General features: G+C 38.7%; 3 protein-coding genes across 3 annotated transcripts in view; all 3 read right to left on the bottom strand.

Annotated features, from left to right (window-relative positions):
* Positions 1-27,488: 27,488 nt before the first annotated feature.
* On the bottom strand, positions 27,489-32,330 carry LOC118801524. Its single transcript, XM_036561831.1, has 6 exons — positions 32,283-32,330; positions 31,846-32,187; positions 31,289-31,381; positions 30,975-31,069; positions 30,511-30,643; positions 27,489-28,850 (listed from the first exon to the last, which is right to left on the bottom strand). The coding sequence occupies exons 1-5, from the start codon at positions 32,305-32,307 to the stop codon at positions 30,557-30,559; spliced, it is 642 nt and encodes a 213-aa protein (XP_036417724.1). The 5' UTR covers positions 32,308-32,330; the 3' UTR covers positions 27,489-28,850; positions 30,511-30,556.
* Positions 32,331-39,984: 7,654 nt separating this feature from the next.
* Positions 39,985-66,557, bottom strand: LOC118801507. Its single transcript, XM_036561813.1, has 9 exons — positions 66,017-66,557; positions 62,986-63,315; positions 60,018-60,137; positions 59,656-59,798; positions 59,204-59,298; positions 46,942-47,004; positions 45,397-45,437; positions 44,971-45,301; positions 39,985-40,163 (listed from the first exon to the last, which is right to left on the bottom strand). Exons 1-9 carry the CDS (start codon positions 66,039-66,041, stop codon positions 40,097-40,099), a joined length of 1,215 nt encoding a protein of 404 aa, XP_036417706.1. The 5' UTR covers positions 66,042-66,557; the 3' UTR covers positions 39,985-40,096.
* Positions 66,558-71,607: 5,050 nt separating this feature from the next.
* LOC118801509 (V-set domain-containing T-cell activation inhibitor 1-like) overlaps positions 71,608-72,089 on the bottom strand; it is an 8,395-nt gene continuing 7,913 nt past the window's right edge. The window contains exon 4 of the mRNA XM_036561814.1: positions 71,608-72,089. This exon is cut by the window's right edge and continues 2,931 nt beyond it. The gene's annotated coding sequence lies outside the window, so the exon portion shown is untranslated.

Genomic DNA, 72,089 nt, shown 5'->3' with positions numbered 1-72,089 from the left:
TTATATCCCAGTGAAACACAGACACGGATGACTGAGACCTTCTAAAAATATGAATAAGCAATATGTCAAATGTCAAAGGCATGTCTTTTTGCACTTATGTTCATATTATTTTTAAACGTATTATTTCTAAAGTTCCTGTTACTCTAAAGGGTCACAGCATTTAATGGCAGCATGACTTCACAGACAACCAGACAGACTCCTAAAGAATATTGTTGATACCATTAATTCTAAGAATGACTTGGAGAGGAACACCAGTTTGCAGTTTGTATTTTCACTAACCACCAAAGACAGCAGAAAAGAAAGCCAGACACATTAACCAGGATAAATATATGAGCTCAGGCTCTAATCTGATGTCAAGACTTTATTTTTGACTTTGCAGTGGTAACAGATAAACAAGAATTTGCGATGGTGACAGCGAAAGTAGTTCTCTAGAAATCTACCTCTTGTTCCATAAGTAGTAAACTAACTGGGATTTCATGCATTTTCTTGAGTGTTTAAGATCAGAATTGACATCCATAAATGCACCTCAAAGAGCTTCTTTACATCATGCATTAGCATGTGTTTGATGTCCAGATTATATATGGATACACTTTGGCTGGTTTCCACTTGTAACTAAAATGCATCCCCAAGTGTCAAATAGTCAAATAAAATCCAAATGTCATACCTGAAAGTGCACACTGATGTAAGGTGTAAACAGCCACAAAATGTAAGGGACAAATATTTGCCCCAAACCGATCTACTGTATCCCGGAATATGCCAAATCGAGCCAAATAAAAACAATGTTTGAAAACAAGATTGAGTTGTCAGAATTACCAACCATGCGGTAATTATCAGTAAATATAAACATATTTCCAGTATAGTTTAAATTTTGATGTTTATAAATGTACGTATGGAATTCTCTTTTTGATTAGCCTTCTGTTTGCAGTTAATCTTTGTAGACAGACAGTTGGTTAGCAGTTGGCCTGCTGCTGTTCTGTGGAAGTTGGATGACACCTAGAGTTTAATTTAAGAGTGTACATGTCCCAGTTTCCCAGTAAACATAGTATCCTGTATGGTTTCTCACTTTTGTTTCCTGCGTAGTTATTTATTACATATGAAACTAAGAGGCGATTTGAGAGGCAATCTGATAAAAATTGAAGTATGCAAACAGTGGACACTCTACTGTGCTTTAATTCTAGCATTATAGAGGAACATGGCTTTAGAGGCCTTCAGTCAACTTTGAGAAGAGGAGATTTATTGTTTAAAAAAAAAAACAAGTTGTGTGCTCCATTAAACTGATATTAATATTTGATTACATTAGCATAAGCTAAAAACCCCTTTATCATTGTAAGGTCACCAGGTGCAATGAATGAGTTTCTTTTTTTTTTTTGATTTTTCCCCAATTTTCTCCCTAATTTACTTGTTTCCAATTCCACCCACTAATTAGGACTTCTCCAATCACACAATACCACCAAGGCTAGGAGGGTGACGGCTAGCAAAAGGCGTCCTCCGAGTCCTGTAAAGCACCACCGCATATTTTGGACAGCTGAACACACTTGGAAGAAAGCGCCAACTGCCAGATCTGTTACGTCAGCTAACAGACGCCTGTGCTAACTAGCATTGCATTGAGTGACGGGGGAGAAGGAGGGGGGCATCCAACCCACCCAGAGAGCGAGGCCAATTGTGCTCTCTTGGACTCCCGGCCACAGACAGCTGTAACCCAAGCAGTGCGTTTGTAAACTGTGCATCCCCTTCTTACAAGTTCACAGCTATCTAGAAGCCTGTATTACATGCAAAGTTGTAATTAACTCATTCTATCACTCGGAATATTTCCACTTTATAATTTTTAATGATGGACACGCAGATGTGTGTCAAGACACCATGTGCTTTCTGGTGGTTTTGTGTACATTGTGTTTTCAGAGGTAAAAAAAGGAACATACATAAATTCAAAAGTAAATCAAGGTATGTACCAGTAACACTAAACTTGTCACCCACTGAGAAACAGTACGTCAAACGCAGCATGATTTTAAGTGTCCAGTGTTGGGCAAAATCACTGAATTTGGTCTTCTAACCTCAAAAGTGTGAAGTTATTTATTGAGGCTGATGTCCCTCACTGAATTCCTTCACTGCGTAAGTGCCTCTGGTAGATAGCTCAGTGTACTGAAAAAAAAATGGAATGACGATATTAATTGGCAAATTATTGTATATAGCAGCTGAAATTATGCATGTTTGACAAAGTCCTTCAACACACTATAATTTTGACACTGCATGTCATTTAAATTTTAACCAGAATGCATGACTGAGGACTAACAGCCTGTGTTGAATAGCAGGATTTTAAAGCATACAACTTTGTCACAGTAGCTACATAGACATAGATAATCATCAGGTTATTCTGATGGACACCGATAATAACTACCTGTGCACAACTCAGGACTTGATGTTGCTGTAGATTAGGCTCTGGACACGGTAGTCGGCTTTTTGGAGTCCTTTTGCAGTGGCTTGCTAGCAGAACTGACACATGGCAAACAATGTTTGTTAGTAGTTTGCTATAATATTAGTCAAACTGTCTTAAATTGTTTTACAAGAGCCAATTATACAAATAAAAAAATGTTTGAAATATGTTGGTCAGTTACAAACAAGGATATAAAAATGATAATTTAAAATTTAAAACATTCTAATTAAAAAGAATACGATGTGCATTTTTGTGTCTGTAAGAATTTCTCTAACATATTGATATTTATTTCATAGCTTTAATATCTGATTTCATTTTTGAAAAGGATCATCAGGTTTAAAAAAAAAACAACATTTTAAAGTTTATAAAAATGTATTGCTACAGAAAACAGGTCTTTTTAATTGGACTCCCAAATAAACTATTGTTCTTTATCAGAACCAGTATTACCATCAATCAACATTTTCTTAAATGTTTGTGACAGAGCTTCTGACCTTGGCACTGCACCATGGTCACTTGGGTCTTTATAGTTCAGTAGACTGTCCATGAAAGCTGCCATTTTTTGTGATGTTATGATTTTAAGTACTGACACAGTGCTCAGAAAAGTCTATTGTAATGCATTGTACCATAATTTATCACAATAACAATAAATACTTCATGTTGCTCACCCCTAAAAGAAGGTATTGCAGAATAATCTGATATATGCAATGTATTTATTAAATTATTTAATAAAAAAATAACAGACTTGGACACAAAAGAATGCATGTCATGTCACTGATCCACATATAGTACTTGAATGACAGTTGATCAGTTGATATTGATAATCACTCACCAGTGATTGCTGCAGTAAAAACAGAATTAAGCAGAACAGATGCAAGAGTCAGAATTGGCCATGGTGTTTGAGCTGATGGTTGCTGATCGTCCTGCTCTGTTTTATTTACATGCTCTGTAAAATGGAATAACACCACAGATGTAGCATCATTCAGTAACAATAACTCAACGGCAGTGTAGTCACATCTTTAAATACACTTACTGGTGGTGTGAAGCCTCGTTCCATTAGTGAAAAACGGTTCGCCAGGTTTTTCACAGTAATAATCTCCCAGTTCATCTTCTGTGATGTTATATATCAGTAAAGAGAAATTTATCAATGAAAACTTGTGTTTCAGAGCCATGTTGTAGTAGTGGGGCTTAATACGTTCGCCAGAAATTACAGTGCGTAATATCAGCACCGGGGCTCTGCACTGTATCTGCATATACCAGTGCATCTCTGTACTGCTTACATTACAGGAAAGATCACAGTTTACTGTTATGTTTTGTCCAAATTCAACTTGAACAAACTTCAAACCTTTAACAGCTTCAAACCATATGATCAGATCTACAAAGAGAAAACAAAAACACCCTCAGAACATCAGCCTCACATTCAACATAGGTCTAAAATGATTTTTATTTCTTGTACAGAAAACATACTTACATATCTGAAGCTGTGAATTCTTCATGCTGCCATCTGAAAGCTTTTTGCAGAGTGTACTTCTTTTCCATTGTGAACACAGTTCAGTGTTTTGGTTTAAGCAACAGATATAAGAGGAAGTGTGATTTGAACTTGTTTTAACCACAACTGGTTCCATCTCTGCAGAACCCCTCAAACATTAGCTGTAGTGAATCTAGAAAAAGTCTTATTATTTTATATAAAAGGATAACAGACTGATGTTGACTAAAGATGAGTGTTGATAAATGTCTTCATTGAATGTCAACAGCTTCATTGTCGCACTTAATTTTGTAGTTTAAAAGCAAAAAAAAAAAATCAGATCTTTATCTTGTACCAGAAATATTGAGTGCATGTACACATACAAGCAGTTACACAATTTGTAGGTGTGTAAACATTGTACCAAGTTACAAATCCATTTCCCAAAAAGCTATGACGCTGTGCAAAATGTAAATAAAAACAAAATGCAATGATGTGCAGATCATTTAAACTCTATATTTAAATGAAAATAGTACAAAGACAACATATCAAAAGCAGAGTTGAAACGGAGAAATTTTGAATTAGATACCAACAACAGTTCCTAAAAAAGTTAGGACGGGGCAACAAAAGGCTGGTAAAGTTGTGTGATGCTGAAAAAAAAAAACCTAAAGGTTAATTGGCAACAGGTCAGTAACACCACTGGGTAGGAAAAGAACATCTCAGGGAGGCTGAATCTCTTAGAAGTGAAGACGGGGAGGAGTTCACCACTCTGTTCACCAAGACTGTGCAGGCAAATAGTGCAACAATTCAAGAATAACGTTTCTCGATGTAAAATAGCAAAGAATTTTTGCTTTTCATCACCTACAGTACATAATAACATTAAAAGATTCAGAGAATCTGGAGAAATCTCTGCATGCAAGGGACAAGGCCAAAAACCAGTATTTGCTGGTCGTGATCTTCGGGCTCTCAGGCAGCACTGCATTAAAAACAGACATGATTCTGTAGAGAAATCACTGCATGGGCTCAGAAACACTTCAACATTTTGAAATTCTTCTTGCAAATCATGGACACTGTGTCCTCCGGGCTAAAGACCACTCAGCTTGTTATCAGTGCACAGTTCAAAAGCCAGCATCCATGATGGTATAGGGGAGCATTAGTGCACATGGCATGGGTGACGAGCACATCTGTGAAGGCACCATTAAAGCTAAACAGTATATACATGTTTTGGCAACATATGCTGCCATCCAGACGATGTCTTACTTAGGGAAGGCCTTGATTATTTCAGTAAGACAATGTCAAACCACATTCTACATGTATTACAACAGCACAGCTCCATAGTAAGAGAGTCCAGGTGCTAAATTGACCTGCTTGCAGTCCAGACCTGTCACCCACTGATAACATTTGGCGCATTATGAAATGAAAATACAGCAAAGGAGATCCTGAACTGTTGAGTAGCTAAAATCCTGTATCAAGAATGGTAAAACATTTCACTTTCAGAACTACAGCAGTGTCTCCTCAGTTCCCAAACGCTTACAGAGTGTTGTTAAAAGAAGAGGTGATGAAACACAGTGGTAAACAGGCCACCGTCCCAACTGTTTGGAACATGTTGGCATCGTATTCAAAATGGGCAAATATTTTTCATAAAACAATAAAGTTTCCCAGATTCAACATTTGATATATTGTCTTTGTAGTATTTTCCTTCAAAAAATATGGTTACATGATTTGCATATGATTGCATCCTATTTTTATTTACATTCTGCAGAGCGTCCCAACTTTGGGGTTATATTTAGAATACATGTTTAATACATGTGTAAAAACTGTCAGAGCATAGACAAACAATTAAAAAAATCTGTTTACATAACCCAATATAATTTAAATACTTGTTAGATTAAGCTGTACCATCATCACTGTATGCCTCACATTCAAAAGTATATATCAGAAAGAGTTTATCAAAGTTTATATCATAGTCTTGAGCTTGTATAAAGTGACTAGAACTTTATGATTGCTTCTATTTTTAGAAAAATTGCTCAGAATGCGATTAACGTGCAATTAACGTTCCAGTTCAGCCCAAAGGTATTCAGAGGGGTTGAGGTCAGGGCTCTGTGCACTGTAGTTCCTCCATACCAAACACGTCAGAGCTGGTCTTTATGAACCTCACACTGTGCACAGGGGCTCAGTCATGCTCAGTCAAAATGTCTTTGCTGTAGCTTTAACATCACCTTTCACTGGAACTAAGGGGCCCAAACACTGAAAAACAGCCCCAGCCCATTATCCCTCCTCCACCAAACTCTACTGTTGGCACATTGTGTTCCGGTATGTAGTGTTCTCCTGGCATGCGCCAAACCCATATTCGACCATCAGACTGCCAGATAGTGAAGTGAGATTCATCACTCCAGAGAACACATTTCTGCTCCTTGCTTTACACCACTCCAGTCGACACTTGGCATTGGGCATAGTGATCTTAGGCTTGTATGCAGCTGCTTGTCCATGGAAACCCATTTTATGAAGCTATTGATAGACAGTTCTTGTGCTGATGTTTTTTCTAGAGGAACTCTGGACTCAAGCAACAGAGGATAGACGCTTTGTACGTGCTACACACTACACGCTGCATGGTCTACAGTTAACTAGGGCAGATTTAGCAAGGCAGAAATTTTATAAACTGACTTGTAGCAGAGGTGGCACCCTATGGCAATGCCATGTTTAAAGTGTCTGAGCTCTTCAGTACGACCCATTCTACTGGCAGTATTTGTCTATGGAGATTGCATGTCTATACACTTGATTTTGTACACCTGTTAGCAATGGGTGTGGCTGAAACACTTGAACTCAGAAATTAGGAGTATCCACATTCTTATTGCCGTATAGTGTATGTATAGGGAAATATATGCCATTCATTCAGCTTGTATGTTTTGTTTGTGACACAAAATCTTTATTTGCAAAGTGCCAAATGTACAAGGACTTTGTCTTGGTGCAAGTATCAACTTAAATAGAATCCAAAAAAAAATATATATACTACATATACATCGATCAGGCATAACATTATGTTTCTACGCTCATTGTCCATTTTATCAGCTCCACTTACTATATAGGTGCACTTTGTAGTTCTACAGTTACAGACTGTAGTCCATCTGTTTCTCTGATACTTTCTTAGCCTCCTTTTACTCTGTTCTTCAGTGGTTAGGACCCCCATGGACCCTCACAGAGCAGGTACTATTCGCGTGGTGGATCATTCTCAGCACTGTTGTGGTGGTGGTGTGTTAGTGTGTGGGTCTGAGTGGATCAGACACAGCAGTGCTGCTGGAGTTATATATATATATATATAATATATATATATATATGTACATATATATATATATTTGGGGTGGGAATCTCTAGGTACCTCATGATTCCATTCGATAACGATTCAGAGGGCTGTGATGCGATTATAAAACGATTATCGATGCATCTCGATGCATCTTTTTTTCGATACAGGATTTCTATTTTCTCACTGTGTGAGGACTTGGTACTTTTAAAGCAAAGTATCTGTAATGATCCATAATGAATATCTTTTATTAATAAATCAAAGGGAAGCGATGTGGCAAGTGAACTGGAAGGCTCTGATTCACTTCTCTTGTTTGGAGCACGTGAGACGCAGCTGCCACTCATCTGTGATAAAATGCGCAGTTACAGTGAAATAAGATCCTGTGATAATGGATGTCCACGCAGCAAATTACAGCCAGAGAAGTCTGTTACAGCTATTTTACCTGCTTTCTTCAGTGATTTCATAACTTCGGTTTTGGTCTCGTTGTAGAGAGTGGGGGGGTCGCTGTGTCAGTAAAACATCTTCGAGACGGGACGCTGTATCTCGGCTCCAAAGTGTGCAACATAGCGTGAAAGCTCTGATTCTCAACGACTGAGTACAGATGCAAATAATTGGCAATAAAAGTTGCAATAGAGTTTGTAATTCTTATCGTCTTTTTCGATTCGGGTGGAAGCTCTGACATCGCTTGATTGATGGTCCTCTGGTTGGCAGCAACTACAACCGGGCGGAAAATAGGTGAAAACATGTAATATGCTCCACAGAAGCCAAGGTGCTTCCATGCGCTAGCTCAGGGGTCGGCAACCTGCGGCTCTTTTACTGGCCTAGTGTGGCTCCACATCAGAGTTAGATTTCAAGGTAAAATTAGAATAATCCTCATTTACAGTAAAATAAAGCTCTGCTGATCGTTCAACACAGTTTAACAATAAATGATCTTAAACACTGGAATTAATGTAGTCTATAACTGCTAGTTCACCTAGCTAGTAGCTAACGGAAAGGCAAAGAGAAAGATTTAAGACGAACATCAAAAATTTGGAGACAAATAGACTTAACTCAAACACAGCTTCTCGTTCGAATTCTCCTGTTCCACTCTAAATGGTGCAGCAGTTACATTCTGGCACCTCAGGCACCATTTAAGGTGGAAGTGGAAAATTCGAACAAAAAGCTGGCGAATGAGAAGCAACTTCAGCCTCATAAAAAGTAGAAAATTGAGAGACATTTTACAAGAAACTATTCAACCTTTGTGGAATAGTTTCCAGTTGGTAATGCAAGAAAAGTGGCTATAGCTGAGCTAAAGCTTAAAGTAGAGCAAAGTAAGTTTGTGTTTTTGTTTGTATTATATTTTTACCCTACACTGGGACATTAGTACGTACTGAGACACGTACAGCCAAGATGGTAAAATGGCCTCAGTGTTGTGGCTCCCAAGGTGCACTAGCTAGACCCCTGCACTAGCTTTTATGTAGTGTGCTGCCACAGACTGTCCGGGCGCTGCACGTCCGCTTTTTTCAAAGTTCCGCCTTTTGCGTTCCGTGAACATTACGTTATCAATTAAAATTTAGAAAAAAGTTTTTTGACATTGGTGAATCGATTCAGAATCGTCTACGTCCGCATCGCGGTGTCTCGCTGGTGTTGGAAGAAAACCTTGTATCTCCATTTTTGTTGTTTTTCAGTTTTTGACATAATTTGAAAATGTCTGTTGCCATTTACATTGTATGTAAATATCATGATGAATGGACTAAATGAAATGACACAAACTGACTTGCAAAAAAGTCTGGTTCCATTGACTTACATTAAAATTAAAGAAGGTTTTTTCCTTTTTCCTTCTCCTGTAACGTTACTATTTTGTGTATATATATATATATATATATATATATATATATATATATATATATATATATATATACACATACATACATAAAACAGACAATACAACTAAGATAAGAGTACATCAGTACATGATGCAAGGAATGGAATGAGGGTGCACGTTTAAGGAATTCCCTCTGTTGTGCATCCTTTCACTTTTAGTCAGAGTCAAAACTCTACTGCCCTCTGCAGTACTTTAGTGGTAAAAGCTTGCTGCCATTCGAAAATGCAACATTTATTAATAGTAACACTCTAAAAAGCACCTTTCATACGTTAAATGCAGAAGAGATGTCAACAGATATAAAGACAGGCAAATAAAAAACATAAAAATGCTATAAAATGGCATTATTTATAGGCATGCTGTACAACCTTGACCTGCACAAGAAACAAAGCTGCCAGCTGACTCTTTAGTAAGACTGAAACTGCAGCTTTGGTTACTGGAACTACATCTGACAAGCTACAGAGTGGAAGTATGAAGGTTTAGCCTGTGAAAATCTTTATGCAGTATGCATTTGAAGGAAACATATATAACGTGATCTTTCTACATCCAGATAGCACTAAAAGGATAATGATATAGACTAAGGGGCAGATTTTGTAATGTGGCAGCTTGCCAGAGGTGGGATTAGAACCCAGACCGTCTGGTCAGTATTTCAAAGGCCAACCGGGTGAGCCCCCACCAGGTTTTGGAAAGCAGGACCCAAACGCTGAGCTTCTGTGATTGGAAGGTATTATTGAAATAATATATACAACCGTGGACGCCAGGGCTCGAACCCACGTCGCCACGTTAATAAACCGGCGCCCTACCACTGCTCTGTGGAGGCGGTGTCACCGTACAAGGGAATGCCGAAAACGGATGGAAAACAAAAGACGTATGAAAGCCCACCTGCTAAGGCTTAGGCGGGAAATAAACAAAGGACGCCAGGGGAAAGACTGGCTCTCTCAAACACTGAGGAAATGATAACAAAAAAAAAAAAAACACACTTTCCCAACAGAAAGGAATAACCAAAGGAGAATGAAAAGAGGAAGGGGCAAACTTGTCCCTTCTCTAGTTTTAGTTACTTATCTCTCTCTCTCTTTGTTATCATATAAGAAAGACACGACTTGAGAAAGGGGGATAGGCTCAAGAAGCGACAAAGAGAAAAGAAGCTTGAGGAATATCCTCTTAGAGCTTCTTACCAAGATTACCGGCCGGTCTGTTTGCCAGAATTCTGAAACAAAGACTCAGCAAGGTGTGTCTTCTTCCCAGCCCTTATAAAGCCCCCTGAGCAGGTGTGGCTCATTTGGGTCGTTGACTCCCCCTGGTGGCCGGCGGTGGCCTAGCCCAGGAGCCAACCCTTACAGGACCCCCCTCCCGAGGAATGGCACCCGACGTTCCCAACCCAGCTGCACGATCCCGCCTGAAGGCCCGGATAAGCTCAGGGTCCAAAATACGGCAAGCCGGGACCCACGAGCGTTCCTCGGGGCCGTAGCCCTCCCAGTCCACCAAATACTGGGTGCAGCCGCGCACCTGCCGGACATCGAGAAGGCATCGCACAGTGTAGGCGGGCGACCCATCGATTATCCGGGGAGCCGGTGGCGGGGGCTGGTCAAGGCTGCATTAGACCGGTCTGAGGCGGGAAACGTGGAACGTGGGGTTGATGCGGAGTGTTGGGGGAAGTGCCAGTCGGTAGGAGACTGGATTCACCTTACGGACCACCTTAAATGGGCCGATGTACCGGGGTGCTAACTGCCGGGACTCCACTCGGAGAGGCAAGTCCTTGGCTGAGAGCCACACTCTTTGCCCTGGACGGAAAGATGGTACAGGTCGCTGTCGTCGATCCGCGGCCCATTTGTGAGCCATAGCAGCAGCCTGAAGAGCCCTTTGTGCCTGCTGCCAAGCTCGATGACAGCCGCCTACGAGACGCCCAGCTGCTGAAACCCCAACCTCCCTCTCTTGTTCGGCGAACATGGGCGGAGCATACCCATAGAGGCACTCAAATGGGGACATACCCAGGGACGAGTGCCACAATGTGTTATGGGCATATTCCGCCCATATTAGGTGTTCTGACCAGGAGGAAGGGTTAGTGGAAGCTAGGCAACAGAGAGTACATTCCAAGTCTTGGTTCACCCTCTCCATCTGGCCATTGGACTGGGGGTGAAACCCAGAAGAAAGGCTGGCTCTGGCCCCCAGCAGCTTGCAAAATGCTCCCCAGAACCGGCTGGCGAACTGAGGTCCTCTGTCAGATACCACATCCCTGGGAAACCCATGCGCCCGAACCATGAGCTCAAGAAAGAGCGTGGCCATCTCCCTGACTGATGGGAGCTTAGGCAAAGCAATGAATTTGCTCACCTTAGAAAAACGACCAAAATCACAGTGTTGCCCCGGGATGGCGGCAGCCCTGTGATGAAATCCAGGGAGATGTGGGACCATGGGCGAGAGGGGATGGGTAACGGATGGAGGAGACCCGGCGGTTTGGTTCTGGGCTCTTTGTTGCAGGTGCACACCCTGCAGGATGTTATGTAGGCTCGCACATCCTGTTCCATGCGTGGCCACCAGAACCGCCGACGCAGGAACTCCAATGTGCGAGTCACCCCTGGGTGTGCTGTAAACGGGGAGGAGTGCCCCCACTGCAGCACCTTGTCTCTGACCTCTGCAGGGACATACAATCTATTGTGAGGACCCCCTCCCGGATCCGGCTAATTTCTTAGAGCCTGCTGCACCATGGCTTCCACCCCCCATTGAATGGGGGCAACTATGCGGCTAGCCGAGACTATGGTCGTGGGTGATTGCTCTTGAGGAGAGGGCTCACACTGGCGGGAGAGAGCATCAGGTTTGGTGTTCTTCGACCCAGGCCTGAATGACAATACAAAGTCAAACCTGGCAAAGAACAATGCCCACCTTGCTTGGCGGGGGTTAAGGCGCTTGGCTTGCCGGATATAAGCCAGATTCTTATGGTCAGTCCAAACCAGGAAGGGATGCTTGGCTCCCTCCAGCCAGTGCCTCCACTCCTCCAGGGCCAGTTTCACGGCTAGCAACTCATGGTCCCCCACGTCATAGTTTTGTTCCGATGGGGAGAGGCGGTGAGAAAAATAGGCGCAGGGGTGTAGCTTCTGGTTAGCACCAGACCACTGGGACAACACAGCACCCACGCCTATCTCAGAGGCATCCACCTCTACCACAAAGGGGAGCTCTGGATCAGGGAGCCGCAGCACTGGGGCCGAGGTTAAATGCCACTTGATCTCCTCAAAGCCTTCCTGGGCTTCTGGAGTCCACTGAAACCTCCCAGATGTCTTCCTTGTGAGGGCGGTCAGGGGTGCAGCTACAGAGCTGAAGTTCTTTACAAACCTCCGGAAGAAGTTAGCGAAGCCCAGGAAGCGCTGGATCAGGTGGAGTGATGTAGGTCGGGGCCATTGGGCCACGGCCTGGATCTTGGCAGGGTCCATGCTCAGGCGGTGGCCCGTGGCTAAGACTCTTGGATGTATTCCTCCATGGCCTTACGTTCAGGGGCGGACAGAGAAAATAGCCGGCCCCGAGGGGGAATAGTGCCGGGCAGTAAATTAATGGCAATATCGTAAGGCCGATGAAGAGGCAGGAACTGGGCTTTTTTCTTACTGAAGACCTCCTGGAGGTCCCAGTACTCAGGGGGGACTCGAGAGAGGTCAGGGGTTTCTGGACTGGGAGACAGGGCTAAAGCTGTGCCACTAGGCCTGGGGTTCTGCAAGCAGGAGTTCTGGCAGAGGGGACCCCAGGAACGGATGGAGTGGTTCAACCAGTCCAGACAGGGATTATGACGCTGGAGCCAGGGAAAGCCCAGCACCAACTGCACACTGGGAGCACTGATGAGGTAAAAGGACACTTTCTCACAGTGCTGTCCTATGCGCAGGCAGAGTAGTTTGGTCTGCTGGAAGACTTCCCCTGGCTCAAGGGGCCAGCCATTGATGGCAGACACAGGACGGGGCTTGTCCAGTGAGACCAGGGGCAGCCCAAGGGCTTTGGCTAGCCCAGCGTCAATAAAGGACATGAGTAAAAAAAAGTGGTTTATATTGCACTGGTCATCTGTTAATTACAAAGTTGCGACTGTTTAATTTGCCTAGAAGTCGTTTAAGAAATAGAACATGAGAGGAAGTGATAACATTTAATATGTTTTAATGTTAGCAGCTCCTTCCACCATATTATAGTTCCTTAACAAGCAGCTTGTTGCTGCTTCAGAGTAACAAACTCCGCTCACTCGCTGCACAGTCTGCTGTAAGCCTCGCCTTTTGAAATACGGACTGAGCCATAAAACTGTAAAGCATCTTACAGCCCATTTAGTTTGGCGAATGGTATTGGGTCCATTTCTGGCTGATTCCAGGTTGCTTAGCTGTTCTTCTGTCACAGCTGCCGACTGAAAAGCTGCTCAGTGGTGATGACAGTTTGGGAATTTAGTGTCGTCTAATCTTCAGAGTCTGACCAAATCGGCTGTCGGTCAAATGTGATCTTAAAAGTATCCATTTTCTGTTTGTGGCAAAGTAAGAAGTAAAAACGTTCAAATGGCTTGAGCATCTCCTACAGCTGTCAAAGTCGTTGCTTAGCAATGTCGTCTCAGCAGAGTGATACAGTGATACAGTGTTTGTGAAAAAACATGATGTTATGGTGAAATAACAGCACGGTTGGAATGCCTCTCAACCAATCAGCTTGCGTGGCCAGAACTAACTGTTGTATAATGCTAGATACATTTGTAAACTGTGTAATTAGCTCCTCTTTTAGTAAATCTGTCCCTGTAGCTTGCAGATAACAGTCAAAAACAAAGAAGCCTCATCAGACAGTAATCGAGCAGAACTGTTCCTGTACTGTGTATAAAAGTAAACAAATCATTAAATGTATCTGGGGTTTGTATATTTAGGAGCAGGCCACTCATTCACAATGCTACATTTAGATAATTAAGCCATAAGCCTTGGTGCAGATATGTCAGTTCTGTGTGATGTATGATAAGTGTTCTGATTAGTTTAAATGGTAATGTGGTTTTTCACACTGTTTAAGACTTTTAGACTTACTATTGTTGGTAGTCACAAATGTAACAATAGGGACGAAAATATGAATAAAAATGAATAATAAAGACTCATTAGTCAGTGATTTCTATATATTTTTCAATAGCTGTTGTAAAACAAGTAACATGAGAGTCAGAAACTAAAGTGTGTGGTTTGTATGGTTGGTCCTTTAGCACATGGCTAAGTTGAGTAAACTTCACCACAATGGAGGTGCTGCATTTGCAGATGTTTTGCGCTCCTTCCTGTAGCATCACTGAAAATATCTTCTGTAAAAAGAGAAGAACAAACATTAGACTTTTCTGTAGAATCTTACATGACCAACACTTGACCCTTTAAAAACATAATTACATTAGATTACAAAAATTACATAATTACATTAGATTACATTACATTACAAAATGCACTTCTTTTGTTGTACTTCTTTTGTACAAAACAAACTGTTTGAGCTATGCTTTGTGGTAAAAGCTGGTGGACCTTGGCCCAAATGTCTAGTTTTAGTATTTCTTGTAGCTTGTTCCAGGCCTTAGCAGCAGCAAATTGAAATGATGAAGAGCCGTAGGCAGTGCTGGATTTAGGGAATTTTTTATAGAAGAGCATAAACCAGTGGATCTATTGTCGAGTAGTAAAAGAAGGTCATTTAACCACTAAATAAAGAGCACAGTGAGGCATTTTGAAAGGGGCATTTGTAGCAAACTGCATAGCAGAATGATAGAGAGGGTCAAGCTTTTGAAGCAAACTTTTGGATGCAAATCTATGAATGATGTCACTATAATCAAACAGAGAAAGTATAGTAATTTGAATTAAGCATAAGTTTGGCTGCAGGGGTGAACAAAGAGTGATATCTGTGGTGCGAAATGCGTCTTTCTAGAGAAATTTACAGACTCAAAATTGTTCACCGTCCGTATGTCTGCACTACAGAATCACCATTTTTGTCTGCTGTCCAAAATGACCAGTGAACTTACATGAGTCTTATAAGGTTTTATAGGTCATGCTGATAATGGTTAAATGGTGCTAAATTCAAAAAAATATGTTTTTGGGTACTATTTTTTCGTTACAACGCCCTGCATGTACCTCTCCGCCCTGCACACCTTTTGTGTTGTTTGGGTTGGTGGTGTTGCATCACACAGTCAGCAAAACTTAGAGCTTATTGTGAGAAACGTTATTCATCAGAGGAGCTGCGACAGATCACAGTTGCACCTCGCTGTCCTGCCCCGTAAACCGGTGAGCCGAGTAGCAAGTAGTTTGTTGTTGATAGCGTCAATTTCAATTCACCCTGGGTTCCTCTGCTTCGGCACTGGTGGGTTCAGTCTCTCTCTCTCTCTCTCTCTCTCTCTCTCTCTCTCTCTCTCTCTTTTGGGTCTTTCTTCTTCAAGTGATTTGTGTATTCTGGTTTAAATCAATATGCCTCTATGACATATTGGAAACAGACCTTATCGATGTCCTCTTTATACTCTGCCATCTTCCGAAAACAGGTAAGAAAACTGTAAAAATAAACTGTAAAAAAAAGGTGCTGTCGTAATATCCGAATCGGTTCCCCCTCAAAATCACATTCCCTTTGATAGGTCTTTGAGCGTGCACATTCACTGAACAGAAAACAACGTCAAGCAAAGAAGTACGGAAAGCGAAAAAGTTCAAAATCGAACGGCCGTGTTTTCACCCAATCTCCAATATAAATTCACCCAAGATAACACGGCATAATTAAAATTCTGCGATATATATTATTTTCAATTCAAGTAAACAGTCATACTGATAAATACTTTTTGTACTGTTCATTGCCGATTGGGTGGATACAGCGGCCGTACAAACCTTTTGTGAACCTTTCTGCTTTCCGTAGTTCCAGTGTTATCTGTTCAGTAAATGCGCCACCCGAGGACCTGATTAGCCAAAGCGAACATGAATTTGAAGGGGAACTGATTCGGATACAACACCAGCGTTAGCCGCGTCGACCAGCTGTAGCTACAGGCTAGAAACTACAAAAGCATGTTAGCTTGCGCGCATTGATCTCAGGTGAGAATGTGGTTTTGACAGGAAATGCGGAAATAATCCTGGAGTAATATTGTTTTACTAAAAATGAGTTTTAGGCCAAAACTTTATAACAAAACTATCACAAAAGCAATGCCTCAGGAATCAAGCAACACATTTATAATATTGTATAATAACTTAATGGGATATAGCTTTTAGAGCCACTAAATGCTTCGGAGGTCTGGTTCCTAGTATTATAACAGTGACCAACTCTGACTTGGTAAATTTCTCTAGAAGGGCGCATTTCACACCGAACCGCTCGGAATGATTTTGTTTACATCTAGACCATTGAATGATTAAATAATTTTGCAAAATCCTCTTCAACCTTTGACTGCAGCTTAGAAATGTGATGGGAAAAAGATAATGTACTGTCTAACCAGATTCCAAACTACTACTAAGTGGTGACTTTTTCAAAAACCATTCCCTCCTAGTTGGTGATCTCAAAGGAAGGAGGGGGTTCCACACCTCTCCGACCAAACCACATACCTTTGGTCTTGATGGGGTTTAAAGATAAATGGAGGTTACTGAAAGCCTGTTGAATATGGAGGAAACTGTCCTGAAGGAATGTTACTGCTGATGCAGGAGAAGGACTAGTGGCAAACAAGATTGTGTGATCAATCTATAAATGAATAAATAAATTACAAGCAGCACGAGGAATATTGGAAATAAATATAGAAAACAGAGTAGGACCTAATATTAATCCCTGGGGAACTCCTTTAGTAACAGGTAGAGGGCATGAAAGACAGTTAGCCAATTTGACGTGCTGTACCCTATGAGAGAGGTAATTTGAGACCCAGGCCAAAGAGTGATCCAAAACCCAAATACTGCTCAATCTGTTTAGTAAGAGTGATCAGCGGCATTATCCTTGGTATAAATGGCTGTATTTCTGTCTGGATGATGAATTATGATTTAGCTTTCCAGGGTTAGTCCTAGAGAGTACCTCTGATGTGTTCAGTGTAGCATACTGTTAGGGCCATCTGCTTGGCATACACAGCCTTTTTAAATATCCATTTTAAATGTCTCTTAATGAGGGAAATAGAGCCACTTGTTACATGTCAGGCTCTGGATCACTGGATGCCATTGTTTTGTAAGTCTCTGTAGCTCACCACACATGGCATTTGTCCACCCTCTGAGAGTATTCTTCTCTTTAAATATTTGCACTCTCTCATCTCCAGCACTAGCTGGACAAAAGGTAATGGGGTAAAGTTAGTCCTAAACTATACGTAGGGAATAGTTTGTTTAAAAAGAAAAGCAAAATAAAGAATGTTTGTCACACCACAGATACTTTGGCCCAATCCCATTTTTTCTTTTTACCCCTGCCCCTTGTTTTCAAGTGTCACCCTAACCCTTTCGAACTGAGTTACAAGGGGTAGTGGTCGAAATCTTGCCCTATGAAATGAGACCCTCAAATTAAAAAAAAAAAAAAACATTGCTTCATCAACAGCTGCTAGCGCTGCTCTGTAGGCGACCCTGCCAGTCTGCAGTGACAGCAGAGGAGGGTAAAGTTCAGCTCCTCACTGCTGGGCTTTAGTTACATTTAGGGCATCATATGCCTTCAAAGAGGGGGTATAAGACTGTTTATAATTATTTATTATCGCACACTGCTAATTCTTTGGTGATACGAAGCTGAAATCAGATATTCACCAGCTTCTTGTTCGAATTTTCCCGTTCCACCTTACATAGTCCGGCAGTTCTGATGCCTAAATCCTGAATGTAACTGCTGCACCATTTAAGGTGGAACGGGAAAATTAGTGCTTAGTGATTTTTTATGCTTGTTACGAAGAAAATGACCATAATACACTGAAACTACATTAAACTAAGACAATACAATGGTTATCGTAATTTTTTAACGCAGAAAATTCTCACTTCTGTGGGTTCCTTGATCTCTTGTTCAGCCATCTTGCCAGTTTTTCTGTTTTTCTCATAACACTCTGGTTGGAGTCTCTGAAAAACCTCTGTTTGGAGGGTCATGTAGCCCGAACACTTCGTCCTACCCCTCTATCTCAACAAGAATCAGGACACCCTAACCCTAGACGTGAACGCGCAAAACAGAGGGCTAAGGGCTAAGTAGTAGGGGCAAGGGGTGAAATGGGATTGGGCCTTGTTGTTAAATAATAAAAATACATGCATTAGTTAATTATTTAATGAAATAGGTGTTCATTTATGAGGTATGATAGCTCCTATAATGGTGCACAGGTGTTGCTACATGAGATGGGATGAATGGGAAACCATTTACAGTTTACTGCATTGTTCTGTAATAATTTACATGTGAAAAAGTCATTTTGAAATTGGATGAATCTTTTTGAATCACCCTGTATAAAAATGACAAAAAATCAATCAGGGATTAATAGAAGTGTAGTCCACAAGCTTTTCATACTCACACTCAAAAGGACAGTTAAAAACTACAGAAATGGGTAGCACTCTGACCCCCACCACTAAGGAGGAACTGAAAGCAAGACCATAAGGCAAAAGAAAAGCATCGTTGCTCGGGAAACAGAGAGAATACAGCACAATTTTGAACATGAACCAAAAATAAAGTCTCACAGAAGAAGTACTTATGTACAGAGATGATCTTCAGATAAAAGAGAAGGAAAAACCAAAACAAAACACTATATATACCATCAGTTCAACGGGAAACCAGCATGTGAAACCTTACACAGTACTTGGTCTTGCTTTCTGTGGTTTGTATATTATCACATGAAAAATAGGGAAATCTTTCAAATCATTTATGCAGTATCATGAGTGAGTAAGTCCACAGAGAACAGTCCGATCACTTTTTGTTCAGCAGGCTACTGATGGATCTGATCAAGCAACGATGCCTTCTATGGCTCTGCCTGTAAGCTGAGACTGCAGGTAGGAGCCCAGAAGAGGTTGTAGTTTTTCAGCATCAATATGGGCGAGAATTTGTCAGGATCAAAGTTCTCATCAAACAGAACCCAGTCGCAACAATTTCCCCTCTTAGTAACGAAAAGGGCTGCTCATCGATTTCTAAGAGACTGAAAATGCCAGGGGAGAGAAGAGAGAAGAACAAAAGGAACCACACAACTGAATATTTACAACTTAATCTACTTGGGGGCCCCATTATATTCTACTAACATGTATTTATTGTTAGCATCAGTCAAAACAGCTGTTCTGGTTAGTGCAATAACAGTGCATGGTGGTGGTCCATACAGCGCATCTACAACCATCCTAGGAAGCAAACATTTAAGTAGTATCTTGTCTCCTGGCTTAAACGGATATGTGTGTTGATCTGCAGGGAGAGGGACATGTAACGTAGGCTCTGTACATGACTACAACATCTGGCCACATGTGGCTTCAAGGCTGCATTCGACAAACTGCAGTACAGTCAAACCACTGTCTCTTTTCTCAGCTTCGTTTTGTCCACAGACTTTCAAAGGACAGAATCCAGATCATCAAGGCTTTTAAGACCCCCCCCATCCACAAAAAAGGGCGTGATGACCTTTTCTGGACTCTAAACTACTGTCGTTCCTGGATTCCTGACTGCTCTTACTATGACAAAATCTTGAGACAGTGTTGCAAATCTGACTCTCCTGACATGGTTGCGTGGACCACGGAAATGACGGAAGCCTTCTTGGCACTCAGGCGGGCATTGTGCTCTGCCCCAGCTTTGGGTCTGCCTGTTTGCAAACAGCCTTTTCATTTGTATACACATGAACAAGAAGAAGTCACCACGGGTGTGCTGGCTCAGCGGCATGGGGGTCACATGAGACCTGCCTACTTGTCCAAAACATTAGATGGTGTAGCTCAAGGCATGCCCGCATGTCTGCGTGCGGTGGTAAGTGCAGCTTTTGTGGTCTTAGATGCAGAAAAGATCACATCCAATGACTGTACACCTCACACTAGGTGCTCACCATTCTCAATACAATGACTACTCAACAAATGATGACACAGAGGTGCAGTGGTTACGAGAACATTCTAACCCTACGTTCACACCGGCAGCGACTTTTCAAATCTTGTCGCCCAAATCACTGAAAATGAATGACCTCCAGCCACTTTATAGCATAGTAATTTGTCCATTAAAACATCTTCACCGCAATCTTCAGCATTTCACTTGCATCAAATGCTTTCTTCCCCCGATTCTGACTTCCTCCCTGACAGTCATGACTGTTGTGCTGACACTGCAGAAGAATCGGCTTCTGATTTGCTGTTATCGCCTTTAGAGGGCGGGGAATGAGTATTTGTAGATGGCTCCTGTTCTAAGCCAAGCAGTGGTGTTTTTCTCTGTGGCTATGCCCTTTGACAACTTGATAATATGGTATTTGAATCTCACTCACTACCTTATAACTCAGCACAGGCAGCGGAGCTCGTTGCCTTTCTTAGAACATGTACGTTGTTCAAGGGTCGTGATGTGATAGTGTTTTCCAGCAGCTGATATAGCTGGACACAGCCCAAGACTTCAGACACACATGATCTCAATGTGGTTTCCGATCAGCTGATGTCAAGTCCATTTCTCGCTCAAAATAAATTTCATATTTATCACACGCTTATACTTTGCCAAGACGTTAAGCCATTGTTAAGGTGAAGGACCATGAATCACCCACTTACAGTAAGGAAGCAGCTGGTCATTTCTTGGCAGATGCAGTTGCTAAACACACTGCTAAAAATGGTTCGCCCTGTCCGTATGTCAGTAAAAATGATTGTACTTTCTCACTTCACTCTTTTCCAGTGTCAGCTGACTCAGTGGTTACAGACATTGCTGTAATTGAGGACAACGCTTCACAGGCGAATGTGGTCTTCGCATAATTGCACTAAATGATCTGATGGTATTTTAACCTTTCCTGAGGGTCGCAGTGCTCTGCCAAAATCTTATTTGCCATTTCTCGTGTGACATTTTCATGGTATTTCATGAAGAAGGGTGATTGATAACATTAACAGCAGATATTTAGCAGGTATTCAGGATGTGATAAACACAATGAGTCACTATCCAGGAAATAAGCAAAGCACAATGTGCTTTTTCAAACATTACAAGTAGACTTCACACACATGCCAGCACAAATAGAGCTATTAAAGATAGGCTGACAAAAGCAATACAGAAAACTGGGAATAGAAAATGATCCTTTTAAAGTATTAATGGGACGGCCGTTCCCAATGCTGTGGGTACGAGGTAAACCTGGTCCGATGATCAGTGGTGACATGGACACTGACTGACTACACACATGCATTGATTGACAAGTTAAGTAGTATTCAAGCTAATGTTGCAGCTAAAAGGTCACAGACATCGGGAAAGTACAAATATATTTTGAGAACATGCTGTGATAAGAGAAATTATAAAAGTTCCATACAACACATAAGGTTATGGTTTTAAGTCTGGTGTGCTTTGCAGAACAGCTTAATTTACAAAAACAAATCCTCCTTTTTTGGAAATTCCTTACACTTACCTTTGCTTCCTGCACAGCTTACTGCTTAGGGGACTAAGGGTCACTTTCTTGTTGTGTTCTACTGTGTTCTACCTGAGAGAACACCCTTGTCAATAAAATCAAAAGGATGCTTGCCATCAAAAATGTATGTTTGTAGTTATAAGGTTCTACAGGCAACTAGCTGTGATGGTGCAGTCTGTACAAAATGTTCTGCATTGACTGAATGCAATACTAAATAAACAAATCATTGCATATAACTGTAGTACAGAGTACTCAGTTTTGGACGTTTTGGACCTGTTAACACGATCCCTACATCACCAAATACAGACAATGCATTTCCTTCCATTTATCATATTTTCTGTATTCATGCATGTATCTTTTTGAAATTTGACAGTGATATTCTGATGCATTGTGAAAACTTCATCAGGTGTACAATGTACAGTCCAAAGAACAAAAATACTTTGAATGAAAATTATACCATGTACTAGTGCTGCATAGTCCCTGCATAAAGTTATTTAAAAACATGATGTTTCCAAATTAGTTTCAAGTTAGTTAAAGTAGATCCAGTAAATGTATGGGTATACCACTTCAACAATGATCTACTGACTGTATTCTACATATAATTGCTCGTATATAATAATGTATAATTGCTCACCGATTATTGGGATGATGCGAGAGTCAGACTTAGTGTGTGTTGTGGCAGTTACTGATTATTCTGATGTTTTATTTATAATCTCTGAAGTACAACTTGAAAATGGAATAACAATCAAAAACTAAAATTGAATTGATTCATAACATTGGAGTGTAAAATAAAAAAAGGCACATGATTTTCATAATCTAAAGGGAGTCTTAAGTATCATGTGAGTAAGTAAGATTTATAGGTTGTGCTCAACATTTTAGGGGATGATATTTTCTCTAATCTGCAAGTTTAAGGATCAAACAGAGAATTAAATGTAGTAAACAATAAATAATAACTCAACAGTGCTGTTAAGCCTGAGTCCATTACTAAAAACAATAGTTTTTCCAATTTCGATGCTGTAATAATCCCCCAGTTCATCTTCTGTGTTTTGGATCAATAAAGAGTTATTCACTTTCAATAAAAACTCCTCTTTGTGTTGTAATAGCAAAGCCTGTCTTCACCATCACTAAAAGAGCGTAGTGTCAGGTCTGGGGCGCTGCATTGTTTCAATGCACCAAAATATTGCTGTGTTACTTGTACGATTGGCAAGATCACACTTTACTGTTATGTTTCCTCCCATTTTCAAACCTGTAACTGCTTCAAACCATATGAGGAAACCTACAAAGAGAAAACAGCAACGTAAGAATAACCTTCACATTCAAAATAGGTCAGAATAACAACTAGATGTACTACAAAATTATTATTATTATTATTATTATTATTATTAGAAGTTGTAATAGTAGTAGTAGTAAAAATAGTAATAATAAATGTTTTACATGTAAGCAGAATTAAACTAACAAAAAAGAAAATAAACTTGCACATCTGAATCTGTAAATTCATGCTGTCACCTTAAAGCTTTTCACAAGGTGTCTGCTGCAGTTCTACTGAAGGCAGTTCAGTAGAAGAGAGGAAGTGGGACTTGAATTTGCACTGACCACAGCTTTTATTCTAACTCTGCTAAAGCTTGCAGAAGATCATACACTTCACGATGGTGGGGTGGTATTTCCTAATTTTGATTAATCTTCATAGCTTCTACAATAAAACCTTATCATTTCAGTCTGTGCCTGTAATATGTATTTCAGCAGAAATTCAGAGCACATATGCACTAAGAAGCAGTTACATAAACTGTAGGTGAATAACGCAGTTTTTCTTTTTTATTACAGTACTACTGTAACCACTGAATTTAAAAGCTATTTAAAAGTGAGGTTTATATAACCAAATGAGAATAAAACACTAGTTGAATGCTTTTTAACTAAGCTTGCTCTAAAGTGTACAGTATGTTATAAAGAAAATCTGCTGAACATCTGATCATTCTAAAGTAGTACAATAGCATTGTTTGGGGTTTCCATGTGAGTTTCATAAACGTAGACACTGCACACGAGAGCAGTCAAACCTGCCATGCTCATGCTGTTAAACCAAGTGTCTAACCACAGTTCTGTAAAATGCTAGTGCGTGGTGTACTGCATCCTACAGAGGAGTGAGCTGAGGTGATTCTACAGCCGAGTTTACTGCAGTCCTGATCCTATTGCATTTATTTGTGTTACTGGAAACCGATACAGTATGAGGGAAGTCATTAGCAACCAAATTTGAAACCTCACACAAACCATATGTGTGCATGCCTAGACATGACTTGTATCTGAAGAGTGCCCCAAAATAGCTTAAGTATGTCTCAATGTATCACTATCAAAACTTAAGGGCTATGAAAGTACATCACTGAACCAAGTCATTTGAATTGGTAGTATGTAAAGGCATGGAAGAGAACAGTCCCTGTCAATTCAGATCAGTCAAATCAAATCACATTTGTTGTCACATCACATTTACACAGGTGCAAAATGAGTGAAAATCATAGGTGCGTAACCCTTTTGTAGAACTTAAATACAACATGTGTGTATAGGTATAACATTGTGACCACCTCCTTGTTTCTACGCTGACTGTCCATTTTATCAGCTCCACCTACTATATAGGTGCACTTTGTAGTTCTACAGTTACAGATTGTAGTCCATCTGTTTCTCTGCATACTTTGTTAGCCCCCTTTTACCCTGTTCTTCAGTGGTCAGGACCCCCATGGACCCTCACAGAGCAGGTACTGTTTGGGTGGTGGATCATTCTCAGCACTGCAGTAACACTGACATGGTGGTGGTGTGTTAGTGTGTGTTGTACTGGTATGAGTGGATCAGACACAGCAGTGCTGCTGGAGTTGTGTCCACTCACTGTCCACTCTATTACATACTCCTACCTTGTCAGTCCATCTTGTAGATGTAGAGTCAGAGACGATAGCTCATCTGCTGCACAGTTTGTGTTGGTCATCCTCCAGTCCTTCATCAGTGGTCACAGGACGCTGCCCACAGGACGCTGTTGGCTGGATATTTTTGGTTGGTGGACTATTCTCAGTCCAGCAGTGACACTGAGGTGTTTAAAAACTCCAGTAGCACTGCTGTGTCTGATCCACTCACACCAGCACAACACACACTAACACACCACCACCATGTCAGTGTTACTGCAGTGCTGAGTGATCCAAATGAACTGCAAAGTGCACCTATATAGTAAGTGGAGCTGACAAAATGGACAATGAGCGTAGAAACAAGGAGGTGCTCATAATGTAATGCCTGATCGGTGTGTTTAAATAAATAAATAAATAAGTGTGTGCGTGTGAAAAGAAAAAAAACTTATATCTCTGTGGTTAATTCACACCTGTCATGTCTTCAGGCATGCTGAAGTCTTTGAAGACTTAAGGTGTAAACCGTGCTAAGGTGCTGGGATGAAGAAAATATGATCATTCTAAGAAGCCGAAAAGGTGGTGTTGCATGGGTGATTACCCACAGACAGCACAACACCCCCCCACCACCACCACAGACAAACACCACCTTGATTCAGTAAGATGTGTCGAGCTTCTGTTTCTTTCAAAAACAGAGTTTGTCTCTTCTTTCTAAAAGGTGCTTAAGCTTAAAAGAATTTCATATTTTCATTTGCTGATACCACACAAAACACACTGTGGTTTCAGACCCTCTGTTTTGTCTTGAGTATAAGAAAGATTTCCCAGTTGCCATAAATAGTTTTCATATTTTTAATAATACAGTTGTCATATTTTGATTTTAAGGTACCTTAGAGTTGTGTATAACTGTGTTTTTACTGTGCTAATTTTCATGCTACTCTCATTTTCACATCGGCCTACAAGTTGCTTTTTAGCATTAGGCTACCCAAGCAGAAAATATCACATTCCTTCCAAAATAAATTTGTACAGTTCAAAGTTCTGTAAACTTACAAAAACATAGAACCTAGGATGAAGAACACACCTGTGCATCCTTGCAACCTACTTTTTTTTGTGACCTACCAGTTGAAAACCACTACATTAGAAGCAATTTAGACCATTGTTGGGCCGTTCGCTTACAAAGTGGTTGTTTCATTCCAAATGTATCAGATACACAGACAGGTTTTTTTTCACAGACAGGTTTACTCCAACAACACAGGCCATAGCAATATTGTTTGCACATGTCTGCAGGGCCAGAGAAGACCTGAAAGCTTGTGGTTACCCAGACTAGCCCATTAAAACAAAACAAAGGTCTGATAGGAACAACAGTCTGAGAAGCAAAGACGACGCTGACAATGTGTGACTGTAATGTAAAAAATATGTGAAATATGTAAAATTAGACAAGCCTAATTCAGGATGGCCTGTTTTAGATCCAGTCACACTACACAGTCCATAAGTATTTGGACAACGAGACCACCACAATGAATTTAAAACGAAGCAGTAAAGGTGCGATTGAAGTGTAGACTTTTTAAAACTTTCAGTTTTAATTCAAAGGGTTTCACAAAAATATTGCATTAACCGTTTAGGGATTACAGCCATTTTTTACATAACATTCAATTTTAAATACTACATTCCATTTTCACAGGCTTGAAAAAAATTGGACAAACACAATTATAAATACATTATTATTAATACTTAGATGCAAATCCTTTGCAGTCAATGACTGCCTGAAGTCTGGAACCCAAGGACATCACCAAAAGCTGAGTGTCCTCCCTTGAGATGCTTTGCCAGGCCTTTACTGCAGCTGCCTTCAGTTGCTGCTTTTTGTGAGTCTTCCTGCCTTCAGTTTTGTCTTCAGTAAGTGAAAAGCTTGCTTAGTTGGGTGGAGGTCAGGTAATCTGACTCAGCCATTTAAGAACATTCCATTTCTTTGCCTGAAGAAGCACTTGGGTTACTTTCATGGTATGTTTTTAGTAGGGATGCATCCATACCGATATTTAGTATCAGGTATCAGTCCAATATTGTGCTTATTAACTCATACTCATAAAAGCCCAAAAAACACGTTCTCGGCCTGAAAAACAAGGTATGGATGCATCCCTAGTTTTGGGTCAATAGATATCTGTACTGTGAAGTACTGTCCTATCAATTTTGCAACATTTGACTGAATCTGAGCAGTAAGTACAGCTCTATACACTGCAGAATTCATCCTGTACTTCTGTCAGCAGGCACATCATCAATGAACACCAGTGACCTTGTTTTATTGGCAGCCATACATGCCCGTACCATAATACTGCTTCCACCATGTTTGAGGGTTAATGTGATATGCTTCCCCTGAACATGTGGCCTATGTTCCCATGAACAGCTACCAAATACTAACATTCAACACTTGGAATCAACTCAAGACAATAACGAGGGAGCAGGCCAACGAACTGATGAAGTCCATCAACGATCAGTGTTCATTTTTAAATCAGGAAGTGTTATCAATATAAGAACTTCCAAAAGCCCAAGGAATTTGAACAAAAACTTATTAGCTAAATTAAAAATGTAACATTAACATTAAAGGTTCTTTAACTGTGGGTTATTTTTTGATAATTCAATCTAATTTTGTGTTCATGGTCTTTGAAACCCTTAAAATAGTATTAAAGTAATATTAGTAATATAAGTCCTGGAAACGACACTCCACACAGGACAGAGATATTAGGCCAATAATTCTGAATGTCAAAGAATGCCAAACTGTCTAATCACATTACCCAAACTATATGAACTGCTGCCATTTCACGTCTCTGAATTGCGAAATTTCACTCCATAAAGTTAACTGGCAGGAAAAAATTAAAAGGAAAACAAGGAAAGGGAAACAAGCACAAGCATCATTCATACTAGCAGGAAATGTACATAAAATTAATTTATTTGAAACATGCTATATCTCATTACTGAACAAGGACACACAGTGTCATTAGCTGGGTTTCCATCCACATATTTTTGTGCACATTTTGGTATATTAAATAAAAAAGGCTTCATGAAAATGGCAAACTGTTGAATAGAATCGCCAAAAACAGCGTAAAAGTTTGTACGCTTTCTAGAGGTGGATAAAAAAAGATGTTATAAATTAAGATTGAAACATGCATAATTTATTTGGCAAACAAGAACAGAATAAACAAGTAACACTCTATACAAAGTATATATTTTCACATTTTATAAGGAACTGAATAGTATTTTGTCAGAGGTGTGTAGAGCAACCTTAACCCATAATCAAGTGAAAGTATTACTAGAACATAAACACAAAGTTACTTCAGTGAAAAAATGACTAAACCAAAAGTCTAGTCTAGCAAAACAGAGCTTGACTAGGTGGAGTAAAAGGTATCAGTATAATTCAAAGAGAACTTCCAAAAGCCATTTAAAACGTCAAGTAAAATGTAATATTAATTGCAGAACTGCACTGGAATTTATTTGCTATTTTCTTTTTATAATCCTTTCGGTCAAAAATAAAATTTTAAAGCTCCAAAGTGAGAGGTTTTTGCGACAGTAAAATAGCCCAGGAGCTAAACCAGCGCCAACAGAATGAAAACCAGAATGTAGATTGTTTTCTTCACACATATTACTTAAGTAACTGTCATGCTTTTTTAGGTAGATGCAACTGAGTAAATGTAACTAGCAATCTTACTGTAAGTAAAGCTAACCGGCTAAGCTTTTAAAAACTTATTAGGTAGCAAAGCTAGCAGCATAAATAGAGAGGAAAAATTCAAATTCAGATGACTGACATTCATAAATTATTCTCAAAGAGCAAACCAGCATTAATATTGTTGGTTTAGGGAAGCCGAGTCTGACTTCATGCTAGCTAGCTAACAAACTTAGCTTACTTTGAGCTGGGAGGCTCGGAAGCAGCGCTAGCTTTACAAATCACAGTACAGCAAGTTTAGAGTTTTATTGACACGAAAAGCAGCTGGGTAGACAGTCAGTAAAGAGTTACATTACATGTACTTCATTTTAAGATAGCTTATCATTAAAGTCCTTTATCTTCAGTGGTCTGTGCTGCGATGTCGGAGCAGAAAACAGAAACTCTCTCACAGCATCGTGTGAATTCCTGCAGCGTTAGATCATGATATCACCGCACACTTCACCACAGACCAAGTTCACTTGCATGGGGTTACTTATTTACTTCACTTTAACCGAATGTTGGCATCATTCACGATTATTCTTTCGTTTTATGCATTTTTCTGTGTCCAGTGTGTTTTTGTGTTGCACACGCTACTAAATTGTATGTGAGGCTAAAACATTTCTAGTAGGAGCTTCTGATTTTGATGAGCAACACTTGTTGAGCCGACACAAATGCAAATGAAATTCATTACAGAGAATATAGAGTTTATTATTGTGATGTGTTGGATCAGCTGCATTGGGTGCAGGGTGAACACTAAAAAGTGCAGGGCAGGGGGTTCTCCAGGACCAGGGTTGGAAACCAGTTAATTCAATCCTGTTAACATAACATTAACATAGTCATTAATATGCACTTATTAAAAGACAGAGTGTGTTACAGTGTACGCTAAGTTGGTGTACCAAGCATGCATGTAAGTATTTCTGCAAAAATATACTAATTATATACTGGGACTACATAAACTGATATACTAATTATGTAATTAAAGAGCACATGGGTAGTACTACAAAAATCATTTTAAAACATTTTTAATATATTTCAGTACAGTTTGGCAGCACAGACTAGTATACTTAAAGTATATCGCTGCTGTCAGAAGAAAACCTTGTATCACCAAAATGATAACCGTACATGAGAAGGAAAAACCATCCTTTACTTTTAATGTAAGTCAATGGAACCAGACTTTTTTCCAAGTAATTTTGGGTTGTTTCTTTTGGTCCATTCTTCATTACATTTACATACAATGTAAAGAGCAACAAGCATTTTCAAATTATGTCAAAAACTGAAAAGCGACAAAATTGGAGATAGGAGGTTTTCTCCCGACAGCAGCGAGATATTAAGAGTGGCAAAAATAACATGACTAATATACCTAGTATACATAAAGTATGACTTAAAGATATATCGTGTACACGTTAGTAGTGATTTAGTGCAAATTTGTTGTTCCAAAATAACATAACTTAAGTACATAACTGTTTAAGCACTACTTACTTATACTTTTCACAAAGGTTAAGGTTATAATTTTTCAGGAAGTGTAAAATATATTACCTTCAATAACACCACAGAGAATTTTTTGATGTAAATACCCTGACATCCTATTGATGTGACGATGTTTTTTCCACTGTTAGACCAACGTTTAATAAAAAAAAATGTAATTAGCAAAAGGAAGATAATTTTTAAGCTGTTTTGATGTGTGCTTGTGTTTTATATTTACACATTTAATATGGCCAGACATCATAACACCAGTAATAACATACTAGGTATGTAGATACTAGACTAAGTATAGGTTTAACACATAAATAATACAAATTGTTTAGAAATACTGTGTTATAGTTTTATGATTTGATGAAGCACCTTTTCAACACAAAATTCTTATTTTTCTAGTATACTTTCAAGTATATAAGTATACATTAAAGCTCATGTTTAACACAAAAATTCTCTTTTCTGTGTGAAAGTATAGTTTAGGCATAAAAACAGTTTATTGTAAGCATAATCTGATGAAGTACTGTCTCAAAACTAAATGAACATGTTTGTTTAAGCATACTTCATTGAAGTACATTTTTAACACAGCAGTAACGCTCCTAGAACACGCTTTTATCATAAAATAAGCGTAGTTCATATTTTTATGAAATATATCATCAGTGCTGAATTAGCACACATGGGTAAATGCACTTTTTGCAAAGTATACTAAAATATGGATTGAGTAGGTAAAAAGTTAAGGAGAAAAATATACTTGGGGCATTCTGTATATAGTTTAGGAAGACTAATATCACATTAAATATATAGCTTTTTCACAAGGGGCAGCTGCAGATCAAAACTCCTTTAGCTTTCCTACGCTGTGTGATCAGAGGAAAAAAAGACCTGACAAATGTAAATTCTAATGTACAATAAAATGTGTAGCACTGCCATACAGTACTTTTATTACCCATTATTAAAGATAGTCCAGTGTTTATTATAAGCAGTGGAATTTTGGAATTGAACCCACCTGTGTAAAGTTCATAGCTGCAGCCGAAGCCCCTTGCTGTATGCCTTCACGGTTTTGGGAACTGCACTAGGGCGTAGGTGTCGTTGACCTGAAACAGCTTTGCTCCTCTGGCGGGGAGCTCAATCTCATCATACTGAAAAAAATAATGGGATGACTGGACATTTATAGGCAAATCCGACTGCTAAATTTTTATTATGTTTAAATGTAGCAAGTTACTTTAACACACTATACATGTTAACACAATTGGTCAGGACCTCATCATTCATAGTTTGTGAGCATAAAGTGAAAGTGTGCGTTGTTTTGTTCTGGACAAATCTTGTAGTGTAAGGGCTTCCATGAGTAGGACAGCTGAGGGCAAAAATCCTGCTGGGCCTGTGTGGAGTATCTCAGGTTTTCAGTATCACTTTAAAATTCAGAAGTGTCTGCCAGGCATAGGCCTTATTATTAATGCAGAGTTTTCCTACCTGTGCACTGGTCATGTCTTGATATTGCTGTAGATTGGAGTCTGGAGGTTGTTGTCGGCCTTTTGAAGATCTTTTGTAGCGGCTTGCTAGCAGAGCACAAAGCAAGCAATATTTTTAATTATTTTTCTGTAATATTAGTTTATCTGTATGTAAATTTTAGGTAATCTTTAATTTGTTTATTTGAACCGATTCTAGCTAATAACATCAGGCCTCAGGGACTACAGGTACTACTATCTAAATGAAGTACATGTGTAGTACTTGAATGTTATGCAATGAACTGTGCACGGCTAGTACTGTATACTGATAATACTCACCAATTATTGCAGCAATAAAAACACAATTGAGCAGAGCAGATACAACAGTCAGAATTCGCCATGGTGTCTTATTTATATGCGCAGAATCATGTCCTACAAACAGTATAACACCACAGATACAGCAATTTAGTTAATAATAATAATAATAATAATAATAATAAATCTTAAATGTTTATTTATATAGCACTTTTCAATTACGTTACAAAATCTTAGAATACTTTACACAGAAAAGTAAAACATTGGAAAGATAAAGCATTACCATATGAATAAAAAAAAACAGCACAATTACAAACAAGAGACAATGAGCCACAATACTCAGACATATGCTAGTCTAGACATATATAATTTGCATTTAAAAATTCCTGTTGAGCTTGAAATGCTATTCCAGAGTTTAGCAGCTATATATGAAAATTATCCACCAACTGAGCTGTGAGTGATCCTTGGAGTTGGCAGCGAAAACAAAAGAAGTGGTCTGAATGGGATATATTGGTAAAACAGGTCAGTAAGACATGCAAGAGCTATGCCATTAAAAAGTCAACAACAAAATAGACACTTACTTCTGGTGTGAAGTCTTGTTCCATTAGGGAAAAACGGTTCTCCAGTTTTGACACAGTAATAATCTCCCAGTTCATCTTCTGTGATGTTTTGTATCAGTAAAGAGTAATTTACTAATGTGAACTTCTGTTTCAATATTGTGTTGTAATAGTTGGCGTCAATTTCTGTGCCAGCACTTAAAGTGCGTAATATCACCACTGGGGCACTGTCTTGTGTCTGTATATACCAATATATCTCTGTTCCACTTGTAACATCAGCAAGATCACAATTTACTGTTATGTTTTTTCCTAATTCAACTTGGACAAACTTAAAACTTTCAACTGCTTCAAACCATATAAGTAAACCTACAAAGAGAAAACAGAAAACACATCACAATAAAAACATCAGCTTCACATTAAAAACAGGTCTAAAATCATTTTTTCTACTGCTAAAAACTTACATATCTGAATCTGTAAATTCTTCATGCTGTCACATGAAAGCTTTTCACAGTGTCTGCTTCTGTTCCGCTGAAGACAGCTTTAGTCATAAACAAGACAGGATGTGGGACTTACACTGACCACAGCTTTTTTTCTACTCTTCAAAAAAAGCTAGAAGCTAACAATAGCTGATCTAGATGAAGAAGACATTGCAGACTGGAAGACTTTATGTATGCCCATATTCATCCAATGGTTTTAACCGTGTAGATATACTTTGGCATTCAAGGTAAAAGGCAAACATACTTCACAGCTTTCTCTTATAGCGCCAATACCATGTACATATGCACCAAGTAGTAGTAACACATGTAGGAGTACAGGTGTATGCAAATGTTTGAAAACATATTTTTTTTTCGCCAAATTTTGTTGATTTTTGAAATGAAAAGAAGCAAAAACAATGTCTGGAGCAAATTATTTTTAAAATGAACATTTTATGTAAATCTTCATTGTCCCTATATTTGTTACTATATATCAACTTACAAAGACAGAAAAAACTTGTTTTAAATTAATATATTTTATAAAGTTTGGACATCCTTCTAGTTGTAAAGTCTAATTGACATGTTAGGACTGCTAAGGCAGGTTGAGCATTGTCATTAGGAGTTGTGACCCAATGATAGCTCCAGAGAATAATAAAATCCCTGACTTTTCAAACCGTACTAACAGTCAACAACAAAGCAGAGGGAGGCTATAAAAAAGATCAAAATGCTTGCGATTTCGAAAGAGCATTAAAAAATGGTTATTAAGAGTGTGGAATTTAAGGTAAACTCTGAAGACCAAGAAAACTGACAGGATGAACTAAGCATAACTCCCATTTGACAGCAAAGAATTTGCAAACATGTTTGGCTGGCGGTGAGAGTTATTTACTTTTAAAGATACTTGACCTGCAATCTCATCACTAAAGTAAGCGTCTGAAGTACACAAAACCAGATCTGTATGCATCTAGATAGTTCAGGAAATTCTGCAAGCATAGATGGAAGCATAGATTTCACTGAGCATCAGCAGTTTCTGAATGCAAATATGACACAGACAAGAAACTGAAGCTGAAAAGAGGCTGGCTTCCACAACAGGACCATGATCCTAAACATACCTCAAAATCCACCATGAACTACTTCAAGAACCACAAGCTGACACCTTTGGAATGACCCTCACAGTCCCTTGATTTGAACATCATTGAAAATTGTTGGTTAGATCTTATACATGCTGTATGCAAGACGGCCCAAGAACTGCACAGAATTAGAAGAGTTCTGTGTGAAAGAGTGGGTGAAACATCTTAAAACAGGAGTAGAATGACTCCAAGCAGGCTACAAAAAACATGCAAGCTGTGTAATCTAAGAAAAGGTAGTGGGGTTGGTAGTGTTAGTAAGGTGTTCAAACTTTTGAACAAGCCACAATTATTTTTTTAAGCTAATCAAATATAAAGTAACTATTAATCTTTGCAGAAAATTACGGTTTTAAAATAATTAACTGCAGAAGTTGTTTACTTTTTTCACTTCAGAAATAAATCAACAGAATATGCAATTTGGCCAGGGGTGCCAAGTTCATAAAGCTCACGTTTTTGAGCTTTATATCTTTCAGTGCATCTGTGATTTATTTCAAAACCCACTGTATGTAAAAATAATAATAATAAATAATGTATACCCAACTCTAAATCAAGTACTAGTCAAATCAGGTTGTATCGCTTACAGCACTCAACACTGCACATTCATTACTGTTTAGGAATATTCATATTGTAGCCTTGAGCTTGTAGAAAGTGACCAGAACTTTCCCAAATTACCCAGTTGAATTGTCTCTTTAACAATTAGGATTACATTCATTTGGGAAAAAGTGCATACTTTTATGCATATGAATAAAAGGGCATACCAAGTATATTTTGCAGGTTACTGAACATGTACTCTCATCATAAACCAACCAAGGTAGAGCAAAATTGTTTTAAATTTGATCAAATTGTGAAATCTTCTTATAAAAGTGTTTTAATCAGTGAAAAAAACAGAATTAGCTAAAGGTCACTGTGGATGGTGCTGTTAAACAAACTGTAATGTCAAGAAAGAGACTAGAGATCCAAGCACGAGCTGACTTTACTGCAGCAAATGAAAAATACAAAATAAATCTGAGGCAACCAAGAACCAAAAATCAGAATAAGCCAGTAGACAAGCAAAAGGTCAGAGAACATGAAACACACCAAGAGTTATAAGGCTTAGAACTGCAGAGTAATCTGGCAAATCTTCACAAAGCCCAAGCCAAAACACAAGCTATTTACAAGAGTGACCTCTGCAGGCGGGGAGGGGAATCTCCAGCCAAGACCGGTTTGACCTCAGTTCAATAGCTGTGTTGTGGTGTAGCGCATCCTGCAGAGGAGTGAGCTGAGGTGATTTTATAGCAAAGTTTACCACAGTCCTGATTGTTTTTCTCAACAGGGTTCTGTAGTAAAAACAGAGCTTCTATTTGGAACCATGAACACACATGCATAAATGGTTCTTTGCATGGTGAAATGGTTTTTCAGATTGATGGAGAAAGTGTTTATAGAGTCTATATGGTACTAAAAACGGTTCTCCTTTTGTTACATGTTTGACATCATAACAATAGAAGAATCATTTTTGGTGCTATATAGAACCCTTTTCAAAAAGGTTCAGTATAGAATCACATGCAACACGTACGGTGTACGATAAGCATTATTCTGATTGGAAATCAGAGAGCATGATTCTTCCTTCATGTGATGTATTTCCCTGTGAAACAGGATAATCAGACGGGAAATAATTGTGGGCGGGCATGAGTTTATTCATCAGGGGCCGTATTACAGAAATCCTTTTTGTCTTAAGATCTGACAAGTCAAGATAAGATTTTTCACGAATTCGTATTACAGAAGCAAATCTTATCGTAATTTAGGAATCATATCTTACAGCATCTTTTCTTATCTCAAGTTAGGAAATCTTAACTTTCTCGATTGATGTCGACAATCAACTGTCGTGTCTGTTACCTAGCAACCGACCATTCGGGCTCAGCTGAAACGTAAACACATAATCAAGTTAGTTAGCCAGACAGCTACGTTAGCTACCGTAACTGATGTAAAAAAAGATCAAATAAAACTAAAGTGCGATAACCGAGAGTTAATAATGTTGTCTCAGCGCTTTGTACTGTTTATCAGAGCATCGCGCTCCACAGTTTCAACTTCATTTCCCAAACGCTTTAACTGAGCGCGCTAACGTTATTCCTCCTAATAAACAGACACACGTTCAGCTGTTTCCTCAGTGTTCACCACCATCACTGTAATACGGTGGAGATCGAGTCTGCAGCATCTGAGTTCTTAAAAAACGCTGTTTAAAAAAACCTCACAAGTCAAAGCGCCGTTTTCAGTGTAGTTAAATGTAGCGTCATTATGCTGGTTATAGTGAACTGTACTGCGTATCACTACATAAAACAATAGAAACACGATTAAAACAGAAGTTGAGATGCTCTGGGGTTTATCTTAAAGTTAAGAAAATATTTAGGATATTTTGGTAACAGGATGTTTCTGTAAAACCGTTTTCTTATCTGGAAATAAGATAAGATTATAGACTTAAGAACTGTTGTTCTGTAATGGCTTCTGTCCTAACTTCAGTCTTAACTGTATTTTCTGTAATACGGCCCCAGGATTTGATTGGAGTGTGAAAAGCGGGTGTTCTGAAATAAACATGACTCTGATGGTCAGCAGAACCTGTTTGAAAAAGGAGGCTGTCGAGAACAGGGGTGATGACGGGTGTTTTCGCTCGATGGTCCACATTTATCAAGCATCTTAGAGTAAAAGCACTGACCTAAGATCAGGTCTCATTAGGTCATAGTATTTTGTTCAGTGTTAGATAAAAAGCATAAGCTGATTTTTGATCAGTGTTATTGCTCTAAGAAGTTGATATGAGCCAGTGTTTGAATAGGATGGTGGGAGGGGATAACCTATTGGTTTGTACGTTTTTTCCTGCAGGAACTCAGTGACAGAGCCAAATGTTGGATGGTAGAGGTCACTACACTTTTTCAAAGATTATTTTAGAATGATATGACACAATGGATTGTGCTTAAGAGACCAAGGACATGAATTAACAAGGTAAAAAATTATCATTTTTATTTCAGGTGGATTTTAAAAGTGAAGAACGGTTTGCGATTAATGAAGCACAATGGGTCATACAGCAGCCCTCCACTCAGCTGACTGGGATACGATTTCCCTCTAGCACCACACTGTGGCGCACTCTTGGTGTCCTCACACACGGTTATACAGTAGATGCATTGCTCCAGTGGCTGCTGTTCAATTCTCAAGACTGCTCTTTCCTGTGACCCATAGTCGGTTTCTGTTCTGATTGTGACTTGATTTATTTTGGCCTTGTTTCGCACTTTGATTGTCCAGTCCTCTGGTTTCTGTTTGTGTTTATTTCTGTTACTTTACTTTCTGTTTTGGTTTTCTTGTCTCCAGTCATGTCTTCTAGACTTTGTGTTCTGATGTCATGCTTATAAAATACCTGAGTATTAAAAAGGTGCTACACAGATGAAACTTTAAATCTTTAAACGTTAAAATTAAACTATTACTATAGTTATATTTACTTTCAAATAGGCCTGTGCTGAAACTAGACCTTTTGCACCTGCTTGCTCTGATTTAACTCCTCTTTTCTCCATCTTTTCCTTTTTTTATTTGTCACTTTATGCTCCCTTACTCCTTCCAGTGTTCTCCTAGGTTTCTGTTTACCCTCTACACTAGTTTGGTCTCCTGCTGTAACTCTCTGTCATGGCACACACTGGCTGTGTTCAAATAATTAAATGAAACTTCCTTTCCTGTCTGCTTTCTTTGATTCTGCCTGTTCTGTAGCCCATGAACACCTTAAATACAATACCATGCAAAAGTCAGAAACTTCAGGTGTGTCCATTAAGCCCATTAAGTACCAGTTTGTCATATATTAAGATAAATATCTGAGGAGATTAGATAAAAAATAATCTATTTGCAAAAAGAAACAGAAAACCAAAGAGAAATAAGTGAAATCACGAGTTTGTAGAAAACAAGACTTAGTAGCACAGAGCCAGAAAAAAAAAACAACTTCTAAGACTGAACTTTGGTCTCCTGAAAAGAATGGAAGCTATAATAAAGGATGAACACAGTAAATAAAAAAAAAGATGATTTACATTTAGTTGTTGAAGGCTGCAAGATCAAGCAAAATCAAGTAAAGCAGATACGAAATGCAGTTTTACTCTATTTGGACACTTTGTCCAAGCCACTGTGAGAATTCAGTGCAGCATTTCACCTTGAATATGAGGGACTGTTTGAACTCTGCTGCCCTCTGCAGTGCATTAGTGGTTTTACCATCCAAAAACATTGCTGACTTAATTTGCATAGCAGCTAGCCACTTAATAAGCCACTTGCACTGCTAAATGCACTTTTTTTATCCTAATCTAATGTTTAGTTTTTAATTTGATTGTTTAACTATCCTAATTTAATTTCTAATTTGATTTTTAATTGAATGATTTTCTTTTCAATTTGTTTTAATAATGTTTTAATTATGTTTTTAATGTTGTGCTATATAAATAAACTTGCCTTGCTAAGTTGAACTTAAATTTAAATGCATATTTCAATACATCCTAAAGAATTGGGGAATTCCACAGATTTTTCCAAAATTTCTGCATAATTCAAGGGTTCAGAAGAAACAGTCATTCAGTGGTAAACTTACCAATTTCTTTACAGTAGTAGTGATAAGAACAAGTGGTCGCAACACAAAGACAGCCATTTTACTTACTATTCAAAGCCACCAGTGAACCTTCATGTCTGTCTTGAGTTTTTATAAGTAATGTTGATGATGGTAAAATAGTGGCAAATCCACTATTTTAAGTCTTTTTGACTTGTCACACATGTACCTCTGTATATAATGTATGTGTGTAATGTATATAATACAGTATATTGGTTGAACAACAGCTGAAACGCAGTTAGTGTGTTTGGTGATATGACTGGTGTGGAACTGTGCAGAATTGCATAGAATTGAGGTGTAACCACTGTCCAATAGACTGTTGTTAGGGTAGGAGAGGTGGAGCGGACATTACGTTGCAGTGCATGCTGGGTACAGTAGTACAGCGCATTGTGAAACTAGCTAATATCAATACAAATTAAAACACTTTTGCAGGCCAGATAGGATTGCGTCAGGCCCGCAGGCCTTGTGTTTGACACATAGGCTTTAATGCATTAAACTCTATAGATGTCTGGTTCCTATCACCATCGTGAACAATTCTGACTGCAAGTTTCTTAAGAATAGAGCAATTTGCATCAAACCACTCTGAATAACATTAACCATTTACTTATGCAGAAATTTTGAAAAATCTGTGAAAGTCCCCTTTATCACTCCATGCTCTCCAAACCTGACCATGAAGAATAGATATTGACCAACTGTTGCTGAGTAGAAGGGAGACATCTCTGGAAGGACTGGCCCCATTGACCTGTTAGGAAAAGTCAAAGGCCAAGAAGTTGCCAATAGCTATTATTTTGCAATTTAAGAATAAAAACACAGCAAAACAATAAGAGCACTACTTACTGTAGAGGATTATTCATTTAAGAATTTATTAACGTATATATATATATATATATATATATATATATATATATATATATATATATATATACACTTCATAATACAGATTTTTAGATTTGACTGATATTTCAAAGTGATATCTGATTATGTGCTTGTACTCTGGAAGAGCAGCGTGTTTAGTAGACATTTGCATTTTGTAGAAATAAATGTTACTTTTCTCTGTAGCGTTATTCTAATTGGATTTAGTTCCAGTTTCTACATTTTACATTTATGTAACAGCAGTTCAGAATTACAAAATCCAAGTACAGGTAGGTCTAATGATCCCAATGCAAAGCTAATGTGTATGTCCGCGCTATTTAAAGCACCATGATATGACTACTGAATATATCAATTTCAGTCATAGAGTAATGCCCCTACAGGCTTTTAAAAGAAAATGTCTCACAAAGTAAAACCCACAGAAATTCAATTGTAAGAACATAAACAGCACAAAATATTTTATTTTTACTGTCATAATAATACAAATAACAAATACAGTTGCAAGAGTCATTGAAGGAGTGCAAGAAAGGAGGGACCCAATAAGGCACTTCAAGAAGTTTTTGGCAAACAGGAGCATGCCTATGGCAATAGAATTCATCCCTTTGTGAAGTGCTTGGAAAATTATAATAATACTTCATAATAATCAGGACTGTTTTACTTTCCTAAGCAGCGGCAAAGGTGATTCTCATAACATTGGTCAATTATTTAATAATGTTCTGTTTATTGTCATGAGAATCATAATCCAGATAATTTTACTTCACACCACAGTCCACCAAGCTGCACATATGAACTAAAGGTCTCAACATCAGTTTAGTTAGTAATTATAATAATAGTAATCCTTATTTAAAAAGGTAAGGACAGTAAACAAGTAAGCAAAAATAAAATTCATATAAAAATTGCAAAAGTGTGGGTACACTGGGTCAAATAACATGATTATCTTATGCCACTCTATGAAATACTGTAGTACTTTGACTATAATGTAAATTAATGGCCACAGAAAAAATCTATGAAATTTCACAACCTCTCTTCATACCTAATTTTTCAGTAGCTCTGCAAATGCTGCATGTGGGTGGGGCCAAACAGAGTTATTATTGTAGATAATAACAACAGAATGTCTGACTGACACTGGCTAAAGGAGAATTAAATTATATCCCAGTAAAACACTGAAGATCAGTAAATTCTTGACAGATCTTGATTCCACGCTCTTGTTTTTTGCATCAGTAGTTGGCTGAGGAGTAGGCCTTGTGGTTGGCTGTATAGTGGGCTTTGTAGTTGGCTCTGTAGCTGTGATAAAAGAAAATACTCAATAAGAAAAAAAGTTGCAGGCAAAGATGAAATGGCTCTTTAAGAATATGTACATTTTTACTATCACTGAAACAACAAATCAGCTAAACTGTCTTGTTATCGATTAGTTTGCTTGACAGCACTTCCCATCTAACAGTATATCACTGAAACAAAGTACGGACAGTGGAGACTGCAGTGCTGGCTTGTGCTTAACCCAGAGTGTCAAAAATATAGAAACACATCACTTGCACATCATCGAAAATGAAGGTTTCCAGGAAATTTTGAAAAACAGGCTCAAAGCTTTGAGCAGAAAGCACAATGCATCCACAGCAGAAGCTCAGCATGGTGTGTAACTAAGATACAAAAAATCTAAATAGTGCATCTTTTCCCTGCGCAGAGTGTTTCAGATCTCTGAGCTTTTGGAAAATGTTTTCCAGAGTGGAGATCTTAACATTTTTCTGTGTTTATTATGTGGAGATTTAAAATCTAACATAAGCTGTGTTCCAAAGCCTAGGCTGCAGCCGAGGTAGGGCAGGTCCTCGGTAGGACTGTCCTATGAAGACTCCTCCTTAGTAGCGTATTAGTCACACAAATGGAGTAGTCCTAACGGGGCTGTGTGGTGATGTCACCAGAGCGGCACGAAACTCATAAGGGGACTGGTGAGAGAAAATGGAGAAAACGCTGCATTGAGATTGCTGCTTTTTCATTTCCTCATGGAAACGGAGATGTTCTTATGTAATGTGATAAACTACACACATACAAATACTTCTGATTAAAATACGATATATGGACGAATTATTTAATTAATCAGTCATTTTACACTTCATAAGGTAATGAAGACGAATTCAAGGACGTGAACAGTTCTGTTCCAATGGCTTCGTTTTCCGCCATTTTCGTGGTGCTGTTTTTTTTCTCCTTCACGTCGTTCGTGCTCAGAGAACTGTGGGTAACCGAAGACCTGGAAGGAAACATCTGATACATTCTTGAAATCTAGGCTCTATACGAAGGGTCCTTCACTTTGGAACGGCCTGTTATGACATAGCATCCAAGAAATGCAGCCTAGACTTTGGAACACAGCTATACTCTTTTTTTTTATTATTATTCTGGATGGAACGATTAGCAGCTAAACAAGCTAAATACTGAAACTAACTGACTCATTCTACGGTAAATGACAGTTAAAGAACTTTATACACGACTTAAGGCATTATTTAAGGGAAATTTGATTGTTATGGGAAAATCTAAGGGTGCATGATGATTTCACTCAAATAAACCCTTAAGTAACACCTTAAGGTTTTTTTTTTCATCACTTAACCATATGAAATACTTAAAGGCAATCTTACAGGAGGTAAGCAAATTAGTTTAGCTTTCTTTGACCATTTGAGGTTAAGTAATTTGTCCTGTTGTTTTTGCATCTTTCACACTAATTAAAATTAATTTCAAGAGCAGTGCAGAAGGTCTGTTGATACGACCTTGATAAATGTCATTTTGTTTTTTGTTTAGTTTGGGAAATATGATTACGTATAATAGCTTGTATTTATAATTATCATGTTTGTTAATTCTCTTCTTGTTACTCCTTCCTTGAATGCCTTGCTATACCTTTGCTGCTGTAGCACTGAAAATGTCTTCTGTGGTGGGACTGATAAAGGATTATCTTATCTTTAGAAAACAGGATAAGAATGAAAAAGCTTTTCTGAGGTTTTCTCAGACATTGAGCATAACATTAAGTATTTAAGGTTAATAATAACGGCCATTTTTTTATTAATCAAAATAATAATGGGCTAATTAATAGAATAAAGAAATAATCATTGGTTTAAGCCCTAATTTTACACATGAATTTGCTGGATGACAAACTTTATTGAAAGGATATTCAGTTCTGCTCCTGGAGGACCAGAGATCAGCACAGTTTGGTGATCTTTCTGCTTAAACACACCTGACTGAACTGTTAAAGGTGGAGTAGGTGATTTATTTTAGAAACATACAAGAAAACCTTGTATCTCCATTTTTGACATTTTTCAGTTTTGACATAATCTGAAAATGCCTGTTGTCCTTCACAATGTGTGTCAATTTCAGGATGAATGAACCACTGCCCAAAATGACTTGGAAAGAGGTCTGGTTCCACTGACTTACATTAAAAGTAAAGTATGTTTTTTCCTTTTCCTGTAAAGTTACCATTTTGGAGATAGGAGGTTTTCTTCCAGCACTATTTTTGTTACAGTTCTTGAAATACTGTTTACTTCCTGATAGCAATCAATAACTCAAATGACCGGATGGCCTACCTGCCCTGTCTGCATGTGTGCTCATTTTCACAAGTGCAGAGTCTACCATACGGTGTGAAGCCCAGTCTCACATCCCCTTCTTGCATTCACTTCCCAAGCACCCTCAGCCAGAGACAGCAAGTTAGCATGTTTTAATTTTCATGTAAGCCATTACACTGCAAAACATCCCTGATTTAATTCAGCTGACGTTCATATACGTCATATACTGACGTTCATAAAATGTCAGGTTGCTGTTTTTCCATTGGACAGGTAAATACCTGGTTTGCTTTGTTTTTGGGGGAATTTGTTATGTTTTTTAATTATGTGGTCATTATACAACAGTTAGTTCCAGCCACGCAAGCCGATTAGTTGAGAAGTGTTCTAACCGCACTGTTTCTCAAAGCAACAACTTTGACAGCTGTAGACGCTCGAGCCATTTGAATGTTTTTACTTCTTACTTTGCCACAAACAGAAAATGGACACTTTTAAGATCACATCTGACCGACAGCCGATTTGGTCAGACTCTGAAGATGAGACGACACTAAACTCCCAAACTGTCATCACCACTGAGCAGCTTTTCAGTCGGCAGCTGTGACAGAAGAACAGCTAAACAACCTGGAATCAGCCAGAAATGAACCCAATACCATTCACCAAATGTGTAGTCTGATCTTCAGAGTCTGACCTTATCAGACTGAGCCATAAAACTGCCGCAATATCAAGTTTAGCTCAGTTTTGTCAGTTTTTGCCAGATCAGTATTAATGTTGTTTTGTTCCAGCCAGTCTGTAAAGCATCTTACAGCCCATTTAGTTTGGCGAATGGTGTTGGGTTCATTTCTGGCTGATTCCAGGTTGTTTAGCTGTTCTTCTGTCACAGCTGCCGACTGAAAAGCTGCTCAGTGGTGATGACAGTTTGGGAATTTAGTGTAAGGAGCTGGAGAACGAACTGCCGGCTGTGCAGCGAGTGGGCAGAGCTCGTTACTCTGACGCAGCAACAAGCTGCTCGTTAAGGAACTATAATTTGGCGGAAGGAACTGCGAACATTAAATCATATTAAACGCCGCGTTCACGGCCCAGTTTATTAATTTATTACTTATTTTTTATTATTTATTTAACTGTTGCATAAAAGCAATAGAACACTCGAGGTTGTGTGTTATCGCTATCAATAACACACTCCCTCTCGTGTTCTATTGCTTAGATGTAGCTAGCTACTCATGCAGATGCATTATGTATTAAACCAACACTAACATTAACTAAGCTGTAAGCGTAAGCTAGCCTGCTATGTTTATCTTGTATGTAATCTGTATGTGCATAGTTTTGACGATGTCTGCATTGTAGTTTTGAACAAGTGTCGTTTTAAGGTATTTATCTTATATTAGTTTATACTGGCTTTCTCCAATGCTCTCTGTACACTGTTGGAAATAAAGGTTCTGTGCTGGTACATATTTCTACGACGTTACAGTGCCACTGTTCATAAAAATAAAAACAGTAGACTTTGAGAATAAAGTTGCAATATTCCGAAAAAACAAGTCGTAATATTTGGAGGGTAAAGTGGGCTAACTGTAGGTGGGCTGCCATAACACGGTGGGGTCTCGGTTGCTGTACTGGCGCCGGAGCTCCACTCACTCCTGTGTCTTTGTGGATCAATCATTTTGATCACCATTCTCACTGTCTGTGAAACTTCATGCCCTCTTTGAATGGGGGGAGATGTAGCCCCCGATAGCTGTGTAGACAACCCTGCCTGAGATTCTCCTTCAACAACACAGACAGACAGTTTCCTCCAAGTCCGTCTGGCTCTTTATTCTAAATAAACACAGTTTCCTGCTCAGCCGTTTGTCCACCAACTCCTAAATGCCCCTCATTTTAACACGAGGAGGTGCTGCCTTCCTTTTTCAAAGCCTCTGGCCACAATATTGTGACCTTTCCTGGTATTAATGGCAATTTAATGTCGTAATTCTACGACTTTTTCCTCAAAATATTACGACTTTTTTCTCGAAATATTATGACTTTTTTCTTGAAATATTATGAGGTCTACTATTTTTATTTCTATTAACAGTGGCCCTAAAACGCTGTCGTATATTTCGTTCATCAAGGTACAAACAGTGTAAATGTTCCCTCAAAGGTACAACAGTGGTTTTAAGGTCTGACTGTGAACCTTAAATCAGTTTTTCCAGGTGAAAAGTTCGTATTTGTACCTTTTCATAACCGAATGTTTTAAATCAGAACAGTAAAATAAAAGCCTGGAGACGAGACGGGGTGTGTGGAGTCAGTACAGCTTAGAACATATCATTTCAGTGGATTATGGTACAGTTATGTTCCCTGACTAAAAGTACTGAGATGTACCCTTGAGGGGACCACCCCAGTGACAAGAGAGGAACTGCCCCAGTGACAGTTTAATACCTTTATTTCTTAGAGTGGTTTCTATTCCTGTTTTCTATTCCCGCTTTAATTGATAAGAGTGTCTGAGCAGGAAAATCACCAAACTGTGTCATGTCCTGCTGAACTGAATACCCCTGCTGTTATAACGTAGGGGGCGAAGATGTAAAAGCACTTACACACCTTTAACTTGAAGCTGCACCTTCCGAGTGGTCTGTGCAAAGTGCATGAAGCAGGAATACGTCCCCTGATCTGACACCCTTACTTTGCTGAGTTTGATGGAAAAGTTGCCTTTTTGATATGCGTCAGGGAAACTCTCAGTTCGGCTCTTGTATGAAGTGTCCTGGTCCTCGACGAATTTACCTTTGACAATGTTGTACACTTTTTTGTTGTCATTGTACCTCCAATAAATCTTCCACTGTTCACTTTTTGGTACCTCACCACTGTATGAACATGGCAAGATGACTGAGCCTCCCTCAACGGCTTCAACTGTCTGTTCCAGAGACACTATGAAGACCAGAGACATACAGAGAAACATGATGAGACAGACAAGTCAAATATATGCAAACAGTGAGATTTGAAATTAAGATGTGCTACGTCGTCACCTTTATTTATCAGCAATACGAACACGCTGGCGATCAAATATCTGCAACGAAGAGAAATAACACAGATTGTTTAGTGTTCACCTGTAGTGACCTGTAGTCACACAGGCTCCGCCAGTTTTACACCCAATAAACAGGATACGACTGGCAGAGCTCCAGCACTGTGACCTAACAGGTACATCAGTTCTCAGGTTCAAACAGGTTCATGTGGAGCAAACCGTGTAGAAAACATGTTTTGCATATGGAAAATGCAGGTATCCTGGGTAGATAAATGCAAACAGATCTTATGTCATTGGATGTTGGCTGATTAGACTGTTCAGTATGAGCACTGATCCAAGATAACCTCATTCCCTGCTGGAAAACCAGCCTAGACCAGCATAGAAGGTCACCAGCAAAACCAGCATATTGCTGTTGTCAGGACAAAACCACGTATCTCCATTTTTGCCCTTTTTTTAGTTTTGACGTGATTTGAAGATACCTGCTGGCCTTTACATTGTGTATAAAATTTCATGATGAATAGGCCAAAAGAAAAAGTCCAAAATGACTTGGAAAATTGTCTGGTTCTACTGACTTACATTAAAAGTAATGTTTTTTTTTTTCCTTCTCCTGTAAAGTTACCATTTTGGAGATACAAGGTTTTGCTACGACAGCAGCGAAATGCCGACTGTTGGACAGCAATGGAAGTGGATACACTGATTACCACCAAAAACAGTATATGTGGTGTTTTGATGCTGGTATGCTGATCATACACCAGACCAGCATAAACCAGCTTAGACCAGCATATAAAAATAAAAGTATATCTATTTGCATATTTACGTAGCATATGAGACAAATATAGGTTAAAACTTTGAGTTCTGGAGACTATAACACGCAAACTGGTAACGATTCAACAAATATAACGTCGTCACGTTGTCAAAAAGTTTCGGGGAGGTTGTGGGAACGTACTGACAATGTTGCCACAACTTTCTCGTGGCCACCAAAACAATAGGTTGTCCCAACGTAACTGTGTTTTCTAGTCAAAAAATGCGGTTTATCCTGTTGAACGTTGCGTTGGTAGCTTATAGGAGGCATGTAAGTTATTGTTCCGGGCCCTAAGGGGTTTAAAGTGAAAGTTTATTAATATGGCTGGACAAATAACCAAATTTCGCGTCGTAGTTGACTAAAAGAGTTTCTTATAGGACTCAGATAAGACAGCAAACTGTAAGTTAGCTAGTTACTGTTTAACAGAGTATTTCGCAAACATGTAACGTCAGGCTAGCTAACCTAGATAGTTATATAACCCAGCTCACTGTTGGAGCTCAGCTAGCTTGTTAGCTTCAGTGTCAGCTGGTTTCGAGTTCCCGAAAATGACTGAGGAGAGTCTCAAGTAGCGAAACAGTCGTCATTAAGCTACCAAGGTGACAAATTCACGCAGTTACTGTGGGACATCTAACCTAACTTTTATTACAACGGCACGCAGGTAGCACGTTTCCGAGCTTTGGGCCGCGAGGCCGCCTTAGGCCTCTGAGTGGACCGAGGCTTTAACTCTACAAACCAAACTCTACGTACCTCCTACCCATGGTGCCCAGCTCAGAAACCCGCGCTCGCAAATCGCTCAAGATCATTTTATAGCTTCACTTTTTAGCGATATTATACAAAAAATCAGAATGTTTTCTGACAGTGCAGGGCGCATGCGTTCAATATTTGGATTTTAGTTGTTGTTTGGAAACCTTTGTGAGTCATGATGCTTTACCGCCAACTACTGGTGTGGCGTTGTTGCTCAAACCACATAATGAAAAAATTAAAATAAAAATTTATTAAAAATATATGTCTTTCGGTAGAATACACTGCACTGTTTAAAGTATGTGTGTACACACACACACGTGTATATATATATATATATATATGTATATATATATATATATATATATATATATATATATATATATACACATATATATATAAAACCAGATTCCTCAGACTCCTCCTGGTTCAGTCCCTCTAAAGGTTTAAGTTTATTGGCTCCTCCTTAAAGAGGACGTTACTCTAGATCATTTCCCCTGTCTGATGAGGTCGGCTCAGCATAGCCATAGGTCAGCGCTCAGCTCACTATATCATGAATAATCTTTAAGGTTCGTTGTTGGGTGTAATATGTGAAGTAATTCCTATTATGAATATTCATGCATGTCGGAATTGAGGCATCCCATTGGCGGAAACCTTGAGAAACGTGTAAACCTTTTTTTTTTTTGGTCACATTAACACGACTAAATTTCATGGCAGGCCTTTGGGCCCAAAACCAGTCGTAATCTCTGTGTTAACGCGTATAACAATTTCGTGTTGAACAGTAACTAGCTAACTTACAGTTTGCTGTCTTATAGGAGTCCTATAAGAAAACTCTTTTAGTCAACTACGACGCGAAATTTGGTTATTTGTCCAGCCATATTAAACTTTCACTTTAAACCCCTTAGGGCCCGGAACAATAACTTACATGCCTCCTATAAGCTACCAACGCAACGTTCAACAGAATAAACTGCATTTTTTGACTAGAAAACACAGTTACGCTGGGACAACCTATTGTTTGGTGGCCACGAGAAAGCTGTGGCAAAGTTTTAACATATATGACAGGTGGACAACTGCCACTACATGGGAACGAACTTAGCTTAGTTCTCTGTTGCTGCCAGACATTACAGTTACAAAGCTGCTCAAACTGGTTTGGTATTAAACCATGACCCACATTTATCCAGTGTCACAGTGATAAAGCTGTTCTGGTGTCAGTTTGAACCTGTTATACTACACTAAATAGACTTACACGAACTGGTGAGATGATCCTGGATCAGTGTTCTTACTCAGCAATCTAATCAGCCAACACCCCATGACAAAACCTGTGTTTATCTGCCCAAGACATCTGCATTTTTCATAACCAAAACGTGTTTCTGCAGGTGGTTTGTTTGTTATGTGAACTTGACTGAACCTGATAAGTACCTGTTAGGTCACAGCCCTGGAGCTCTGCTGGTTTTATCCTTGTTGCAGCCAAGAGCTCTCTCTTTTTCCAGGGTCTGGACATTTATAAGTAACTCTACTATTACCTATACTATTTGCCCTAATAACTGTCTGTATCTAATGTCTTAAAGAAAAATTAAAAGAATCAAAGAAAATTATCAACAATATCAACAAAAATTAAAAAGGATGAAAAGGAATTAACCTCTTATTGACCAGGGTATATTTTGGTTTTTCCATCTGAATTTACATGACCACATTGTAAGGCAAATTATTCGGTAACTGCATGAAATAAATGTAAAATTTTATTTTATTTACTTATTTATTTTGTAAAAGCTCCCCTCAAATTAACAGAACGTGTTTTATGATCACACATATTGCTATATGCTTACAATTTACTGCTGAAAGCCAAAAATCTTACATGCTCTTTGTATTGTTTTATAAAAATCATTTTTACAGAGCAGATCACTGAAGAGACGCCATCTGTTTATAGTTTATAGCCCAGATTTGTGGAAAAATGTGTCGACTTTCAGTAGACAAAAAAATTTGTAAGTTCAGCTTCTTTTATTATAAGGGTTTAAAATTACATCACCCATATATTTGACTGAAAGGAAGACAGCTACAGCTCTCATACGACCCCCACCTTTTGAATGTAGCTTATGAAATATGAAAGTTATGAAGAATATGATGAAGTGCGTTTTGGAACCACCGGTGGTCTCAAGGAGTTGAAGAGGTTAAAAGACTTCAGCTGAGTTCTTGTGGAAGGAAGGAAAAGGCCTTCGCTTTAATGAGCATCAAATGGCAAGATGGTTCCCGGTCAACCACAATGCAAAGAACATCTCAAAACATCCCTTTTTATTGCCCTCTAGAGTGATTAGGTAATCTCCCCACCCCTTTTACACAATTCCATGGCATTTTAGTCCCCATCATGTCCAAACCTTACACCTTTTTTGGTAACCCTTAAAACCAAACACGTATGATGTCTTTATTTTTAAACCCACTCTGGTCTGACTCTTACCAGATTGTTCTCTCCTTACAGGGCCCTCTTGCACAGCCCTCCACAAGAGTGACCTCAGCTGTAACTTAAACTGTCATCTGGTACAGCTCCCTGCTGTGAGCCCAGAAGCTCAACCCCGTTAGAGAGTCCAATGCATCCCTAGTCTGCTTCCCTATATTACCTTTTTAGGAGGGCTCCAAGCTCTCTAGTCAGCCAATGTTTTATTCAATCTTTTCCATGATCCTGGCGGAGGCTGTTTGACTATTGTTGGCGAACACTTAACATTCCGTGTAATTTCTCTTTGTTGCAGACGTTTGATCACCTGTGTGTTTGTGTTGCTGATAAATAAAGGTGAAAACATAGAACATCTCAAATGATTTCAAATCTCACTGGAGTTTGAACATCTTTGACTTGCCCTGTATCTCATCCTGTTTCTCTGTCTTTTGGTAGTGTCCCTGGAAGAGACAGTTGAAGCTGTTGAAGGACGTTACATCATCTTGCCCTGTTTATACAGGGGTCATGTACCGAAAAGTGAAGAGTTGGACATTGTTTGGAGGTATAATGACATTAAAAAGGTGCACAACATTATCGAAGGCAGAGTGTACGCTGAGGACCAGGATCCAGCGTTCAAGAACAGAACTGAGAGTTTTCCTGATGCATATGCTGAAGGCAACTTCTCCATTAGACTCAGCAGAGTAAGTGGATCAGACCAGGGGACGTACACCTGCTTTCTGGCTTTTGCACACAGCACTCAGAAGATAAAGCTTCAAGTTAAAGGTTTGTAAATTCTTTTCCTTTTATCTGACATTTGAGTGTGAGTTTCTATCACCTCTCTTTCACAGTTCATGCTTTAACAGATGTGATATGTGCAAAATTCAGGGGTATTTAACTCCTTTCTCAAGCACAGTTTGGTCTATTATAGTGCTGCAATTATCAAATATTCTTATTTTAAAATACTCCACAAAAATGAGAGAAGCTCAGGATATGTGTCACTTAATGACTCAATGACTGTATTCATATCGATAACATTTAGCTTCATAAACCTCTGATTTTAACCTGACTTCAAAAACAGTGCACTGAAGCGTTCATGTTTTCATAAACATGGATTAAAGTATCAGTTCCCTGAATGGCGTTTTTGAATATTTTATTCTTTAGTAGTATTCTTTATTAACTTTATTGAATATTCGTTGCAGCTCTGTTGAATTTCCTGCTCAAACACACCTACAAAACTTGAGCAATGAACAGGGCGGTTGAATTGTGTGTTTAAGCAGGGGTTTAAATAAATTTAAATAAATTTAAGGTAATAAAATTGCTATTATAGGTATTCGATTATTATAGGTATTCAGTTATAAGATGCTGCCTAAAGAGGTGAAGGGATGCACTGTGTACATTAATACTAACTCAGAATAGTCTGTCAAACAAAACGATCCAGCAGACAGTGGTCAGTGGTCAGAAACTGACTACATAATGAAGAGGACAGTTAAACTAATTATCTCTAAAACAGGCATTAATACATGCCATATTAAGTTTTCAAGCTTCGTTTAACACGCACAGGTTTTTACACTCGTACATGCATTGATGTTAATGATAACAGCCAACTCCACAGCCGATGAGAATCAGGGCTGTTTGAACAAGAAAATCATCAAACTGGACTTCAGCCGTCTAGAACCAGATTTAAATCGCACTGCAGTTACATTTGTTCAGTTCAGTTTGTGCCTCAGCAAATAAATCTGTAAAAATGTACACATTCTTGGATCATCATTCGATCTTTTCTTCACACAGTGTTTTCTTTTTTTACCACAGCCGACTCCCAGATCAACGAACAACAGTGTGGAATTAAGATCTGCCAAGATTTTACTAATCTTCACTGTTCTGCTGGGATATAATGTGGTTCTTGTGTAGTCCGAGGGAATCACTCTGTTATAATATTAATAATATTAGTATTGCTACTAATAGTAGTATTTGTAGAGCTGCAATCAATGGCTGCTCAAGAAATAAAAAAAAAGCTGATACACATAGAAACAGCAGAGGTAGCTGCTAGTTTAGCTGCTTGGCTAAGTGCTGCTGTTCCCTGCCTCCAACCACAGCCGATACACTTTTATTACAAGCCTTTTTCTGTTTTATCTTGTAATTAAAATTGTGAAATTGTAGCAATGACAGTGAATAATAAGGGAGATGAAGCTGCAGTGAACAGAAACGAACACAGCCATATGACTCGGAGAGAAATCTAGAATGGCAGGTCATATTTTGAGCCATGCACGCTATACTTGTGTACAGTTGCAGTGACAGCAAAGTTTTTCTTGGTCTTGATTCTGTGTGGCAGTTTATTTAATTATGTGACCTTTAAAAAATGCACTTCTCTAATAAAGATATTAATAATTCATCAACAATTTTTATTGTGAATTTGTCATCTTGGCAGTTGTTTAATAGAACCCAGAGCAAAAACGATAGGTCACTTCTAGTCTTCATAACTACATAAGCTACAGACATGATACACATTTCAGGACATTCAGCAGACCCGCCCCTAACTAGTTAGTGTGATGTCATCGAGCTGTGACGTCAGCATCAGTGAGTAATTTGGCTTGGAAAATCACCTAAAATCTTGATATTACTGCCTTGCTTTTTGCCCTTCATATTCCAACAAAGGGTTAAAACAGTGACATGATTCACACAAAAGATCACTCATCAGACTCTGCTCAATTTGTAATTAAAAATAAAGCCTGTCTTGCTGTGTATCAGAAGTTTAGCACTCAGTCTGAATCCGAGAGGACAGAAAATCAATAAAAACATGTCCGCCTTATGCTGATTGTTTATTTTTACTCAGTAATAACCAACAGAATGAACCACCATCAACATTATTGCAGTTTCAGCTCACAGACACTCCAGACTAACAATTTCTGAGAAGGTATTTGAGGTGCAACTTGTTTTCAAGATCTCTATAATTAAAAAAATACAAAATTTAGCAGGCGCTGGGTAAATGTTTGATCAGAGATGACCCAAATTCATAAAGATTTTAATTTCTGTTAGCATTTACATGTCAAACAATGGCACATCTGAGTAGCCCAGGGTCTCCTGAAAATAACAACATATGGCATGTGTGACTGTCACATGTAAATACTTCATAATTGCAATTGTAATTGTAATTGATCCAAAATGCAAAAAAAAAATCCTCAAAATTCTAGGGTTCTTAATCACGACTGTTGCTACTTCAGATATCCCTCAAACATCCCTCAAACATCTTCAGGACTTTTGTGCTAGTCAACACAGAAGCTACAATGTGGGAGGTGAAGCTGCAGTGAACAGATCCAAACACAGCCTTAAGAGTCGGAGTGAATGCTCTGTAAAGGTGGTCATATAGAGCTATTTCATGCAATAAATGGCCACATATGGACAGGTAAGTTCACAATGTGCATATGTTCAAAAGAATAAATCATGTTTTTTCCCAGGCAGCACAGTCACATTGTGACAACCTATCATTTTGGTGCCCACAAGAAAGTTGCGACAATATTATCTTACAACATTTTGGCAACGGAGCGTAACGTTGTCAGTACGTTCTCACAACCTCCTAGAACCCTCGTAAGTTTTATTATGGTGTGCATGGAATTCCATGGAATTTTGCTAAGTTGCCAACAGGCAGGCATAATAAAATATGATAACGTTACTGAATAATGAGGTCGTGACAACCTTGTTGAGACGACATAAACACCACCTTTTGATGACCTTTTGCAGAACTCAAGAACTTCAAGGTTTAACCAATATGACAGGTGGACAACACGCATGTCCATCTATTAAAAACAATAATCTGTCACTACGTGGGAACGAACTTAGCTTAGTTCTCTGTGGCTGCCAGATGTTACCCAATTACAAACCATGACCCACATTTATCCAGTGTCTGAGTGATGAAGCTGTTCTGGTGTCAGTTTGCACCTTTTATACTACACTGAATAGACCTACATGAACTACTTTGCTGGAAAAAAACAGCACAGACCAATAAGCATTTTATGCTGGTCTAAGCTGGTTTATGCTGGTCTGGTGAATCAAAACAGTCGGAGAGTTGGAATGAATGAATGGTGGTCATACAGAGTGCAATAAATGGCCACATATGGTTGAGAAGACAAAGTTCTACTTGATATTGATTTTATGTGGCAATTTATTTAATAGTATCGACATTTAAAAATAGGTTCTTTAGTAAAGGCAGTGGTTACATATAGAACCATGAAATAATCCTTTTTGAAAACATAAATGGGTATTTGGGTCCGTGTACCTTTCGTTAATTGGTTAATCCTGCGGTAGAAAAACGGAGAATGACCTGTTTCCCTATTTTGAATCATATAAATATTACTTAAATAAGGAAAGCAAGCTGTTTTCTACAACGTAATTAAACTAAAAACAGCAAAACCCAAAAAATGAACATCAACACTATGAACTGAAATAATAAATTTTTTTTTCATTCCTGCTTGTGGCTAATTAAGGGTTGGGCTTCAAATTTTTGTAAACAGGATGTTTTTAACGCTGTTATCGCCAAACCACCATATATTTTGAAAGGGAGGAAATTATTCTGCTGGTAGATTGAGGATGAATCATAATTTAATTAAAACTATGATCAGGGATGGGGCAACATATGCTAAGATTTCTATGCACACTGGGGACATGGGTGTCCAGAGAGGGTGTTCTGGGGCTAATTTAAGGAAGTTTTGCACACATTATGGCTTGCAAAGAAACCATACATCCAGCTTCTGTTCTAGAGCCAGTTTAGCGCAAAACCGCAGCAGAAGGTGATGTTTATGTGACCTGTATAGCTTTTATTAACTTCCTGTTAGGTATGAAGGAAGAAAATATCAATATATAGTGAACTAAAATCAAAATATGTCTGATTCTAATATTCCCTGCATTTGTGTTTTAATGCATTGGAAAAATAGAAAAAAAAACAAATACAAATCTGCATTCTGTGGTGTTTCGATAAAATTCAAAATAGGGAGATGGGTCATTCTCCGTTCTTCTACTGCAGGTTCGGAAACGGAAAACCAATTAACGAAAGGTACACAGTCCGTGTACCTTCTGTTCATTTGATTTTCATTTCAAAATCCAGTATTGAACTCTTTTCTAGTTCTGTTACTGTCAGTGGAAAAAACAAGCAATACATTCATTTTACACTTTCACAAACTAATCATAAAATCAAACAACAAATTAACAACAATGGAATAAGGGGTCGTATTTTACTGATCCAGATAATCCAGAAATAAACGTGCAGAATGCAGGGTTGTCGCAGAAACTCAGAAACCAGGTGGTGGCAGTTAAAATGATAAAGATGGGAAATATGGAGCATGAATGTTGAGAATATGAGGCCTAGTTCTGACATTTTGTGAGGCTTTATGACATTTGTGTTTGTATATTTGACCAAAAAATGAACCAATATGGAGAAGAGATTGCGTACTGGACCCCCACCGTTTAGCGGCAAAAAACATACAGTAACTTCACGTCCTCCGAGGTGAAGTGTGTTATAGTGTGTTATTGCTCCAGACTTGCGCTATCCTGCGTTCATAGTGGTCAACACTGTGGCTGCTGCAGTGGCTCTGGTTTTTGGAAATGAGCTTTAGCGGTGTGTTGAGTGGGCTACACCGTCCCCCGTAAAAAGGGACATTCTTGTAGTTTACTGTTGTTAATGTTGTTGTTGTGTTACTCTATGGTGTGTGTGTGTTATTTGTGTTATTGTGTGTCGGGGAGTGGACAGAGGCGGCGCAGGAATGTTTTGGTGCTACAGGGGGGCTAAGTGAAGGGGGTGTTTTACCTATGGTTGCAACAGTGTCATACGGCAGGCCTTTGGGCTCAAAACCTGTCGGAATCTCCGTGTTGACGCTTATGACATAATTTCGTGTTAACATGCAAAATATTATGAAAGGCCATTGGGCACAAAACGTTTAAACATGCACGTTAACATGTTAATAAAATTTTGCACGTTAACAAGTCAAATTTAGTTGTGATAACGTAACAAAAAAAAAAAAACATGTTGGCTTCTCCTTAAAGGGGATGTTACTCTTACGTCATTTACCCTGTCTGATGAGGTCGGCTCTGCCTAATAATCCAAATGAAGCAAAGGGGCTACGAACACATAGGCTTTATGTTTTGTTGTTGGTTGTAATGTGTGCAGTAATTTCTATTATGAATATTTATGTATGTCCGGATTTGAGGCATCCTATTGGGAAAGACCTTAAAAAAACGTGTAAACGTTTTTTTTTTAGTTACGTTATCACAACTAAATTTTATGTGTTAACGCAGAAAATTTTATTAACGTGTTAATGTGCATGTTTAAACATGTTTTGAGCCCAAAGGCCTTCCATAGATATTTATTGTGCTAACACGTTTTAACATTACAAATATTTATGTGTTAACAGAGTATTTCGCAAACATGTAACATTAGGCTAGCTAGCTACATAACTCAGCTCACTGTTGGAGCTCAGCTAGCTTGTTAGCTTCAGTGTCAGCTGGTTTCGAGTTTCCGAAAATGACTGAGGAGAGTCTGAAGTAGTGAAACAGTCGTAATTAAAGAGCTGCCAAGGTGACAGATTCCCGCAGGTGTTGTAGGACATCTAACTTTTACTACAACTAACGCTATATGCAGTTAGCAGGTCTGCAAGGCCTCTGAGTGGACCAAGGCTTTAACTTCATACAAACCAAACTCTCTGTACCTCCTACCCATGGTGCCTAGCTCAGAAACCAACGCTCGCAAATCGTTCAAGATAATTTTATAGCTTAACTTTTTTTTTTTGATTTTATACCAAAAAATCGGAATGTTTTCTGACAGTGCCGGGCTTGTGCAGGGCACATGCATGAACCAGTATAGAAGAGCCATGATAACGTAGACAGCCTAGAAGTTGGAAGAATTATTGAGGTGGGTAGTGGCAATGTCTCTTTAGTGTTCACCTACAATACACACAGACTCCACCAGGATAAAACCAGCAGAGCTGCAGGGCTGTGACCTAACAGGTACTTATCAGGTTCAATCAAGTTCACATAACAAACAAACCACCTGCAGAAACACGTTTTGGTTATGAAAAATGCAGATGTCTTCGGCAGATAAACACAGGTTTTGTCATGGGGTGTTGGCTGATTAGATCACTGATCCAGGATCATCTCACCAGTTCGTATAAGTCTATTCAGTGTAGTATAACAGGTTCAAACTGACACCAGAACAGCTTTATCAATCTGACACTGGATAAATGTGGGTCATGGTTTAATATCAAACCAGTTTGAGTAGCTTTGTAACTGAGTAACGTCTGGCAGCAACAGGGAACCAAGTTCCTTCAGTAGTCAGTTTATTGTTTTTAATGGCTGAACATGTGTTGTTACTTAGCTAAGTTCTATAAGTTCTCAAGTTCTGGTGACTATAAGAAGCCAACCGGTCCCAAAAGAGGGCTTATCTTGTTAAATGTTGCGTTGGTTTAACAAAGATAGCTACGTGTATTGTTCCAGGTTTTGGTTTACTGTTTACTGATATAGATAGCTGGTTTTAACATAGTAGTTGGCTAAAAGAGTTTTCCGATTAGATTCAGATAAGACAGAACCATGTAGCTAGTTACTTTTTTAAAATATAGGCTATATAGCTAGTTTAGCTTGCTGTTATAGTTTAGTTAGGCTAGCTTGTTAGCCTTATTGCAGTCTAGCATAAAGTTCTCGAAGATGACCAAAAGAAGTCTGAAGTATAGAGACAATTAAGTTGAACAACTGCCAGAGTGACAGATTCACATTTATACAACAGGACAACTATCTGAGTTTTACTATAACTGTTAACAGCTGCTACAGTGTGAGGCTTTTTCCGGCCTGCGTTTGGACCAAGGCTGCTAAGGCTTTAACTTTACCCAAACGAAACTCTACGTACCTCCTACTCATGGCTGTAGTTCAGAAACGATGGCTCATAAAATGTTTATAGCTGTGTTAGCTATATTGTAAAAATATCAAAATGTTTGCCGAAAGTACCTGGTTGAAACTGGACACATGTGCAAACTATCGTAAAAGTAACAAGTCACATCCCAAACAGTCACTCCAAACTTCCTGCTACCCCGCCTCGCTCCGTATATATATATATATATATATATATATAAAGCTACGTTGATTCCATATTCTCCATCTTGACTCCAGGCTTTAGGCTTTTTACTTCATATTTCTATTTCATTTTTCTGTTTTTATAAGTTATAAAAAGATAAAAATATATCCTTTTTTCCTGGGAAAGTGAATATAATGAACTTTTAAAACTCATTTAATGTACACAATTGAACCACATCACTGTACTTTTGAGGATGTATTTACATTGTTTATTCCTTGGTGAACAAAGGTGTATTTATTCAGCACCTCATTTTTGACAGGATACAACAGACAGTTCTGTTAATGTTTACCTTAAAATGAATAATACTTAACAAGTAAATATATGGCCATGTATGGAATGAAGTTACTCCATATGAACACCAATACAGAGCATTCACTCCTTCTCCTATGGCTGTCTTCGTTTGTGTTCACTGTAGCTTCACATCACTCACTTATTGCAATTTCTTGAGTTGTAACAGAAGTGCAGTTGCTGTGGTTGGAGCAGTGTACAGCAGTGCTTAGCCAACCAGCTGAACTAGCAGCTACCTCTGCTGTTTTTATGTGTACCAGCATTATGTGATTATTAGGTAGCTATGCTACAAAGCACATATGAATCAGCCTAACTTGATTTCATCAGTCTGACCTCCACCTACTGTTATACATAAGCATACTTAGAGACAAATGACTGAACGAAAGAGTGAAGGTGTAAAATGAGTTAATGTTTATAAACATGGTCAGTACTTTATTCAACTTGAATAAAGTGATGTCCTCATAGGGAAAGAAATAGTTTTGCAAAACATGAAATTTCTACTTTTCACGTTCATCAGCCAGCTCGTTTGTTTCAGCGCTGGAGCTACAAGGCTAACAAAGTAGGTGCTCATTGTCTTTTCTCAAGTCTTTTCCATAAATATCTGCCCAAAACTTCTCTCAAACTGCGTCCAGGTCTTTATTAAGGTCACTCAGACTTATGTAATATTAAAAATAAACAAAAGTGCAGTGTGTAATTGAAAGCTGTGGGCAGCCATTTAGACAACAGGTGTTCTGCAAATTCCGCCTGTTAATCTTAAATTGAATATTGCTGTTGTCAGAAGAAAACCTCGTATTTCCATTTTTGTTTTTCAGTTTTTGACAAAATTTGAAAATGTCTGTTACCCTTTACAATGTCTGTAAACTTCATGATGAATGGACTAAAAGAAATGACCTAAAATGACTTTAGACGTCTTGTTCCATTGACTTACATTAAAAGTAAAGAAGGTTTTTTTCCTTCTCCTGTAAAGTTACCACTTTGGAGATACAAGGTTATATATATATTTAAAAAATAAAAACAACAAGTTTTTTAGTTGTTTCATTTGAAACGTATACAGTAAGGCCTAAACCACATTGACAAGTCTTCATGACCTGGATGAGAATAAACTGTATATATGGAAAGTTCTGGATGACTGTTGACGTCTAGAGGTTGTTAGCAACGTTACATAGAAGCTAAATTTGGGCACCAACCGTGTTGCCTGATCACCTACACCTTGGTTAAATGGACATTTGTGTGAATTTTAGTGCAAGACGAAAGTTTAGCCTGTTAAGTTTCTAGAATTTATAATAAAAGTTTTGTGAAATTTATTTCACTCTGGTTGCACGGTGGAAGTAGAGGAGTATTTGCAGGCAGGTGACGTAAACTAACCACACTCCTGAGGCAGAACAAACCTTAGCTACATGTTATCAAAGACAAAAGAACTGGGTGAAAAGTGGGTAGAGTGTGTCTACAGCACAGGGCTGAGCTGGGTAAAGTCCACGGCGGTGAAAGTGCTGCTCCTGCAGCCGGTCAGTACTTCTGTCCGTATTGTCACTGTGTACTGATACTGCAAAAGTGGAGAGAAAAGACAGTGAAGGCCCAATTTAGACTTTTACATGAGGACTACACTGAACAGTTGCCAGTGAAAACTGGAATGATAGTTGATATAAATATCGCTGTTGTCAGACTAAAACCTTGTATTTCCAAAATGGTAACTTTACAGGAGAAGGAAAAAACCTACTTTACTTTTAATACAAGTCAGTGGAATCAGAATTTTTTCCAAGTCATTTTGGGTTGTTCCTTTTGGTCCATTGATCATGAAATTTATGTACAATATAGACAACAGATGTTTTCAGATTATGTCAAAAACTGAAAAATACAAGGTTTTCTTTCTTCTACAACACTACAGCACAGAATATTCTCAGTGGATGATTCTTATACAAACAAGTTTTGTCCTTAATAAGTGTTGCAAACAGTTTGTGGTCTTCTTCTCTTCCATGTAGGATGTTAAACGTACCTCAGAATCTCCAGGATGCCTTTTTCTGTGGTTACAAACTTGCATCAACCCTGAAACCACAGAAAGAGAGTTCTAATCAAGCAAGCAGAAATAAGGCCTAGTAAGGCCTCGTCCACCACACGCATACCCAGGGAAATAAACCTAAAGCATTTACTCACCGACACAGCAACTGAATGAAAGCGGGTAGGAGTCAGTTGGCATATTTTACTACTGTCTGTAATAGTGCATTCATACCAGCTAAGCTTCAGAGAGTGGAATAATAAACTCACCGATGGCCACAGCCAGCAAAATGCAGCACAACATAGCAGACGTGATGACCAGCAATGGCATCTCATGATGTGTCCACTGGGGCGTCTGTTGTGTTGTGTGAGGTGGGGGATTGGTTGGTTCTATGAAAGCAAAATTACACCTTACCAAAAGTCTACCTCCAGTTTACTTTGGGTAAATATAATATCACTGATAGGAGTTCTGAATTCTGGGTATTCACTATTTCATCCAATTTCAAAGCGCCATATTTTTACAACCGTGAGGCATCTAGGAACCAATCACATACCAATTGAAAGAGGGGGACATAGAGTTTCTGACTGTCACCAGATGATGGCTCCCTTCAGTCTGAGAGGAGATGTGACCCCTGGGCAGAAAGCGTTCTGCGTTCTCCACTTCAATAAGAGTAAATCCGTCATAACTGTGCAGTGTGATTTTCGTGGGCAGTGAAGCTCCAACAGCTCCACAGGTTCCACAACACTGAATGTTCTTCGAAATTGCACTGAAGGAGCCGTGAGTGCAGCGACACCCGACATGCTCAATGGAGTGTGGGATGAATTTGACTATTGCTACGTTCACACTATAAGCCTTGTTGCTCAAATCTGATTTTTCGCTCAAATCTGATCTCTCTGACAGGATGGTTCACACTCGTTTAGGTAAGTGATTGAAATCTGTCATTAATGTGATGAACCCGCGTCCTGAAATGACCCTCATGCGCTCATTCTACTCAGTAACGTCATGTGAATGAATCACGTTCATCATCAGCACAAACTAACGAGCAGAACGAGCTTCGCTGAGAAGGTAATTAACTCTGATCAGCTCTCAGCTTCATTATTAGAGTGAGACGAAGGAGAAAAGGGTGAGATATGTTGCTTTTCCACCGTTTACAGGCTTTAGCTTCTGTTCAGCGCTGCTGCCATGGTAACGCTGAATGATGGCCACGCGCAGTGAAAAAAAAAAACACATGAATTCCGATCTGAGTGTCACATTAAGGTCGCATGGCCATGAATCGGATACGTATCTGATCTAGGACCACATATGAAAGTGGCTCAGGTCGGACTTGAAAAGATCAGATTCACGTGTCCAACCAGCCCTGAGAGCATCAGATCTGAGTCACTTTAGGGCAAAAAAACGGATTTGTGACACTTCAGCCTGGTAATGTGAACGAAGCCTATGGTGTTGATGTTGTCTGTACAGCTGGAGGAGGTTCATATTAATCACTTGTAAAATTACATAATAAACTTTATGCTCATTTAAACCATTTACAGTTTACTGTATTTTTCTGTAATGATTTACAAGTGAAATAAATCATTTTGAAATCGGATGAATCTTTTTTAATCACCCAGTACTTTGGCCAAAATAACTAATATAACCATGGCTACGTCTGGTGTAAATATGCCTACTTGCATTCTGCAGTGATGCCACAGCGGTCTTGAGCAAGATATTCTGGTTTAAAGGCTTTGAAAACCCCATTCTGATTATGTGTCTTGAAGTTGGTAGGAAATTTTAAATAAAAGGACAGCTCTGTTTTTCCCAGCTGACACTAGAAGATAGCTAACGTTAGCCAATTAGCAACTGTGTGACTGTGGTAATGGTCTTCAAATCATCACTACAATGGAGAGAACAGATTTTTCATCAGATGAGGAGGACAACAAGCTAAGAGCTAATGTTAGCAAGCTACTTAGCTGTCTAGATATCTCAGTTTGGCTTTTTTGTCTGTCTGAAAGGGTAAAAAATGAGTAAAAAAGATGAGTAAAGATTGACTCGCCAAGAAGTTACACCGATGCTAGCGATATAAAACTGTGGATTCTGTCAAACTTATGAGGCTGAGGGATACAATGTTGAGCTACAGACTACTGCCATAGATAAACATTCCTAGATGCCCTGTTGTCTGTTGTTCTCTATGTGAGTTGGAGTTGGATGTTGGAGAGGTCAAGATCCGCTTGTGAACAAATTCACTTGTATTAAGAGACGAAGAGTCTCAGGATTAAATCAGCCACAACTTCCTTATTACTCAACTGATTTCCACCAAATCTGTTTAGTTATAATCCTCAGACACAGATTAATCTAGGCTGCTCTGCTCTCGGGAGCTTTTATTACTTTAATAACTGATCGTGATAATTAGCCGTCCAGACCAGCAGGAAAGTATTCAGTCTGTACCTGACATTAAAAACCGAGTTTAGTGTGAGAAAAAACACAAACTCACACATCAGCAGATCCATCAATGTGTGAATCACTTCTAATCTTAATACATAAAAAAAAAACACAGTAAGAAGGACGAAGCTACAGTTAGCTTCTTATTTGCCAGTTTCTTGTTCGAATTTTCCCGTTCCACCTTAAATGGTGTAGCCATTACTTTCTGGTACCTGAAGCTGCACCATTTAAGGTGGAATGGGAAAATCGAACAAGAAGCTGGCGAATAAGAAGCTAACTTCAGCTTCGTGTAAGAAGGTGCTAACATTAATCTATTATGAACATCTACACGGATTAATTAATGCTATAACTTACCCAGCTACACAGCTTTAACCACCACTGTAAATAAATAACTACTACATAAAGTTAAGATCCTGAATAGACTATGAAATGAAATAAGCTTAATATAAAACCAGAGGAAAAACAATCACATCAACAGGTTCTCTGTGCTTCACCAACCACACGACCATATCTACATAAACACCACACAAACAATACACATCACACAGACATGAGTGTGGATCACTGCGTTCCCTCCGTTACATAATCCTATCCCACTTTCTGAGTCAATATTCTTGAAATAGTGTAATTTTGGACAGTATCTTTCTTAAACTGCCGCTCTGTAATGGTACTGAATGCAGTCCAGCAGCAATGTTGACCGCCCCAAAATGGCAGAATGCCCCTTTAATGCAGATACAATGGCATGTGTGAAACAATTTACATTAAATTTTGCAAGAAGGGTTTAATATAATGAGCATGTACAGGTAAAGGAGAACTTACCCATGATGTACAGCCTGATGCCCTTTCTGAACATTAGATCACCTGTTTCTACACAGTAGAATATTCCTAATTCATTCTTTGTTATATTCTGAATGGCCAAATGAAGCTTTTCTTGTAAGGAATACTTCACTTCGAAAGTATGATTGTAGAAATAGGGAACTGAGTTTCTATAAAATGACCGTAAGATGGGTTTCGGTGGACTTGGATACTGTTGTATGAACCAGTAAATCTCTTTTACAGCCAGAAGGTCACAGTTTAAGGACACATTTTGTCCCAAGTCAACCAGCATGTCTGTTAAATTATGAGCTGGTTGACACCACACGAAGAGACCTGGGGAGAAAATACACACAAATAAATAACAGTAATTACAAACCGAATGTGAAATAAAAATAAAAAGTGTAGTTTTTTCTGCTCATTGTTGTGGCAAAGTCTGACATAACATGATTGAGTTTCATTTTTGAAAAGACCAGCCCACTGCAGTCGATTTGTTGACGAATGTCCTTGTACAGAATTGTGCACATTTATCTATTTATCAAGACCACCCCCCCTTCAAAAAGAAGGCCTACCACTTTCCACTACTTCACCCAACCTCATGAAATCAAGTTTGATGAATAAAAGCAGCAATAGTCTGATCAAAATGATTACAGGAGTCACAAAAATCAAGAAGTATCTGCACTCATGGTTCACAGGCTTTAAAATATATTGTTGTTGTCGGAAGAAAACCTTGTATCTCCAAAATGGTAACTTTACAGGAGAAGGAAAAAACATACTTTACTTTTAATGTAAGTCAATGGAACCAGACGTCTTTCCAAGTCATTTTTGGCCATTTCTTTTGGTCCATTCATCATGACAATTTACACACAATGTAAAGAACAACAGACATTTTCAAATTATGTCAAAAACTGAAAAATTACAAAAATGGAGATACAAGGTTTTCTTCTGACACCAACGATATTTTAAATATTTAACAAAAAACAGCAGTTGGTAAAGTTTTGCTGGAGGCTTCATCGGGTAAGTCACAATACGTGTCCTCATAGACTATTGACTATTGCATCATAGTCATTTCAGTGGAGAGCTTTGCTGGATCTATGCGGTACAATCTCACCATGCGGCAAAAAAGTTCAGTAGATTCTATTATGCAAATGAGTCTAGCTGCTCATTGCATTTGGCCAAGCAAATAAAGCAAGACTGGTCTTCGTCATAAACGCCACAGACATTAAACTGCAGTAGAGAAGGACAACAACGAGTCTCTCGTGTAAATCCACAGCAGTTTTCACAATAATGAAAATTCCTTCTTTGACCTCAAGTTGAAGAGGGCGTAATTGGCCTTGCTCTTTCAGGGGGGGTGGGATGGTCTCCTCTCTACCCTTTTCACTCAAAACGATCCTAGCCAATGTGGCTGTATTTGGCTGACGTAACAGAATTAGCAGTTTGCGTTAATGTTACATTAGCAGCAGTTCAAAAGAGTGGTGGCACTTCAGGTGTCGCAGAAGAAGCACATGCTAGTCTTCACCCTCCCAGCTTGGTAGCATCGTCTGATAAAGGGAAACTTAGCTAGAGGGAGGACTAAGGCTTTGTTCACACAGCAGGTAAAAGTGGCCCAAATCCGATCTTTTTCTTCATATGTGACACAGATGTGTGTCTGAGTGTCAGTGTGAACAGATAAACACACTGAATCTGACATTTTTAATTCTGATTTGAGACGCTTTCATATGTGATACTGAAATCCGATATGTATTCGATCTGTGGCGATGAGACTCAGTCTGAACAGACAGACCGGAATTCATGCGATTTTTATGTCAATCCAACTTGACACTCGTCATAATTTTGCGCTGCTGAGACTCATAAACACTTAGACTGATATTTCTGTACAAAATTTATTATATACTCATCCAAGTATATAAGAGATTTCTAAAGAAATGGCTGAACGCGGCCGCAGGAGAGCGAGGCTGCAGCGTCAAAGAACAGTTAAAAGTCTGAAAGCAAAGTTTAAAGAATCTGAGGTCACGAACCAAAGAAGTGACCGCGCCCTTTTTACGGTGAGCTGAACACATTCTGGGTGATGAGCCCAGCTGTCAGTCAGTGAAGCTTCATGATGGCTCCTGTGATGCTGGTGAAGATGAAGCTGATCCTCCGGGAGCGACTGGCGTTCGCTGGCAGTCGTGATTGTTTACCTCTGGATGAGCCCTGATGCTCTGTTGTTTTCCTCATGCGGGGCAGTTTAGGAGCTGATCTGTTCAGACTATGTTGCATACAGATCACATTTAAAAGATAATGTGAACAGCCAAACCAAAAAATCTGATTTGGTAAGAAAATCAGATTTGGGCCACTTTTACCTGCTGTGTGAACATAACCTAAAACTAAAAAAAAATATACATTTTAAAATCCTGAACGCTACCTACCTTTTTATATATGATTTTGTCTTTTTGTTCTTTGGCCCTAAGACAAAACAGTTGGACACCCCTGCTCTAAAGCCTAGCTCACCCAGACGCTCGCAAAGAGCTAAAAGCAAAAAGAAAAGACAGAAATCACAGGAAATGATAAGAAGCGGCTGTTTGTTCTAGTGCTCACATGAGCACTTATGTAATCAAGTCTTTAACTAGTTGTGAAACGGCACAGTTGGGTTGATGAAATGCGAATCGTGACCTTTTCCTGTGCTTTTCACACTGATCAGACTCGTTCTGCTTTTCTTCAACCATGAATATTGGGAGGTGGGGATTCTGGTAGCCTGTAATGACTATGAAGTGCAAACAGAACTGGATTCAACACATTTTCAAAGCCTTCACCAAGACTGAAGGTAAGACAGGTAAACCCAGGTTCATAAAATGAAGCACAAAAAGAGAATGAAGTGATGAAATTTGACCCACTTTTTTTCCTTTTTGTCTCAGATTGTGATAAAAATGTCAAATCGTTCAGCCTTTATCTTCTCCAGTGCGCTTGCTAAGCCGTTTGAGATGAGTTTTCATTGGAAAGCAGCAGCACTGTCACTTCCGTGAAAAGACGAAAGAAGGAAAAATTAAGTTGTACTCACAAACGTAGAGTTCCACAGTTTTCATATTCCTGTGAGGTAGAGATAAGGACTGTGTCTTTAAGAGCAAACTGGCTAAATCTGCTTCTAAAAAAAACAGATCTATTGCTAAGTTTCAAAGGTAGGACTGAATCTTAGCAAGAATGTGGTCAGTTTTTACTTCCCCTATAACACCTAGCTTGGTGTCACCTCTCACGGGCCGTGCACAGGAAATGCTTCGGCCAATGCTTAATACTAGTTAAAGAAACAGACAAAAGTTCTTTGATTATTTTGCAGACCTGGTGAAGGTGCAACACCATTTGACTGTTTACAACAACAGGTTATAGCATCAGCCTTGGGTAGGATACTTATAAATGGTTTACTCAGCATTAGGAAAGCGAAACAGAGAGTGGATATCCTTCAATCCTGAATTATATTTAAAACTATAACAGAATCCACCTGTTTATAGCGGCAAAGGTGCCATCGTGTCAGAGGCTACGTTGACATTACAAGCCTTGTTGCTAAAATCTGATTTTTTGCTCAAATCCGATCTCTCTGGCACGATGGTTCACACTCGTTTAGGTAAGTGACTCAAATCTGTCATTGATGTGACGAACCGGCCTGAAATGACCCTCATGCGCACATCCTACTCAGTAACGTCACGTGAATGAATCGCGTTCATCATCAGCACAAACTAACGAGCAGAACGAGCTTCGCTGAGAAGATAATTATTGTAAGTTGTACTGACTCCACACACCCCGTCTCGTCTCCAGGCTTTTTATCTTATTGTTCTGTTTTAAAACCTTCGGTTATCAGACCTTAAAACCACTGTTGTACCTTTGAGGGAACGTTTACACTGTTTGTGCTTTGATGAACAAAAAATGTACCTGAACAGAACCTTTATTTCTAACAGGGTAACTGGTTTCAGTCTGGTTTCAACTGATCATGTGATCTCCTGTTGTGTTGGAATGAAAACCTGCGGCTGCCCTTTGAAGATGAAACTGGACACCCCTGTCCTAAGAGGAGGGTCACTAAAGGTTGAAGAAGGCCAGGTGAATGGTTTAAACAGCACTTGCCTGAGATGTAACCTGGTGTCATTGCTGAACTGCAGCAGTGTGTAAAGACCTACATCTCTGCTGTAAGTGTTCTGTATGCGCAGCCATTACAGACCACAGTGTATCTTGGTTTGAGGCTGATGTTGAAACAGAAAGCTTGCAAAGAAGCGCTAAAGAAAGCCCACAGATGACATCCTCTCTTCAAGAATAATGTTTCTCAATGTAAAATAGCAAAGAACCTTTGCTTTTCATCATCTACGGTACAGAATATCATTAAAAGACTTTTTTGGAATGTGTTACATGAAATTCTATCCTGAAATATTTTTACACAGTGGCCTTTTTTTATTATAACACCGTTTTACATCCTAAACTGCAAATTAGATATCATGGTTCAATAAAACTGTCATGACAGTCAAAATTTGAAGTAGAAAACAAAAAAAAACAAAAAAAACAAAAACAAACATGATCCTATCTGAGCTTGATCACCTTACATACTAGCATGTTTGTATTATTGAGTGGTTTGAGCTAAAGCACAATTCAGATGTTATTCAGTCAGTGTGGGACAACAAAGAGATCTTATCTAGCTTTGATCTGAGAGACAGTAGATCTGCAGATCCAGACTAACCGGATACCAGTTGTGGTCAAATGTGAGCACTAACTCATGACTGCACGACAAACACAGTCAACAGATTATCAGAGCGTGAAAACAACGGTAACCCGACAGGAAATTCAGCTTTCAGAAGATGAGCGGCACTAACTTCCTCCGACCAGAGTGCACATGCTGTTCTACATTTATGTTTGGAGCAACAAGAACAAGCGTCTCACGCTGCTGGCTGAACTGCGCTGCTCAAGGTTCGTACATTTTACTATCAAATTAATCTCTTTTTCCAACAAGTTAGTGATCAGAGTGTAGATCAGTGATCTTTGCTGTACTTTTCACTCTCTGTCTGTTACAGTTACAGTAAAAAATACAGGACACATAAACTACACTTTTATGTTTATCAGTTTATCGAAGTACAGAGTAGTGAAACTTCGCTTTGTATCTGTTATCTCTGCTACAGATGAATGAATCAGCCATTTATTTTAAACTGTATCTTCACAATACAGAGCATTTTTACAACTTTTGAAAGCATGTAGTATTGAAACTCTGCTTTGCCTTTGTTTGCTCTCTTTTAGGCAGATCTTGTGTGATCATATTGTTTGATTTGACAAGTTTACGTTCACTAAAGTTAACTTCCATGCAGAGATGGGCGATATGGCAAAAACAGAATATTGCGATACGTTTTCTTGATACAATTTCTCACAATGTGCAACGATATATATGTGTATATCTGACATCCGATAGGTTGGAAGAGACAAAATAGTGCCACATTAAAAATACTAATAAAAACTATAAATACAACGCATACTGTTCTGTACTCAACCCAAATTAAACAGGACTAATGAGGCTCTCTTTGTTCACACATGCAGTTGGGAAGTGTTTCTGAGTTCTGATGATACCCACGATATACTCACAAAAGCATATTATGCCACATTTTCATGTAATTTATCACGATAACGATAAATATTGTCAGATTGCCCAGCCATACTGAGAATTTAATGATCTGTAAACTCATTTTCGATGACATTTTATATCTTAAATAAATAGGCTTTATGTTGTGTTGCCATACTTTGTCATGAATACCAGGGGTAGAACAGTACAATCAGCCCGTGATTTGGTATTCTCACGATAATTTCAACAAAAATCATATTATGAAGAATGATTAGTTTAATGAATGCTGTTTCAGCTTCCTAATGACACTTGCCAGGAGCTGGCAGGTGTTAAGTGGTGCTGACTGAGAACTTTGGTGTGCAAACATTGACATCCATTCTCCGCACTGTCACAGCTTTGCATTATGATATCACAATGCATTATATCCCTATGAAATAGTACATATAATAAAAACACTGGAGATCTTAGTTCACTGGAGGCAATAAAGTAGCACAAAGCTTCTTCAATATTCAGTAATGACATAAAATAATTCAGAATTCATAAGGTTGGGCCATCATCGTACTGGACGCTCTCTAAAAGTTACCTAAGATTATCTTCTTACTACAATAACCCTCGATGTTTAGAGCAGATCACTGCTGTCGGATCAAAACCTTGTGTCTCCAAAATGGTAACTTTACAGGAGAAGGAAAAAACACTTTACTTTTATTGTAAGTCAATGGAACCAGACTTTTTACAGTCATTTTGGATCACTTCTTTTAGTCCATTCATCATGAAATTTGCAGACAATGTAAAGGACAACAGGCATTTTCAAATAATGTCAAAAACTGAAAAACTGGAAAAATGGAGATATGAGGTTTTCTTTCAACAGCAGAGATATATTTATGGCCTCTTTCTGAACTTCAGCACCTTCTTTTTCTTTAAAGAACGCAGCCACAACAAACAGTTTTCTCTTCAATCGACATTTCCTCTGTTGTGTGCAGGAAATCAGCCACAAAACACACGCAGGTCACACAAAGCTTTATTCTGAAATGATCAGCGATGCGGTCTGTACATCTTCAGATCAAGCATTTGTTCCATTTCGTTCAGTATGTTCATCGTTTTATTTAGTGCAAAGCTAAAGGCCAGAGCGCACCAAGCGGACAGACACCAACAAACAGCACGAGGACTGTTTGTTTGGTGTGCCATCCCTGAGTGCTGGGAGAATCCAGAATGTTCTCTCTTCTTTCATTCTGGTTCATCAATTCTTTTTATAAACAATGTAAAGTCGGCTGCAAACATTACACTGTCTGTTCTGTGTGCTCTGGCCTTTAAGAAAGAATGGTCACAAATACAGACGCACAGCGAGTTCTTTGGTTTGGATCAAAACATACAGTCCTCAAATGGCAAACATGTCCAGCCTTAGTTACTGTCAACTATAACAAAAATTCTGCTGAGACTTCTGCTTAAGGAAAGTGGTTTAGAGATGTTATCCTTATTATGAAAGGTTACCTCAGCGACTTTCAAGCGGAGTGAGTCATTTTTCCTTCATTTGCGTAGCAAAGCTTTGATTCTTCACTGTATAAGGTTATATAATATATAATGTAGTATAATATACATTTTCTTAAATTTCAAGAGACTTTGTTTTTGAATTTTCAGAGAAATATGAGCGACTGGGTTTTCATCGTTTTTGTTTTTTAAATACCTCAAAAATGTGCACACACAGATCACCATGCCTAAAACCTTCTAGCACAAGAACATATCGTCAACTAGACAGTAGAACAAAATAAGACAGTCTCCAAAATAGTAACTTTATAGGAGAAGGCAAAAACGTTCCTAACTTTTAATGTAATTTAATGTAAAAATGATTTTATTTGAAGCCATTTTGGAGCATTTCTATTGGTCCAATCATCATGAAATTTTCACATGATATAAAGGGCAGCTGCCAGGTTCAAATGACGTAGAAGAATAAGAATCGTCAAAATGGAGATATATGTTTTTCTTTGGACAGCGACGACGTAAGAATAAGAATATATCACTGCTCCATTTTTGCCGTTTTTTATTTTTTGACATTATTTGAAAATGACTGTTACCCTTAACATTATATGTAAATTTCATGATGAATGAACCAAAGTAAACAGCCCAAAATGACTTGGAAAAAATTCTGGTTCCATTGAATTACATTAAGAGTACAGTAGATTTTTTCCTTCTCCTGTAAAGTTACCATTTTGGAGATACGAGGTTTTGTTCCGACAGCAGCGAAATGAAACATGAATACGTTTAATCAGCCAGCGTTTCATTTGTTTTCAAAACTTAACAATCTAACAATTACAATGAAGGAATGGACAATATTTCTGACATGTAACTGAATTAACACATTTGAAATAAAAAAAATTATTGTAATGCAACTTCAAATGATCAAAAATGGCTGAAATTTTGGATAGTGTTTTGTATGAACACACGTTTTGCCCAAACTTGATTACATTATATTCAAATAAACCAATGATAAACAATCTGAAAAGTGGCCAAATATTGTCTTCATAGGAACACATAGGAACTCTTTTACACATAAAGAATGAGAGGCTTGAATTAGTGATTGCACTGGTTCAATACCACATATTGGCATCAGGCTAATATCTGCAGAAATTGCTGGATAATATATCAGAGCCTTAAGTGCTTGACTGTAGTCCCTCAATTGAAAATAGCTCATTTTAAAAGTGTAAATAAAAAAATATATCTGATTGGTATCAGTATCAGGCGATACTTGAGGTTTCAATATATAGAGTGCACAAAAATAATACGTCCATTATTGGATTTCTGCAGTTATCAGAATGTAAACTGCAGACTCCAATTTCTTAAACCAGACTAAGGCCGTTATCAGACTTCAAGGAATCCAAAATAGAGACTTGGATTTTAGGTAGTAATCAAGTTTTTCAGCACATACACACCCACCAGCCACTTCATTCAGTACACCTCCTTGTTTCTACACTCACTGTCCACTTTATCAGCTCCACTGACTGTATAGTTTCACTCTGCAGTTCTACAGTTACAGACTGTAGTCCATCTGTTTCTCTGCATACTTTGTTACCCTGTTCTTCAGTGGTCAGGACCCCCATGGACCCTCACAGAGCAGGCACTATTTGGGTGGTGGGTCATTCTTAGTAGTGACACTGACGTTGTTGTGGTGGTAATGCTCATGGTTCACTCTGTTAAACACTACAGCTAGGTTTACCAGATAGGAGTGTATAATGCTCTGTGGTGGTCCTGTGGGGGTCCTGACCATTGAAGAACAGGGTAACAAAGTATGCAGAGAAACAGATGGACTACAGTCTGTAACTGTAGAACTACAGTGCTCCTATATGGTCAGTGGAGCTGATAAAATGACGACCTGATCACTTGGTTTCCAGTCCATTTTCGCACATCCTAACGCATCAGAGTGGCAGGTCAGTCAGGAGTACCTGAAATACCAAGATATCTTCAAAGTTGCAACTGAGGAACTGATGATGCATTCCAGTTTATATGTCCCTTTTGGAACAAACACAAATATATAAATAAATAGTTAAATAACAGTGCA

The sequence above is a fragment of the Colossoma macropomum genome, unplaced genomic scaffold (genome assembly GCF_904425465.1).
Source record: "Colossoma macropomum unplaced genomic scaffold, Colossoma_macropomum, whole genome shotgun sequence".
Lineage (NCBI taxonomy): Eukaryota > Metazoa > Chordata > Actinopteri > Characiformes > Serrasalmidae > Colossoma > Colossoma macropomum.
This window is presented reverse-complemented; position numbering and strand designations above follow the sequence as displayed.

Excerpts from the sequence above, each read along its gene's own strand:
- LOC118801524 (XM_036561831.1), bottom strand. The coding sequence starts at position 32,307 with ATGAAGAATTTACAGATTCAGATAT. Across the intron at positions 31,382-31,845 it reads AACAAGACTTCACACCAGAA|GACATGATTCTGCGCATATA; the intron begins GTAAGTGTCTAT and ends TACTGTTTGTAG. Across the intron at positions 31,070-31,288 it reads TTTTATTGCTGCAATAATTG|CTCTGCTAGCAAGCCGCTAC; the intron begins GTGAGTATTATC and ends GCTTGCTTTGTG.
- LOC118801507 (XM_036561813.1), bottom strand. The coding sequence starts at position 66,041 with ATGAAAACTGTGGAACTCTACGTTT. Across the intron at positions 47,005-59,203 it reads ACCCAGCTCAGCCCTGTGCT|CTATAAAATGATCTTGAGCG; the intron begins GTAGACACACTC and ends TAAAAAGTGAAG. Across the intron at positions 40,164-44,970 it reads CAGCTTCAAGTTAAAGGTGT|CTACAGAGCCAACTACAAAG; the intron begins GTAAGTGCTTTT and ends CTTTTATCACAG.